Source organism: Nansenia antarctica, assembly GCF_963989245.1.
Source record: "Nansenia antarctica genome assembly, chromosome: 1".
NCBI classification, from domain to species: domain Eukaryota; kingdom Metazoa; phylum Chordata; class Actinopteri; order Argentiniformes; family Microstomatidae; genus Nansenia; species Nansenia antarctica.
In genome coordinates, this window is record NC_137674.1 from 7,354,314 (window position 1) to 7,426,402 (window position 72,089).

The window sequence follows — 72,089 nt, forward strand, 5'->3', positions numbered from 1 at the left end:
GTATCTCTCACTAAACACAGCGGAACTAAGGGGCCAGGCCCCGACTCATAAACTGCCTGCTGGACATCAAGGACTGGATGGCGCAGAACTTTCTGCGGCTAAACGAAAGCAAGGGGCAGGTCGTCCTGTTTGGCTCCACCATTTCTGTTGCTCAGATCACAGGTGGCCTGGAAAGCCTGTCCGCCCCTGGTGAAGCCCCAGGTCAGGAACCTGGGTGTTGTCTTCCACTCTGACCTCAGTGAGCACAGTGGTGAGTTCCTGCTTTTTCCAGCTCCACACTATTTCTAAAATCAAGTCCTTTCTTGCACCTGCAAAGGGTCATCATCATGCACATTTTCTCACGGCTCAACTACTGTAACTCTCTGTCTGTCTCTACACAGGGATAGTTGATGGGATTTTGAACCGTCTGCAGCTGGTTCAGAACGGTGCTGCCAGATTGCTGAGGCGTAAGTAAGTAAGTAAGTAAAGCTTTATTTATATAGCGCCTTTCGTACATGAAATGCAACTCAAAGCGCTCAAGGCGTACCAAAATGCGAGACCACATCTCTCCAGTCCTGGCATCTCTACACTGGCTCCCTGTCAGGTTCAGAGTGAAGTTTAAAACCCCACACTGTTTGTTTTTAAAGCCCCACACTACATCACAGAACTCTTGGACGACGCCTCCACCATAAGATCCCTCAGATCCAACGAAATCCCTCAGATCCGCCTGATCAAAGCTGGTAGCAAGGGGAGATCGGGCCTTTGCCGTGGCAGCTCCAACGACCTCCCACTGAACATCAAGACCCCCCCGATCTAGAGACTTTCAACACTCTACTTAAAACTCACTACTGTCGTGAACTACAGCGCTACTGAGATGTTTCTGATGTGTTATATTATAGTATGAATGTCTGTCTTTAAAAGTGTGGTTATGAATGTTGGACGTCCTCCGTGTCTATTTTGTTTATTTTGTTGTCCTTACCCGTCTGTGTTACCATTATTCCATCATGTTTTCTCTCTGTTTTAGAGTCTGCGCCCAGGGTGCCCTAAACCGGTGTAGTTTGGTGCGTGTTTAAATAAATTGACTATGACTATGACTATAGAAAATAATTCTGAAAATAGTCAAATCATATCCTGACATTGGTCAAATCATATCCTGACATTGGTCAAATCATATCCTGACATTGGTCCAGACTCCAGACTAACACACCTGTCACTCCTGCCAACTCTACTCTCCTGCTCAACAGTCACAGTCCCCAAGGGAGCCAGAAGAATGGCAATTCAAACAAACAAAGCATTACTTCCTGACCAGCCAATTAGTCTCAGGGGTCTCTGGGATATTTATGCTGACAAAAAAAGTTATTTTATTGAAATGTCACTATATCTAGCCAACACTCATTTTTTTTATCAATAAAACTTTCATTTAGTTGAAGTTCATACACAGCTTCATCCGGTTGCTAGGGGATTGTGGGTAATTGTGAATTTTCATTCTTTGTGTTGAATTATCTCACTAATCAAAGTACCGGTGATGTTGGTTCGTGTTTGATTCTAACTCTATTACGTCTGAGCTCATTTTCATGCATGTGTTTTGTTGGTGTGGTTGGTCCAGAACCCATTGGTGTGAAGTGTGTGCAAGGCTATTGGTGTGGCTCTCCACTTTGCACAATTAAAACTGTTGCACAAGGCCATTCACATTTTTTTTTTACATTTAGCAGACGCCTTCATCCAAAGTGACTTACAACAACTACATTCACCTTTGAGATATCTCAGGAGAGGGACAGCAACATGTTCTGTGAGTTCGACTCGGGTTAGGCCCATGGCCACCAGTCTCCCATATTGTCCTCTACGTATGGTTAAACCTTCCAGTCGAATGTTGCTTTGAAATGGTTACATTGGTTATTTTGTTCATACTCTACTCTCTTTGCTGATACTCATTCTTCTTATGTGCAGTAATGTGAGGTTGTGCTCTCGATAAAGGTTCTGTTAATACAGCACGATATAATCATGACCAGGTTCTTCCACTTAATGTGTAATGTTCACATGCATCTGAGTCATCAGAATCAGATATTGGCCTGAGTGTGAACTCCTCACAAACCGATTTATCTTAACTTGAGGGCATGGAGGTTAACTTGAGGGCATGTTAGACTATAACTTTTAACCATTTAAGGTTCTTTAGACATAAAAAAAATAAAGGTTATAACCATGTTTTATAAATGGCACCATACATGGTTGTATTTATAAACATTTAGATACTGTATATAAGCATAAGAAACATGTTAAGGTTTAAGCATAATATGAAAACGCATATAACCTTTTTTTTAATTCCATATTGAACTGTAAGTTCTAAGAGTATGTATGCTTTACTTTAACAGTACATGTTGATTTAATCCTAGCAACTGCTAGGTCAAGTTGTGAGTTTAGACTATTTCAAATACATTTGTAGGTCTCCACTGGGATTTGTGCAACACTTTGTAATGTCCATAAAACAAACAAAGAAAGTGGTGGACACATAAGGCAGAATTGGGTCTAATTGGCAGCAGGCTAAGATAGAGAGAGGAACTGTGATAATTAAAGAGGTAGCTACGGCTCGCGGAACAGTCTTACATCCTTTTCTCTAAAGCCAGCCATACTGGGTATTAGCAGTCCCTTGAAGCAGCACATTTCATGGTCCAGTGGTGCTATCATTTAACCACTGGTGTTGAATAAAACCAGCAGCTCAGCAAAGTCCCATCACGCTATGTTAATCGCTCTGAAAACGTTTATTCTTAATTACCCCACAAGTAACTTTTGAATCCCACAGTATTAAGAATTTTGCTCCAGCTTAGGGAGCATTACTCCTAAATGAAGGCTAATTGAAGTTGCTTCTCCTGTACATAGAAATCAAATTCAAACAAGTAGGGAGTCCCACAATATTGTAACTTGCACTTCCTCTTGCCTAATGTGTTTTGGTCCATAAAACACTTCTGTTTGGGGTAACTTCCACACAACCGAATATATTTTGATTGTGTAATCAAAAGGATATATACAATATATATATATATATATATAGTCAGTGCAGAGTAGCTCCAACACTGTTGATGTAGACATAATGTGACAGCAGCTGGTGAAACCGGGAACAAGACACCAACCAACGGACCGTTCAGACCTTTGTTCTGAAAAATATAAATATATTTCAGTGTTTTGATGATGAACGGCGTTTGAGTAAATGACACACTCACTAGTCAAGCCAAAACATTGCAATGCGATGGATTCGGTGAGTAATCCCCACTACTACCTAGTTAGTGTAGAGTAGTGGAGATCACCAGCTGCTGTCACCTATTAGATCCAACAGCGTTGGAGACTCAAATTAATAAACCTTCCCTCCTCTGTTATTCTGCTGGTAATTTTACATTTAGAATTGTTAGAATTAGATATTACAAATAGACAAATATGTGGTTTAAGTTTCTTACTAATAGGCGACTTTTTCGGAGGACATAGAGCGATAACGGCACAGACTGTTCTCCCAACTTTGGTTATGCCACACACCAACATTAATTTGTCACAGATAAGCACAACGAGGACAACACAAGATTAGAGGTTAGAGACTTGTTCCTGCTTTCACCAGCTACTGTCACATATGCATCCATTTGCGTTCTGAGGGATCAAGCCCAGATGTAGCGGGGCGGGTGTATAGGATGCAAGCTGGCAAAACAAGTATTGGAACCAGCTAATGATCAGCACAGGACAGCGAGTTTATCTTATCGAGCTTTGAGCAGCACCGGAAAGGTGCTAAGAAGAAGTGCCAATACAGTCAGTGAAAAGCTGCACTAATCTGCTGGTGTGGGTAGCATTGGAAATGACTAACGTTAGTATCGCGATGAACTGGGAAGGCTGTCAAACAGATCCAGGTTTGTGTTGGGTGTTGGGTCATTATCCTATTGAAAACACAGGCAAGGTGATTAAAATGCACATTTGGAAACAGAGAGCATGCAGGCAGCTTTATTCATGAACTAGGTCCGACTGTGACTACAAATCCAGCAAATGATTGCAGTTACACACAACGTATAAGACCACCACACAGATTTATGATTTGTAAAAGGGCTGTTGCATGCAGACTTCTCTCTCGTCTAATTACTGCTGGTTGATTACTCATGTCGGTTGTGTAGCTTAAAAACCATAACCCTTTCTACATTCAATATTGCAAGTCCAACATAGGAGACACAGAGTCTATTTTCTGAATCCTTTTATATCTGTTTTGTAAACATCACATGTAGGCCCTATATAGCCTACCAATCTTTTCATTCCTTTTATGAAATGTGTAAAACTTAACTTGGTAGCCTAACATTTTGCAGCGCCATTCCTTTGATCCAGCGAGTCGGCATGTCAGCTTACAGCAGCGCCAAGATCAAAGACTAACTGTTCTGATGGTTGTGTTAAATGGAGAAATGCTAAAAAAAAACATGTCACACTTTTGATTAACATCAGTATGAAAATGTGAAACTTTAAATATTAACTATTGCACTGGGGTTCATGAAAAACACCCTCAGACAGATCTACCACCCTTCTCCTGGCTGTGCACGGCTCAGCTCCCCACGGCAACATCAAAACGCCGCCCCGTTGAGAAAGACGCCATTAAACAGTAGGAGAGAATCAGCATGAAGAAGGAGGCCTGAGGCCCTGGGAACATCTAAGGGAGACAGCGAGGATGGTTCATCACCAGGCTAAGACCGGTCATAACACTGACTAAAGAGATGACTCTTGAGCCTAGACATGAAAATTGAGACTGAAGATTACTCCAGACATGGGGTGCTCTGTAACAAAATGCTCTGTCCACTGCTATAGTCTTAGATATTCTGGAAAGGGCGCACATCTAGGCTCGAACTAGGCTGAAGGAGGTCGGTGAGATATGAGGGAGCGAGTATTTTGGTGGGATTGCAGTGAATTATGATCATATATTTCTAATTATATAATTCTAATCTAATCTTTATTTATTCCATTGTGCCAATGTTATTTTCTTTTTAAGGTTTGATTATTGTTGTTACCTGTGCCTCTTCACCCCTCCCATACTAACTGCCTCACTGACCCTGAGAGACAGTACTACCAGCCAACTACCGCTGGACCTATGGAAGTGGGCTGGGGGTTGGACAATGCTCTGTACCTGGATATAGGTGGCGCTTGGCCAGGTTTGGAGGAATAACCTGAAGGAGAAAGATTGGCAGAGTGGATGCTGACTAGGATGCCCGACTGCTACTGCAGAGTAACAAGAGACAGAGACACAGAGCACGGTCGTGCACCCACAAGGCTCCTCGACACACACCTGGGAAGTAGGCAGCCGCTTGCCCCCAGGCAGATAAGCAAGTAGGACACCCAGACCTTGTTCCGCATATGGTTGTCGTGTGTTGCTGTGGGTGTACAGAATTCCAATGCAGATGCACTTTCTAGGTTTCCCGCTGCCCCCTTGTATGCAGGTGACACGACCGTCTGGCCCCTCACTAGGGTAAGCGCCACCGCTTGTCACAGTCACACCAGGCGCGGAAGAAGAAGAGGATCATGGTTCCTGCCTGGGCGAAGGCTGGAAGATTGTCCAACAGGGTGACCTGTACATCCCAGTCCTGAGGAGGTATGAAGAGATGCGGGAACAATGCGAGTTGGAAAGAGGATCTATGACCCTAAGAGATTACTCCGACAGAGGATGAAATCAACCCTACAGGAGGGTGTCTTGTGCTGCAACGTTATTGATGCTAGTACTTGTGAACAGGTTGTGTGCCCTCCTCCTTCTAGGTGCAGAGAGGTCTGGGAGAAAAACCATGTGGCCGCTGCACGCGTAGAAGTGGAGAGGACCCTCTCCCACCTACCGAGACACTTCTTCTGGCCAGGCGTGGAGGAGGGCGTACGGGGGTTCCAGTCTGGGTGTCTAGCCTGCAGTCTGCAGAAGGATAGGGCAGAGCCTAGGGCCCCTTTGAATCCCATTGCTATATCCTATCCCCCTAAAGTATTTGCCCTTGACTTCCTCTCATTGAGTAGACCTAATGAAAAATGTGTCTGACCGCTAAATTAAGTCTAAGACTCATTGCTTGTGTGAACATCGGCACTGGACAGTTTTTCTTTGTGTTTGCAGTCATGAGGAGACCGTGGAAGGGCATGGCAAGTCAACGCTGACCAGCGGAGCACAGGTGACCCACCGACTCACCACCGTACCACCCAGGCACAGGACGGGTCAGTACCAGGACAAGTCTTCATGGTAAATACCGGATTGACCCAGCACCTACTAGGACATCTTCTTTCGTACATCATCAGATGGCCAACTCAGTGTCGTGCAGCCACGCCCTCGTCTCCGGTCCTAAGTGGAAAAGGCGAGCTTCTGAGGGTGGGCTGGATAGGGGGCAGCCGGAGATGATGTGCTCAGCAGTCTGTTCAGGCTCGCCACACTGGCAGGCCCCACTTCTTCAAAACACTGTTGTGCTTTTAGTTCTAGTTGATTTCCTATGTGTCTATAACCTAGGTGGTGTTGTCAGACTACTTGGCCACCTGACATTAGCTTAGTAGGAATAGACTGAAGTAAACAGCTGGTTGGCTCAGAGCAGGGCATGGGGCCACTGCTGGTTGGCTCAGAGCAGGGCATGGGGCCACTGCTGGTTGGCTCAGAGCAGGGCATGGGGCCACTGCTGGTATTGTCATCTCACAGGAGGGGCACTTCAACCTTCAAGTACTACAAGAAAGCTAAATATTTCTGAACATTTTCTTTTTCATTTCCGCTAGGCCTACATACTTTATTTCAATCATATTTAATCAAAGAACAGCAGTTTCTATACATGTGACATTCATTTTTTTATCAGTTATTGCAAATCTTTTTTCCTTACTTTATTATTTATATATTTCTATTCATTATGGTAAATTAACTGCACTTATTCCAAAGCAATTTACAATGGCCTCTGATTCCCCCACCAATGGCAGCAAGCTACCATGCAAGGCACCGGCCCGCTCATTGGGAGAAATTTGGGTCAGTGTCTTGCCCAAGGGCACCTTGACACGTGGACAGGAGGAGCCAATCTTCTTCTAAAAAAGGCCCGGAACTGGCGAGTACAGCTTAAAACTAGTGCAGTCAGACTAAAAACAAGTGTATTTGTCTGGATACAAAGAAAAGATTTAAGAATAATTTTCTCAATAAAGAAAATGTGTACATTTAGCTATCTAATGCTATTGTAATCGTCTTGAAATAAGACTATATACCCTGGAACTTACATAGAAAAATAGCATGTTGTACATAAAATGACTAAGATAAATGCGCTTTTACTACTACTAGAAACGATACCATACTGAAAAACCTTGATATGAATACGTGTACCATTACACCCCTAGGAAGCTGCCAAAATGTTGGCAATTCAACGCACCCTTTTTTGGCATACCTGTTATGGTATTTGATTGATTTAGTTTTCCACCTCTTTGTAACTACTTTCTGCGAAGGATTTTCCAAGGCTTTCCGAACTAGTAAAGCCTGCTCTCAACAAGGCACAATCATGTTAGGAATAGATCTCTGTTACAGAAACAGGAGCTGTTGTATGAGAGAGCATTGAGGAAGAACAGTAGCAAAGCTTCTATTTTATAGAGATCAGCATGATTTTAAGTTATTCTGTGTTTTGAACATTATACAAAACCTATGCCCACATGCAGCTAAAGATCATGAATATAGCGGCATGAATTTAAGGGGCGGCAGTAGCCTCGAGGTTAGAGAGGCTGGCTAGCAATTGGAAGGTTGCTAGTTTGATACCCGCCTCAGGAGGGAGCTGCATGTGCCCTTGAGCAAGGCCCTTAACCCCTAATTAGTCCGGGGGCAATGACTATGGCTGACCATGTGCCTAGAGCCAACAATTGACTGACAAGTTGAATGCATGGCATTCAAAACAATTATTGTTAATTATTAGATGGATTAGATTAGGGTTAGGCATATCTTTCAGACATATCCCAGCAAATGTATTTCTGTCCCAGAGGGCTATAGAATGGAATGGAAATGAGCACCACCATCAGGAGCAATATCGTAAATGATCGGACCCCAGGTCAATACTCTTAAATGTTGAAGCAGAAGTACATCACACACACTACCAGATAACTAATACCCCCACAGACGCACCACAAGAGGATACCCACATTGACATAGTGCTCCGTTGATAGGATGTGCATTGGTAGCATGACAATTTACAGCGTCTGTCTATACAACTCTGGAAGCAGATACAGTGCTGAGACAAGGTATGTGTACATTTAACAAATATGTAATAAAGCAACCAATCGTATAGCAGACACCTGCAAGTGACATAGTGCATACAGTTAAAGGTGATGTACTGCATAAAGACAGCACCAGCAGTGTTTAGTAAAGACCTGACCGCTTATGGAGTATAATGAATCCTGATCGACAACACCTGCCTCCCATGTGCACCCTCATACCCCGTGAAATGATTATTTAATTTTTTTAAAGTTCTTTTTTCTGAGTGGGGCAGTCCCACTCATATTTTTCATTTTTATTGATAGATAAAGTGGAGTATTAGACAGGAAGGATGGGTGAGAGAGAGAGGAGGGATGACATGCAGGATATGTCCCCGGTTACATGGTCGACGCTTAACCCACTACGCCACCTAAGCGCCCCGTGAAATGACTATTAATGAGTGTATCTCCACTGTCACTGTCTTAGCCAGGGACCTCACAACACTAAAACACCCTCATCAGCAAAACCGAGGCACACACACATTGTGTCCTCCTCCCTAGCCAGTTGTCAGGTCACCGTGCTACGCATGTGTGACTAATTCTAACAGTCGTGACTATAGGACATGATAAGATTACAGGCCCGTTCACCTTGAATGGGTTCTCCCCCCAGCCTCAACTCTGCCCTTGGGAGTTTGTTCAGGGGAATCAGTCATCTCTAGTTCAGCAGCCTCATCCTCAGAGCTCTGGGAGCACATTGAAGACTGCCCTCTAACTGATATGACAGATGCCTTGAAGCCTTTTTGCATAGAACAAAGAGGATAAACAAACCAGGATGATAAAAGTGTGTATAATTATGCATCTATTCATATTAGCGTGGAGACTAATTGACGCCACTTCACAGATAAGTGACAAGCTGTCTCCTTTTTGTTCACAGGGTATGTGTGAGCCTGTTGGTTAAATGACTGCTCAAATAAATGAAGATTATAACGTTGCTTTCTAAAATGACTGACGCTAAAATGTTGAATCGGTAGGCGATCAGGGAATTAGATCCCTTGAAACATGTTGTCAAACAACTTGTCATACCCAACACTTAGTTTGCATACAAACATTGTTACTGCTAGGAGTGTTCTAGGGGAGTGGACTCGCCGGTTTTCACCTTTCTGTCTCAGGTAGCTGCCTCTTTGAATCGTGCATGCAGAAACACAACAGCCAATGTCGGACACAGTAAGTCCATTTCAGGGGGTTATATTGTGGCGACGAGGGTCCTCCAAGCTAGCTATCTTACTAAAAAGACTAACTAAAAGCAATCCCAACCGTCCGAAAATGACGAGGCTTGTGAACTGAAACTCAGTTAGTTCATAAGATCTTGCTATTCTAATCATTGTCGAATGAACCATGGTCAAGATACACACATTTTGCATGCAAATCCCAAAATTACAGAGTTGACGCCAAGTCAAATTTACTCTACATCCCTTTTTAGCAACATGTTTTATTAATTACTTTATGAGCTTGTTGATCAACATGCAGTATCGTATCATGCAGCGGAAAAGCCCTCTCAGCTGGAGTAGACCCATATCTCTGCTGCAGCAGAAACAGATGGCGGTCCAGATGCCAGGAAAAGAGCTACAACATATAGCCGTTTTCAATTTAACGAAACCCCTCCCTGGAAAAATGACCCTGTCCTCCTGCACGTTTTTACGGCGCACGCCGTGAGCTGTTGAATCTTTATCGGCCTAAGCAGTGGCTGTAAATCTGGGCAGCCCTCCTATCAAACATACAAACAAAACCAATCCCCAGGCAACAAAACCATTTAAATGATTACCATTACACATTGCTTTGAAAGCTCATCCTTTTTGCCATGGCTATACCTGATTCAATTCCCATGTTTCTATTTCGACGTTTTTCCTATGAGCATAGGAGAAATACAAATCGCTGCAGGAATGTCAATCCCTTTAAAACATGAATTCATCATCTCTCGCTTCTTCCTTCCTGCTAGGGAGAAGGTTACAGTATACTCAGAGATTAAATAAAAGAAAGCGGGGGGCGCTTAGGTGGCGTAGCGGACTAAGTGTTGACCACGTAACCACAGGGTTCCCGGTTCGATTCCGGCCGCGGACTATATCCTGCATGTCATCCCTTCTCTCTCTCTCTCACCCATCCTTCCTGTCAAATCTCTACTGTCTCTATCATGAAAAATATGACTGAGTACTTCTCAGAGCCTACGGAGTTCCTTGTTGTGGAACCTGCAGCTCTCAGTGAATGGCCTGCAGCTCTCAGTGAATGGCCAGCTGAGGGTAATGTGTTGTAATTGTCTCTCACCCTGAGGCAGAGCCATGCAGTTTAATTGCCTCTCAATGGTTGATTCTCATCGGTCATGAGTGGTAGTGAGTGAGGATATTCTGACCTCTGCCACTGTATACATACAAATGGTGTGTCTTATCTGTATGTTGTACCCATGTCCTGAACCTCTCTCAGATGGCCTAATGGAGACTCTGATCTGCTATATGAACCTATAGCTTACTGGCACAATGGGGACGTTCACTTTATAGGACTTGGGTTGTTACAATGCATTACATCATTCTGAGGAGTAGGGGTATGTTGTCCTCCTGGGTATTGATGGAGCAGCCTAGGAGCGGGCTCAGGCCTAGGAGAGGGCTTCCAACTCAATGTACCTTCATTACTATCTCTCTTCACTCCACACACACACACACACACACACACACACACACACGCACACACACACACACACACACTATAACCACTGCTCCGCATCCTGCCAATTGCTTCCCACCCACCACCGTCTTGGACAATAATACTGCTGTGCTTGCCATTTTTCTCACCCCTGCTATTCTGGTTTGACGCAGTAATGCTTTGCAAGGTGCTGACCACAACTGCATAATGTAGATGTATCTACAGTGCCATGCATAAGTAATGGAGCAGTGAAGCGCATTTCCTTGTTTTGGCTCTACATGCTGTAATGGTTGGCGTGACATGACAGAACACACCTGACAGAAACACCTGTCAAGCTAACACCTGTCAAGTTCTAATCTTCAAACGGTGAAACCAATGTGTACACAAATACCCTCAAATAAAAGGAAATCAAAAAATAATCTCTACTTTCATAAGTGTTTGATTTTCAAATCCTAACTTTTGGATTATAGAGCCAAAAGAGGAAAATGCTTCACTGTCCCATTTTTTATGCAGGGCAGCGTGTATATACCACCAGGTCTCAGATGGCGTGCTGCTGGCCTGAGGGCCTGAGAAGCCTCCTCTGTATATCTTTTCCGTGCTGCTGCTCATGCCAACCTAACAGAAAGGACATTTGCTCTGGATGCAGCGAGAGACACGCTCGCCGGACTGGCACAGCCTCACTGCGACAGGAGGCACGGGCAGAAAACAGGCAGATGACAGCACCATGGGAGATAGGAAAGGGCAATGAGTGAGTAACAGTATTCACTGCCCTGTTTGTTAATCATTGTTAGGAGAGAAGGAGGGAGTCACTGGGATGACCATATTCATATTCTCAAGATCTCCTGAGAGATGCATTGGGTCTCTACACATCTAGTTACTTACTAACTAAGGCCTAAGACAACGAATACTCCTCTTTTCTTTAAGTATCCAAGGAGTTTTCCTCTAGCTGCTTTCTCTGTTGTCCCAATTATGTTTACAGTAACTTGTGACTATTTCCTAGCTCTCCGGGCCTCTTGTGTTTGACCTTCTCCTCTCCTCTACACACACTCACTCAGAAAACAAGACAAAGTGTGAGGAGGGAGGTTGTGGTCTGGTAGACTTATTGCACATCTTAATGGGCTGCAGGGCAAATGAGAGGGAGCGGCAGCTAATCCATAATGTCTGTCTCTCATCACTACACACTGGCTTCACCGATCTACGGTGAGTGATGTGGTGTCACATAAATCATGCCAACTTGGCGTGAGAGTGTGAGAGCCAGGACCTGACAGTACCTCGTTTAGACCTACAGGGACACGCGTCACAACTCATTGAATTACGGCGCCCCCCTGTCACTATGAGGAAGAGATCACGTCAAAGTGAATCCGTCACCCTGAGAGACAGGTTTCATAGACATGACAACAACCGACCCTCTGTGTATAAAGAAACATCCCAGCAGGAGTAAACTCTCAAGTTTTAATTTCCATTTTAAACACAAACATCAGGGGCCCTTCAGGTCGCACACGGCGTACGCACTTGTTGGTGATAATTAGCTCTCATTGCCTGAGAGGAGTCCCCAGCTAGGTGCCACCACTGCCGAGTCACATGTCAGAACTAACCAGTGCAGACGAGTTACAAAAATAACCTGACCCAACACGACAGTTCCTAGAGAGAAACGCTGCCAGCTGCCACATAAACACGCCTGGGGAGTAAATAAAAGGAAGGTGGCTTCGATAGGAGCTCCTTTATTGAAAGGCCCCAGACAGTGCTTGGCTATTGATTCCCCCCCTCTCTGTGAGACAAACAGCCCGGGCTCCACACTGTGAGCATCAGCCCTGCTCCACTTTACGAGTCTCTCTCTCTCTTGTATTATCCTCCCTCTCCTGTCCTTTCTCCACCTCGGTCTGAGCACTCACACACCTGAGGAGGAGAGACATACTGTTTCGGGACAGCGGGCTCCTCCTTAGACACTTAGAGGTGGCTGGTGTCCGAGGGTCTATTGACATACAGCTGAGGATGTGCCTATGAAATGACAACGGCTTGTCCATAAAGACTCCCCACGACAAAGTACAGTACACCCACATAAACACACACCCACACCCATATAAAGGTGTTGGGGTCTATGCAGCAGCCCAGACTGGTTGAGACAGAGCTGAGGGTTAATGGCAGTGGAGGAGGGATGCTGCTCACTGAACTGTTCAATATGGGATAATCAACAACGAAGTGTGCGGTTATAGGAAGTGATACGGGTTCATCTAGTCAAGCTAGCTGGCTAGTAATGCTATCAGTCTATTGTAATGCCTGTTAGCATGTTAGGTCATATTTTCTGCACCATGACAGCAGTTTTTCCATGGAGTAAAATGATTTTGTTCAAATATTTTATTTGTGACACCCAAAACAATATAGCAGGCTAAATGATGAACGAACATTGTGTCAGGTTTAAGAGAACGGCGAGGTATGTTCGGGGTATTGTTGCAGCGTGTCAATGGCACAACCCTGCATTCCCCTAAGTGAGGGATGGATTCCATTTGTCACGTATAGCCATCTCGCCCTATATTATTATATAGCACACACAGCCTACGGTGTCAAAATCCCATTTCATTTCTCTTTCGCAGAGCTGACTGAAGTACTAATCTGAAGCATTTCATTATATCCCACTACTACAATTCTATGCAACAGGATGTGTATGTACTGTGTGCGTGTGTGTGTGTGTGTCTGTCTGTCTGTCTGTCTGTCTGTCTGTCTGTCTCTCTGTGTGTGTGTGTGTGTGTGTGTGTGTGTGTGTGTGTGTGCGTGTGCGTGTGCGTGTGCGTGTGCGTGTGCGTGTGCGTGTGCGTGTGCGTGTGCGCGTGTGCGTGTGCATGTGCGTGTGCGTGTGTGTGTGTGTGTGTGTGAGTGTGTGTGTGGGTGTGTGTAGGTGTGTTTAAGAGTGTAGAGAGTATAGTATCTATAGTAATTGCACTTCTCCTCTCTTCACCTCTCTGTAATAATTTATTAAGCATCATGATGTTATTGGCCAGCTGTATCAGTGCTGTCTGGTGTCTGCTGGACAGGAGAGGAAGTGCTTTCTTTTCCAGTGTCCCAGACGGCTCCTAGAGTCTGCATGCAGGTGGACGGCCATCGGTCATTAGCCACAGCCAAACATCAATACTTAAATCATTCAGACAGAGCAATTTATAACATCATTAAACAACAGTCCTGAGATTCAACCTGGGGAGAGGCCCATAAAATACCCACACAAATGCAATAAACAAAGATCGCACCGGCACACATGCACACTGTGAGCATAAATATTTCCTCACACAAACATGAACAAAACAAACAAACAAACAAGTGTAAGGTATTAAGTTCAAAGGCGTGGACCAAGGTGCAAAGGCAGAAAGGCACAAAAATAATAGTTTCCTTACCCGAAGATAGGTTCAGGTAACACACGATACAAAACACAAACGTCTCCAAAACAGAAATAGTAGGTAAGTAAAGGCAGACTTAAATTAAAACCTGAAAAAATTAAGAAAAGACAACAACGTCTCATTATTTGAAACTCGAAATATATCAACGCCTTACCTCTCTTAGTTGGCAAATGGTGTACACACTGTGAAGGCACTGTGAAGGCACACTGTGTGGCAAATGGTGTACACACTGTGAAGGCTTAGCAGGTAGTGCAGGGGAGTGACGGCATAAGAAGGCAGAGGTGAGCATGAAACACAGGTACTAGTAATGTGGGGGTCGGTAGGTTGAGGCTGCACAGTGAGAGGCCAGAGGGAGACACCTATGAATGAATGAATGAATGGTCTTTATTGTCATTGATATAGTACAGGTACCATACAACGAAATTTGTGAGGGGGGGGCTCCCCTGGTGCTAGGAAAACAAATACTAAAAACAAGAAGGGAAAAGAGCTGGTTTACATAAATAAAGGCTATATACACTATCCACTATACTATACTATACTATACAAATAAAACACTGTGCTGTACTCTATGCTATGCTATAAATATCCTAACATTTCCTATCTCTGAACCTTATGTGCACGAGGGTTGTCATATTGCACATAGTATTATTGCACATTCATTTAAAGTGTCGCAGTTTGCAGGTTTGAAATGTTCACAGTTGTGTTTCAGTATTGCACTTGATTACAATCTAGTAGCTGCCATCAAATTGTCTAGATTGTCCAGGGCCTAGAACCTAGGTCTTTGCTGTGTTCAGGGCCTGAATGGCCCTAGGGTAGAAGCTGAGCTTCAGTCTATTTGTCCTAGGGGTCGCCATGGGAATTGCGACCTCATCCATAGCAAGCAAGCACACACACGTTCCAAAGCCCCCACTTTCAGTGTTACCTCTTATCGTTTATACATTCATCTTTTATCTGAGTCAGAACGGACAACTTTTCACACTCTCAAGGTTCTCTGGAGGTCGTGGAGAAGCAGATGTGGCTTTTACCTGGCGTAGCCTGTTAAGGATCCGATGGCCCGCCGGCGGGCCCTAGCGCTATTGCGCTCATGCAAATTGTCTTGCCCTGTACACGCTTCCTATGTTTACGTAGGTAGTCATGCATTACATCATGTCAAAGCTATGCTTGCGCTTTGAGACAAATAATCCATCTCAAGATACAATCACAACAGCAGACACAATCGACGTCGCGGTGTTGACCACCGATCGCTAACATTCCGACAACAATGGTTTGTTTACATTGCCAAAGGTGTGAGACGATCCAATCCAGTGAAATATTTAGGCCATCAAAAACCTCCTACGGATTGCTGGACTGGATTTCAAATTACGCGTCACACATGCATCATCTGCCACGTATCCTTTTCAGTTTCAGTTCACAGTTTCACTATAGCCACAGTTACACTGTGGCTATAGTGAGACTGGGTATACCCAAAGTAACTATTTACTTTGGGTATACCTTGGATAGGCATTTTAGGCTAATTATACAGGATCTTTAACAGATTAAGCATCTTTTATTGGCCTGATCTTTTGGATCAACAATGTTGCCTCAGATCATAAACAATATCCACCACAATTCATAGGGAAGCCATGTCATGCTGTACCCTCCTCCATGAAAATGTATTATACAGTAATATAGTCCTACACTATTAGGAGGCCGTTTCATTATGCCCGCTCATGCAGGACGGACCACTGGTTATAAATAACAAATAATCAATCAATACCACTCTGTATCAGCTACTGACTGTTTACCTGTGTCCCTGTGTGTTCTCTTCTAGAGCATGGAAGCTGTCACTTGGACTGCTGACTCAATCAATACCATCCCTTTACAAGAAAAAAACAAGCCTGACATTAATGTCCTTAGACATTTTTGGGGGGGGGGAACTCAATTACCACATATTATACAGACAATGTCACAGCAATGACTCCAGTGACCAACCAGCTCTACACTGCGTCCACAACCCTGTACATCCTCAGAGTGTTTACACATACCCAAATAATGTACATACATGTACTTACAATGTAATCAACTCTCTGGTATTCACAAGGGCCATATAGGTAACACAGCAGCACTATGATCCCCACCAATTTGCCTACCGAGGAAACAGATCGACGGATGACACCATTCCTGTTCTGTATCGTATCTGTACTATATTGCATATTGTATGATATTGCATTTTCATCTCATTGTAACCGGCACAGCATTTTGCACTACTGTTCTACTGCAGTGCGACTGGACTCCCTGTAGTACAACTACCATCACGTTATTACCTTATTCTACTTTTTTTTATTACTACCCTACTTACTTATTTAACTTTATTCTATTATTGTAGTTTATCAGCATAGCAGAATAGTAACACCAACATTATAACAGCACTACAGGGATAAGAGAGGCTTTTGAATGATAAAGTGGATATAAGTGTCTCTGATTATTGTTATTTTTAAGAGTTATTTTGGGAAGCCCAAATAGCCTACTTAGTACTGACAGCTGCAGACAACTCTTATAATTGAGCAGAATGAACAAGAAAGGTCCACAAATATCCAACGCAAAATAGTCCTCTGTCAGACCTGAAACAGTCTTCTGAACTAGCAGAGAGTGACTGGTCTGTTCTAATTAGGCTACATACCCTCCACTGGGCTGCCGGAGGGAGAGGGCACTGTCAGTGGCAAAGCCTCTGGGTTAGAAGGCACAGGGGGATTTGGAGAGGAGAAGGGGGTTTTCGGTCCGTGGAGGTTGGGTCGGAATGGGGATCAGATCAATAGGTTGGTGAAGCTCTACACTTGTAAGACTCAAGTTAAATTCTCCCATTTTCCCTCCACACAGTACTCATCTACACCATTAAGAGAATAGTCCCATCCACACCTTCAGGGTGTTTGGTATCTGCTCTCTTATCTTATCTCACCTCTCTTATCCTTACACAATACCGAACTACAGAATGGCATGGACTACAGCTACTGGTTGGAGGATGCTGACTGTCTCTCAACTACGACTGTTATGTACAGTAACTGTACTGAGCATACGGTAACTTCCTCTCTTGTAGCTGGAATAGGATTGTCTCTCTGTGTCTAACAAACAGCCTTCAATTAAAAGTTGATTTCTTGAAAGATGTAAAAACAAACAACCACACATAAAAAACATATACCTAATTGGAATGGTGATAAGGAGCCAGAGGTGATAAGAACGGATGTAAACAACACAATGATGAAATACCGCTAGGTTGACGGTGCGGAATATCTTCCCTGATTGCCTTATCTATGGGACGAAGCCTATATACAGTAGCTATTGCAACAGAGCTGAGCCAGGTGATATTGTTAATGACTAAAGTAATTTATTTTCTGCTGGGTGGGAAAGACTATGACCAACCTTGTACTGATAAAGAAGGGGAATCAATCAATCATCAATCAATCAATATATATTATTATTGTGGGGAGCATGGCGCGTTCTGTCCTGCAGAGGGAGCCAGACTGTTGGTGGGGGATGGATGACGATCTGATTACGGACAGGTGTCAGTAATCAGACTCGTTATCCAACCGGTCTTCTTAACCTGTGTGTGTTTGTTCCCCCGGGAGTGAGCAAGGCAGGGAGTACCTGCTACACGGAGAGCGAGACACTGCACCCCACGAGCGAGCAGATCCCGAAAGGGTCGTCAAGCGAGCGAGTCCCGAAAGGGGAAGCTGACGCCGCAGCGATTATTTGTATCTGCTTGTGTTTATTATTTTTGAAACACTATCCAGCGGCACGTCAGTGACGTACGCTGCGTGTTGTAAAAGCGAAATAAACGCTCTGATTGTACCGTTCCTCTGTGTCAACCTCCCTCTGTGCCTAGAGACTCTTACAATTATATAGCACATTTAAACACGACACTTGTCAACCAAAGTGCTTTATAGTAAATGTACACCTAAAGTGTAAATAAACAGAAAATAAACAACCAACAGAAACAACAGAGGAACAGAACAACACGTCAAAACAAACAAGGCAGGAGTCAGAGTGAGTCAGGGAACGCTAAGGAATACAAGTGGGTTTTGAGCTTAGATTTAAAGGACTCGATAGAAGGGGCAAGTCTGATGGACATGGGGATGCTGTTCCAGAGGTCAGGGGCTGCGACAGCAAAAGCACGCCCCCCCCCCCTAGACTTGAGATTGAATTTACGGGTGGTTAGGAGACCCTTAACAGCAGATTTGAGATCCCTGATGTTGGTATAGGGGGTGAGGAGGTCTGCTAGGTAGGAGGGGGCCTTAGCATTAAGAGCTTTATAGACAAAAAGAAGAACTTTAAAATCTATCCTATAACGTACTGGGAGCCAATGAAGAGAGGCGAGGACAGGGGTGATGTGAGCTCTCTTCCGAGTACCTATGAGCAATCTAGCAGCAGCGTTGTGGGGTAGCTGTAGACTTATTAAGCCCCAGGTACAGGGAGTTACAGTAATCAAGTGGTGAAGATATAAAGGCTTGAATGACTCTCTCAAGGTCTGAGGGAGAGATAATGGGCTTAATCCTGGCTATGGTCCGGAATTGGAAAAAACACCCCTTCACCACCGAGTTCACCTGCCTATCAAAGTGAAATTCGGGGGTCGAAGAACACGCCCAGTTTTTTAACAAAAGGCTGAACTAGGACAGACAGGTTACCCAGGCTGCTGGTGATCACACTGGTTTGGTCATTGAGTTGTAAGAAATGTTGTGCCATCCAGCATTTGATGACATCTAGACAGGATCGGAGGCTGTCAAGACTGGACTTGTCATTTGGTTTCATAGAGGGGAGATAGACCCGAGTGTCATCGGCTTAACAATGGAAAGAGATGTTGTGTTTCTGAATGACTAAGCCCAGGGGCAGCACATACAGAGAGGATAGAATAGGGCCAAGGATGGACCCCGCAGGAGAGAGAGGCGGAGGGGGGGGAGCAATTGCCGATGTTAACAGAGAAGCTTCTATTACTGAGGATAGAGCTGTGCCACTGCCACTGACACCAACTGCCTGGCAGAGACGATCGATAAGGATGTTATGGTCTATAGCGTTGAAGGCTTGTGGGGAGCATGGCGCGTTCTGGCCTGCAGAGGGAGCCAGACTGTCGGTGGGGGATGGATGACGATCTGATTACAGACAGGTGTCAGTAATCAGACTCGTTATCCAACCGGTCTTCTTAACCTGTGTGTGTTTGTTCCACCGGGAGTGAGCAAGGCAGGGAGTACCTGCTACACGGAGAGCGAGACACTGCACCCCACGAGCGAGCAGATCCCGAAAGGGTCGTCAAGCGAGCGAGTCCCGAAAGGGGAAGCTGACGCCGCAGCGATTATTTGTATCTGCTTGTGTTTATTATTTTTGAAACAGAATCCAGCGTTGTAAAAGCGAAATAAACGCTCTGATTGTACCGTTCCTCTGTGTCGACCTCCCTCTGTGCCTAGAGACTCTTACAAAGCTGCACTAAGGTCTAGGAGCATAAGGACAGCACAGTCACGGTTGTCAGTGGTGAGAAGCAGGTCATTGGTGACCTTGAGCAGGGCAGACTCTGTGCTGCGGTTGGCTCTAAAACCTGACTGAAATGTATCCATGATGTTATTCAAGTGCAGGTAGGGAGACAGCTGGGAGAGAATAACCTTTTCAAGGACCTTTGACAGAAATGGGAGCTTGGAGATTGGCCTGTAGTTATTGAGCTGGGTGAAGTCTAGGTTGGGTTTTTTCAGAAGGGGCTGGACCACTGCATGTCTGAAGCAGGTTGGAACGGTACCAGTGACTAGGGAGGTGTTAATGACAGAGAGGATTCTGGGACCAGTTGTGTGAAACACTTCTTTCAGAAGAGCAGAGGGAACTATGTCAAGGGGGCAGGTGGTCGGTTTCATAGCTGAAACTATATCTGTGAGAGCAGAGAGGGTGATAGGTTGAAAACAGGCCAGGCTGGATGAGCAGAGCAGTGAGACATCTAGGCTACGTGTAGGTGGTGTGATGTTACTTCTGATGTCCTCGACTTTGTTGTGGAAGAATTTTTTTTAAATTCCTCACATTTTCTTGGAGACACATCCAGGCTAGTGCTAGAGGGGGGGCTGATGAAAGAGTTAATGGTGGAAAAAAGGGTTTTGAGAGTTACGGATGAGGTCTGAAAAGTATGCAGAGCTGAGCCAGGTGATATTGTTAATGACTAAAGTTATTTATTTTCTGCTGGGTGGGAAAGACTATGACCAACCTTGTACTGATAAAGAAGGGGAATCAATCAATCATCAATCAATCAATATATATTATTATTGTGGGGAGCATGGCGCGTTCTGTCCTGCAGAGGGAGCCAGACTGTTGGTGGGGGATGGATGACGATCTGATTACGGACAGGTGTCAGTAATCAGACTCGTTATCCAACCGGTCTTCTTAACCTGTGTGTGTTTGTGTGTGTAAAGCCGGCTCTCGCGGCTTTAACTGCTAGATGGTATCTGATGCGAATGTCTTGAAGCATTTCAAAAGAGACATGGAGTCTATCGTTATTCCACTTACGCTCTGCTCTCCTCTCCTGTACTCTCTCCTCTGGGCTCTAGTTGTGTAATTTAGCCACGGCTGGCCTTTAGACTTAGGCTTTTTTTTTTTCTAAGGGGGGCTACTGAGTCCAGAATGGAGAGGCAGGTGGAATTAAACCGGGATGTAAGTTAATCTATGTTAAAGGTGAGAGGGAGAGGCTTCAATAGTGCAGATGTTAGGGGCAACTGGGAAGGAAAGGAGGAAAACGTATTGGCAGTCAAGGGGTTAATGCTGCAGGAGGGACGCACAGGGGAGGGGGGTCTGACTGGAAAGAAAGAGAGAGAGGAGGTGAACATAACAGCATAATGATCAGAGGAGCATGCATTCTCATCTACATTGACATTAGACACTGAACAATCATGAGTTAAGACTAGGTCAATGAGGTAACAGTGATCTGTTCTGTTTTAAGGTTTTGGAACCCCTTTCAACTAACAAACACACTGCCGATGTGTCATTTACACACACGCAAACAGAAAGAAAGAATAAAACCCAGCCAGCAGGAATAGGCTTCTATATAACAAATGTCTGTATTGATGATTTGTGCCATTATTTTAATGGAATTAAAATGAGATTTGAGGTGTATAGGGAGGGATGAGAGATAAAGAGATAGTTAGAAGGGCTGGGTGGTTAGGGTTGGGTTGGGGTGGGGAGGGGGGGGTATGGGGAGGGCTCGACAGCAATCGGGACTCCCATCTCTGATAGACAGCCTTTAGGCGCCCCCCCCCTTTCTTCCCTCTTTTCCCGCTCACTGTCTGAGAGACACATGCCCTAATAATAGCTTTGCAGCAAGGTGCCTCTGAAGACTGAAAAGGGGTCAGACTAAATACATTGATGCTTCGAATTCATTGTGTGTTTCAGAGCTTGCTTTTCTGAGACTCACTGTGTAATTACAGTTACACAAGTCTCTTTGGCACTGAGGCTATCGCTGGATCAGTGAGTCTGCTTGGAGGATAACAACTCTGTCTAGCCAAGAAACCTGCATACAAACACTACAGTAAACAGACCGGAGCAAGGTCGCTCTGAGGTCATCCATCGACGCTGGTCAGTTTGAGCTTTCTCTCCCAAACCAATCCAAATTCGTAACCACTTACAAATGTCATTATTGGTTTAGCCTTAAGAGGATGTGACAAGAGATAAAATCCATAAAAAGCTGTTTTGCAGGAGCCTTGTGTAGCATCAGTAAGAAGGAGGATGTTTTTAGCTTGTCCTCGAGTAGTTATTCTGTGGTGACCTATTGATTGATTCTAACAGCTCCATGCAGGTGGTTGCCAATCGAAGAGAGGCAGCCAGCATAACGATGAGTGCAGAGTGAGTGACATACATTCTATACAGAACTAGGGTGAGCTAAATGGCCTCAAGTAAAAGCATTTGTGATACGCCCCTTACAAAGACACAAAGATAAGCACTTTCGGGACTAAATGGGCAGCCTTTAATTTGAGAAGACACCGTTACAATCTTCACTTTCTCTCTTGATAAAAACAGGGACAGTCATAAAATGCAATTACAATGAGCTGGTTGTTTACACTAGATAGTTTCCATTACAAAATCCAAACCATTGAGATCCATGTCAAGTGAACAGGTAATAACAAATATTTTCTACGACTCATTTTGATGAGCCTACTTTATGTAACAAGCTATAATTTGACAACAGAACAGCCGTACCGGCCAGTAGAAATCAATACAGTAATATCATAGCCAATACAAAATATCAGTGGGGAGCTTTGAAACATTAAAGGTCCACAATCCCTGCAGATTTTTCAAGGCCATTATATGTTGTAGTGCAGTGAAAAGTTAGCCCCAATCGTAAACCTATACCTAACCCAAACTCAACCCTAAACATTGTGTTGAAAAATATCACAGGATGATTTTATCCAATGCTAACCTGGAATGAGTACTATTGCGCCACTGTGAGCCTGAATGAGGAAGTAGTAACAAAGTAACTACCAGAGGACTAGTGGTGAATTTGAGAATACGCGTCCGTACAATGCATAATGCATAGCATATAATTCATTAATGATGTGCTTAAAATACTTTATGAAGAGGGTATTCATATGAGGTGTTACCCACAAAGTCATTCTCAGAGTCATCCTAAAGAAAGGATTGATGCAATACCAGGGTAATCCTGTAACGCTGACACAATTCTGATGAGAAATTGTTGAGAGAGACTAGCTCAAGCTGCAACGCGTCTCCAGTGCTGTTGAGAAAAGTTTAACACAGCCGTGGACAGCCGCGCTTAGGGCCACAAAAGGCTTAGGGCCACGAAAGGCTCAGGGCCACGAAAGGCTTAGTCCACAAAAGTCCTAGTCCTTATCCGCTGGATGTGGATAAGCCGAGCTTTGACTTTTGGAGTTGGTTGCTGACTCAGTAGTTGTCAGTTTAGACACATATTGATCTAAAAAGGAACATCCTGGGGTAACAGAAAAGTAAGGCTTAATGATGCCAGGCTGTTGAATTCACACACACACACACACACACACACACACACACACACACACACACACACACACACACACAGAGAGAGAGACACAGAGAGAGATAGAGAGACACTCACACAGGGGAGATGTGATATGGAGAGAAAGAAAAGCCAGATTCAGAGAGAATCACATACAGTACAGCTCTGGAAAATGTTTTTTAAATCAGCATGTATGGCAGCCATTCCAGTGTCTGTTGAATTCCAACACAGGCACATCTCATTCTCCCTAGTGCGGTACTAATTAGACGATCACCTGAACCAAATCTTATTTAATCTTACTGATGTGGTATTTGTGCTTTTCCTTGTTAAATAAGATTTGGTTCAGGTGATCACCTAATAGTACCTCACTAGGGAGAATGAGATGTGCCTGTGTTGGAATTATCCTCTTGCAATAGGACCAGCTGGATGGCAAAAACAGTGTTTTTTTAGTACCTCAAAAATGATTCTAATATAATAACTATTGACCATGCCAAAAGAGTTGACTTTACTGGCTATATTAAATGAATGTGCAATAACACTATGTGCAATATGACAACCCTCGGGTACATAAGGTTCAGAGATAGGAAATGTTAGAATAGGTATAGCATAGCATAGAGTACAGCACAGTGTTTTATTTGTATAGTATAGTATAGTGGATAGTGTACATAGACTTTATTTATGTAAACCAGCTCTTTTCCCTTCTTGTTTTTAGTTTTTTTTCCTAGCACCAGGGGAGCCCCCCCTCCCAAATTTCGTTGTTTGGTACCTGTACTATATCAATGACAATAAAGACCATTCATTCATTCATTCATTCATTCGTTCGTTCATTCATTCATTCATTCATTCATTCATTCATTCATTCATTCATTCATACAGTGAGCATCAGGTTGCTTCCATCCTGACATTTTCCATCCAGCGGTTCATAGGAAGAAGGTCGAGCAGCAGACACACACACACACACACACACACACACACACACACATACAGAAGAAGGTCGAGCGGCCGACATTGGGGACAACAAAGCTACAGACTGGCAGAGGGAGAAAACCAACTCTCCACTCACCAGGAAGACCACCAACACGTTGTGCAAAGCTAAAAAGAAATCCCTTAATCAATGATAAGCCAAGATTAGATTTTTGGGCTGTTTGTCAGTGTGTGTGGGGGGTGGTGATTGTTCATCAGAGTGACACAGCTCTGTGAAAGAAGCTGTTCTGGAGCCTGCTGGTGCGGGACCTGAGGAGCCAGTACTTCTTGAGTCTCTTAGATGGTAGGGGATCAAACCGACCGTAGCCGGGGGGTGCGAGGTGCCCTTGATGACGCCGGTCTGCCTGGAGGAACTCGATGGCAGGGAGTTTGGTGCCAATGATGGCGCGCTGGGCAGTTTTCACCACCCGTTGCAGGGCCTTCCGGTCGGACACACAGTGCAGTTGTGCTCTCAATGATGCAGCGGTAGAAGTTGGCCAGAATCCTGGGAGACAGCTGAGCTGTCATCTTCAATCTCCTCTGGAAGCGCTGCTGCACCTTTTTTTTAATTTTTACCAGGGAAGAGGAGTTTGATCCAAGTAGGTCCTTGGAGATGTGGACGCCTAGGAACTTGAAGATGAGGACACGTTCCATATTTCCATAAGCCTCATGCATGTTATTACTGTGGCAGGCATTACAGCAATTAACAAGCAGCAGAATTCTCCTGCAAGCCGTAGAGTACAGCATATTACATCCTCATTAAACTCACAATAGTAACATGCAACCCCACTGTTTTCTGAGCAGATTCACACACATGAGCTGATTTCCCACCAGGCATACATAATTTAGCCTACTGCATTGGGGTGTTTTATGTCTGCATAGGACAGTGGGACACAAGGATAAAGATCTATTGGATGTGAGTACAGGGTGTAACCCCTAGAGGGAAATTCTCCTTGACTCATTATTGGTCATAGTCCATTTCCATCACAGCAAGATAAGAGAGTTGAGCTGAGCAGTCGAGATGGGAGAGATCTCTATGACAGGACTTGGTTCAACCAGCCATACATAGTAAGCTTCCAACACAGAGGAAACATGTAGCATTTTGAGCCCAAATAATGTTCTGCATTTTCTGCACAGGGGGGGGGGGCGGATACAGGAGTGAGGCAATGGGCAGGCCTTACCATACTCTCCTGAGAACTGCATTATAAATCTGCATTAAATACAGAGAGTACTCAGTGTGGAACGAGGGCCGTGCCTGTGCACTGATAACACACCTTCTGCTGCTGGATGCAAAAAAGAAACCAGAGAGATTTACCAGAAGCAATAAGCATGACATCCAACAGGCTCACAGCTATTTACTTGACAGAGAGCTTTACATTTCAACATCTCCCACACACACTCCCTGGGACACATCTTTGAAGGCTATGTGTCCTAGCACTCCCCTGACCAATGCTGCAACTTGCTGTAGGCTACTAACCTCAATACAGCAATACACAGTGGCCTGCTTAAGTTATTGGACAGTGAAGCATTTTGGTCTTATTTTGGCTCTATTCTCCAAAGGTTTGGATTTGAAATCAAACAATTGCTATGAGGTTAAAGTATAGATTCTCAGCTTTGATTTGATGGTGTTAATGTACATATTGGTTTCACCATTTTGAAATGACAACACTTTTCATGCATAGTCTCCCTATTTCAGGGCATCAAAAATAATGGAACATGCTTAGTATTTGGTCAACAATCCTTTGCATGCAGTAACTACCTGAAGTCTATGACCTATTGACCCCCCCGGCACGCACACACACACACACACACACACACACACACCAGAGTAAAATAAACAGGGTATGTGTGGATAGTCTCACCATAGAGACTGACCTATTGAAATGGCTATCCATCAGCTTCAGGAGGTGAATCCTTTTACCAGGAGGCATTTACTGTAATTCTTCTCTTCTCCAACGATCCGTCTCTGGATCTCCTGCACTATCAAATGAGAGAGAGAGAGAGAGTGAGTGAGAGAGAGAGAGAGAGAGAGAGAGGGAGAGAGAGTGAGTGAGTGAGAGAGAGGGAGAGAGAGTGAGTGAGTGAGTGAGTGAGAGAGAGAGAGAGAGAGAGAGAGAGAGAGAGAGAGAGATGTTATGGGCTCAGATATTGATCAAATTGACAGAAGGACAATAAAACCAAAGCTAGAGAAATACAGACAAGGAGAGGAGGAGAGGCAGGGGGGGAGTAGAGAGTGTTCATAGGTGTATCAAAGCAGGGAAGTGGGCTAATTTTGTCACCTGGCTCAACTATCCCGCTCCCCACGTCACATAATACATCTCTCTCGTCAATGTCTTCAAACAGCAGGGGGTGGGGGACAAGGAGTGTCCATGATTTTGACCCCAATGAATACTATGTATGTGTATGATTGTCCCTCATCAGAGTAGAATGAGCAGGACTAAATTAAATTAGTATGAAGAGGCATGAATCATTAACTGTCGAATTCATATCCTCCACAAATTCTTTCTGCTACATTTTGCGTTATCATACTGCCTGCCAGCCAGAAGGAGTTTAAATTGTAGCCAAATAAAACTGGATGCTGTTTAACAATTCAACGGACAGAATAGCAATACACAGCAGCGTCAAATTAAATATTTCCCCAGCACCTTGGTCTCGCTCCATGAATTATTACGGCGACCCAGAGTATCACAGGGATAATGCAAAAACAACCATCCTTGTAGTGGAAATCAATGAGCGAAGGCCCCTCAAGGATCCCAAATGATTGTGAGACATAACAACACTGCGAATTAAGCTGGAGGAGACATCTCACTACTTTGGTCTTTGGATATTTCAGTCCAGGCCTGGTGTCTCTCTCTCTTATGCATTTATGAGGAGCGATCAAGTTATGAGAGATCTAACACATGGAGACAGGAGGAGAGAGTGTAAACTGGAAGTGGAGGAAGTGTAAACTGTAAAGAGCAGTACTGCAGAGCTAATTGAAAGCCGGAGCTAATGAGGAAGCCATGAAGCATAGCACACTAACAGACAGAAACAGGCTGATTCAGGGAAAGTATGGTAAGGGTTTTTTTTTTATTGGAAGGAAGGAAAACAGCATTCTAATCATTACATTACACCAGCCCACTATTCCCCAAACAATATTGGTGTCATGAAGATACTGAATCTGACTATGGTAACATCTACAGTATAAACACAGTTATTTTTATCACAATCACTTGTAGAGGTGTAACCATCTAATAATTAATACACATGTACGTTTATTGAATTCAAATTAATTTGTCAGTTTAGATGCATGATCTTAGATTTTGCATGCTAATACTGTCTGTTGTATGCCAATGACTGTGAGCAAGGTGTTTAATATTGTTTCAATACCATAACTGACATTTTCTACCAGACACTGGTATGTAACCTTTTCAAAGTCCCTCTATGTGTGGTAGTTTGTATTCATCCATGATGCCGGGGTAAACATTGGCCACGTATCCCTCTGTAGTGAGTATCTCCCTGTTGAAAGGACAAACATTTATCATAAAATGCTTTTCATTTGCATGCAAGCTAAAAGTGTACATTGCATAATTGTGTATATTTGTAGACGTTCTGTATTTGATTATTGTTAGAAATAGTAATACAACACTAAGGTATCCTTTTGGGGGTTTGTAATGTGCTTATAAAGAGTTTATAGATAGTGAACTATTAGTTTATCTATAGTCTATAAAGGTCTGACTGTTGATAACTGAGACTCTAAGACTATTAATTAATTATAAAAAGCTTCTTTTTTACGCATTAAGAATACATTCACATAGAGATTTACCGTGTTGAGTCATTGCATGCACTAATGTTCCAAATAGTATGTGTTCATTTCAGATGACTGAAGTGTAAGCTGCCACACCTGACTCAAGCGATGTAATGTACTGCTGCAATGTACTCAGACTCTGTTGGATAAAAAATCCAAACAATACTTAATTGGATGGGTTAGACGTAATTGGGTGTAATTAGCCAATAAACCAATTTGTTAATGCCATTCTGCCCCTGGCAGAGATCCTCAATGATCCTCAAAATAATTATGTGAAAAATGTGTATTCCCCACTGAAACAGCGTGATTCATAATATTGAATTGGTCCATGTCTTTGATGAGTCTAAAGAGGACATACGCAGCTGCTTCCCAGTGTATTTGACCTTCTACTGAATCTGCATGGATACTCTCAATGAATATCCTTTCAGAGAGGCACCATGTTCTGTAATCAGACACCACCAAAGTCCCTGACTGAGGCACCACAGATTCTGTGCCTTAATTATTCTGCAGGAGGCAGATCTATAACAACAGGAAGAATGAGAACCAGCATGGGCAAAAGGGAAGAGAGCAAATGTGAAAATAATGTTATTTAGCTAATACTCATCATGAAACTCTGAATGCTGTAAATTCCTGACAATAAGATATTTGCAATCAGTAAGTATGTATAGCATATAGCAACATCCTACATGCAAGCAATGGTCAGCCCCCAAACACAGGTCTGCCCGTTCCCTCCGCTCTTCCACCTCTGCTGGCTGGCCGACTGACCCCACCGCCTCCTCTACATGGATGCAGCAGTCACGCTACCCGGTCACAGCTTGTCATCGTCCTGGCTCCCCGCTGGGGGAACGAGCTTCCCACTGCTGTCAGGACTGCAGTCACTGCCTATCTAAGACCCAACCTCTCCATCCCATCTACCCCCCCCCCCCTGTACAGTTTCTCTGCTGTAAAAAATCTGACACTATCATCCCCTGGCATATTCCATAGCATTCTGCCTTCTCCAAATAATGCTACTGCTCTCTACTGGTGATATGAGGATGACACACACAAAAGATCATGATAAAAACAGACTACGACATCAAAGTAATTCTAAGCATTATCAAGTAGAAGACAACATGAGGCGTTAGCCTGCCCTACTTGATCTAAACTAACGTATTATTATTATTATTATTATTATTATTATTATTATTACAATTATTATGAATATTGTTTATTATTGTTATTATTAATAATAATAAGTGAATAATAATAATAACAATAATCGTAATAATAATAATATTGTTGCTGTTGTTTTTGTTATTCATGTTATTCATAACAATTATAATGAACACAGTACAATGTATTTGATATTCAGGAATTACGGAGACAAATATATAATAAACTATATTCATTAAATATTTTTAGAGTTGTCAAAAGCTGAAAAAGACAGGAAGTTTGATTGAGCACCATCAAATTCAAACTCATAACTCATACATCTGACATATGCAGTATGACATCATACATCTGACATATGCACAGAGTTTTCCAGCACACTAATGTTTCACTCCTGCTACAACAGCTTTGTTGTATGTTTGGGCTACTGTACTCCAAACAACATAGGTTAAAGGTTACAAAAATGCTTTACTGTCCCATTACGTACGCAGGGCACTACAGTATGGGAAAGAGGAAACATTTTGTTTTCTTTTAGCTCGACAGTTTGGATTTGAAATCAAGCGATTACTATGAGGTTAAAGTAGGGCTTTAATTCAGTGTTTTCTTCTTTCAGGATTGGTTCCACCATTTGGAGATTACAACCTTTATACATAGTCCCCCTATTTCAGGGCACCAAAATAATTGGCTTGACAGGTGCTTCTGGTTAGGTGTGTTCTGTCACATAATTTGGGCAGGCATATAAGATAACTGTCAATGTCTAGTATTGATTCTAGGCTTTGCGTTTGCCTTTGGAGTCTGCTATTGGTGTCTGTCAACATGAAGACCAAAGAGACATCAATTAAAGTATAATAGTAAGCTAGCAGCTATCTCCGTTTAGGGCAGTTCAGAGATATTGAGCGTCAAAGTTTTTACATTCCATTATGTTTTGTGAGATGGAATGGAACCTTTGTATTTTATGAATTACTAACTCAAAAATGTCAACATTTAAAAAAATAACACCACACAGGCATTAATAAACACCTAATGGATCAGATTATGTAAAAAACTAAATTTTGACCAAAAATTGAGATAGAACCTTATAATTCTAACGTCACGATCTGTCATTTATGTCCGCGGGAAGACTTAATATGAAAGTGGCCTCTTTCGCTCTTATTTTGAAGAAATCCTCATTTACATATTGTGACACTGACCGGAAGTGAGTAGGCGGAGTTCCACTATCAACCTTTTACCTTCTGAAGTTTTTCCCGCGAACATAACTCGCGGGAACGTGCCGACGGACATGACAGATAGCTGCTAGCTGCTCACTGTGATCCTACTCTGCTACTAGACAGACGTCGTTTGTTACCTTTATCATTAGACATTGTCTTATAAAGCTAGCTCTATGGCCAAGCAAAGCACCATGTTAAATTTCTTCAATAAGTCTCCGCCGCCGGTCTCCAAGGCGAAGAAGCCCAGTCCCTCTCCCACCGAGGCAGACCTGCCGTCCTCTGCAGGCAAACCATCCAACTCTCCTAAAGAAGAAGCTAACCATGCATCTAACCATGCATCTAACCGTGCATCTAACCATGCATCTAACCATGCATCTCAGAACACTAAAAAGACCCCGGCGAAAAGTCATACGAAAGCGGCCAAAGGCGGATTCAGCAAACTATTTGGGAATAAAACACCAACACCAAAACCGGAAGAGAGGTAAGCCAGTGTGCTAGTTAGATAGCTAAGCTTGCATAGCTGAAATTACTTGACTTGCTACTAGATTGTAATCAAGTGCAATACTGAAACACAACTGTGAACATTTCAAACCTGCAAACTGCGACACTTTAAATGAATGTGCAATAATACTATGTGCAATATGACAACCCTCGGGTACATAAGGTTCAGAGATAGGAAATGTTAGAATAGGTATAGCATAACATAGAGTACAGCACAGTGTTTTATTTGTATAGTATAGTATAGTGGATAGTGGATATAGCCTTTATTTATGTAAACCAGCTCCTTTCCCTTCTTGTTTTTAGTAGTTTTTTCCAAGCACCAGGGGAGCCCCCCCTCCTAAATTTCGTTGTATGGTACCTGTACTATATTAATGACAATAAAGACCATTCATTCATTCATTCATCATAGCTGAAATGACTTGACTTGGTAGAGGTCAGAAGATGACTCGCAAACACTGCACAGTTTAGCCACAGTTAAGTTAAGCTGGCTAACAAAGACGTGTGGCTGCTGGGCTAATAGATCATATAAACAAAGAGCGAAACGCACATGTGCTGAAAAACATTTAGGGATGCATCTTCTGATCTTCGTTGGCTGTGTTCGAAATGGCATACTAATAGTACTATTCATACTGTGTAAAACGTAGATTTGAGTATGTAGTGCGTTCCCTGCTACACAGGGGAGCGTGTCTATGTTCCCCCACAGCCCTGTGTTTCCTCAGTTTAACCCTAACAGTAAACCTAACGCTAACCCCTAACCCTACAGAGATTCCTGCCTTTATTATGACTTAGAAATGGGGGGAACATAGGGCCTAATTTTGATGGGGGGAAACAAATGTTAAAAACATAGGGATGACCCCCTAGTATAGGCTATGTACGTTTGTGTATGCGAGAAATGCTTGCATTCATGAATGCCTGAAGGCTGAACTAATATTGTGTCAATTTGTTTCCAGCTCCCCATGCCCCTTCAGTGCAGGAACATTGGTTTGGGCAAAAATGCAGGGGTTCCCTTGGTGGCCCTGCATGGTCGTCCCCCAGCCTCTGAGTGGTCAACAGATGCGCGGCCGCGGTAAAGACCAAGTGCTGCATGTCCATTTTATTGATGAGCCTGCGACTAGGGGCTGGGTCCCCACCAAATATGTCCGGGACTATCACGGTAAGCAAGCTCAGACTTGTGTATGCACACGGCTTATCACACAGATAGATGTGGTCCTCTGTGGTCAGTTGGTAGAGCATGGCGCTAACAGTAACAACGCTTAGGTTATGGGTTCGATTCCCGCTGGGACCATATATACTGAAATGTATGCGCTCACTGAAATGTAAGTCGGTTTGGATAAAAGCGTCAGCTAAATGGCATATAAAGATAACTTTTTGCAATGACAGTGGTGTGTACAGTGCTATAACAAAACTTTCCAAAACAGAGACATCAACAAATGACCACAGGGCAGAAAGACATTAAATAGTTCAAATGAATAAGGTTGTTGATAACAGCAATCCATTTCCTTTCCAAAACATGCCGTGACAGGATTTTGGGTTTATTAAATAAATCTTATGGAATGTCATCCTTCTTAAAGGGGAACAACTGCAAATTTGGGGAATTTGTCTGTGCCTTAACCTCTCTGAATGGGATTCTCTCTCATTCAAGGAGAGCAAAAACAAAAGCAACATCACGGTTACACCTCCCTCTCACTGCAGTGCTAGATAGGAGACTAAAGTTAATAAAAAATAAAATAAAAACGACTATGCTCGGGAAGCCCAATCGATTCTGAGATATGGCATATGCATTTTTTGGGTGTAATATTGGGTAGTGGGTTCACAATTTCACCTTTTATGAGTTCTCTGCCAGAAGGAATGAGGAGAAAGAGGAGAATGTGGACTTATTGTGCATGCATGCAGTAGTAACACTACACTGCAGAGAGATAATGAACACTCCATAGCTAATGTCTTGGATTTGCTATTTAGCTACCTAGTTGGCTGTCTTCACAAAGATGTTGTAAATGGGCTAAAAACGATGGTCAAACAATAAATAAATAAATAAAAACAGAAATTGACTCTCTCTAGGGAATGTCTTGCTTTCATGACTGTATGAATACATTTGAAGAAGATATACTTATTTGAATGTTGGTACCCCTCAAACCAAATACCGGAGAAACTTGCTCTGAATCAAAACATGCAAAACAGCTGCTAGTAGCTAGCAAGGAACATCGCTATGAACATCTAACTGCATGATTAGCACATCACAACTTGCTGATAGAACATCAAGATGCTAAAAATACATAACTGCACATAATTAGATCACACAGTCTGTTGCCTCTCTGTTTTTGGAAGTCTTTGGCAGCGTGGCCCTGCTTGTTTTGCTATGACGCCATATCCTAGAGTCTACCTTTTAATATCCTTTATCATGTCCTCTCTTTTTTTCAGGTTCAGACAACAGTGATGCTAAATTTGGAGGGCAGTTTTTCAGTGGCAAACCTGTGATTCGCAAGGCAATGGAGCTTGCTGACCGTGCCATGTCTGACAGCCTTGAAAATAGACTTAAGATGCCTGTCTGCATGGATCCATCTGATATGGAAGAGGAGGATGACGAAGATATGGAGGTGAGCTAAACTGATTAGTAATAATAGGGGTCATTTTGTGTGTTATTCTAACAATAAATTTGTACTTGCAAAGTCGGTATCCTAAAAAATACGACACTTTACATTAAGTTGCCCCAATACCTATGTAGTAACATTGTAAGTACTGCAGTACATTGTAACATATTGTTCCACCGTAATTACGTAATTACATAGTATATGGAGAGAACAGTCGTACCAATGTACGATGTTGCTAGTGTAATTAGAGTTAATATTACGTGGTTTTGGGGCAACTTGTGGCCAAACTTGGCCTGTAGATTAAGTTGAGTGTATCTTTCATTGACTTCGCTGCCAATGAATGATCATTTAGGCATTTTTGTCTCTGACAGCCTAATCATGAAATGCAAAGTTCTAGAACATTTTCAAAGCTGCAAGTGAAAGTTTGCAAGTCTCCCTTTAAAATGTGATATTTCATTAACTATGTCATTTGATCATTGTTCTGACAGCTTGATAAATCAACACTGACCGATGAAGAGTTGTCTGACTCGGATGAGGAAGAAAAGGAGGTGAAAACAAAGCCCAGTCGCCGTTCGTCTCGTGCTGCAGCAGAACGGGGAAGCAAGCCCAAGCGGCGTCGCATTGTGGTAGCCTCAGACAGTGATGGATCAGCTGAAGAATTCAAGCCTGACAAGGCACAGGTTAGCAGTGAGGAGGAAGAAGACGGGGTAAAAAGTAGTGCGAGTAGTGAGGGAGAGAGTGAACCAGACAGCCCAGTCAAGCTTGTGAAACGCAAACGCCCTGCAGAGAAGTCTTCTAAACCAACGCCCAAGACACCAATTACTCCCACAGGGGCCCCGAAGAGAGCTCCCCCTGCCATAACACCTGACGCCAAGTCTCGGCTGTCGGCCTTTTCTGCCCCTGACAGTTTTGAGAGCCAGGCAAACGGGTCAGGTGGCAGTGGAGGAGAAGGCACGGCTTGGGACCACGAGAAGCTAGACTGGCTGCAGGAGGGCAAGAAGAAAGACGCCAGAAGACGCAGACAGACAGAGGACAACTACGATCCCACTACCCTCTACGTGCCGGAGGACTTCCTGAACAGGACCACACCCGGCATGCGCCGCTGGTGGCAGCTGAAGTCCGAGATGTTTGACGCTGTACTCTTCTACAAGGTGGGCAAGTTCTACGAGCTGTACCATATGGACGCTGTCATTGGGGTCAATGAGCTGGGCCTCACCTTCATGAAGGGAACCTGGGCACACTCTGGCTTCCCGGAGATTGGTTTTGGACGTTTCTCAGACGGGCTGGTGCAGAAGGGCTACAAGGTGGCCCGCGTGGAGCAAACGGAGACCCCGGAGATGATGGAGGCTCGCTGTAAGACCATGCTGCGGCCCACCAAGTTTGACCGCGTGGTGCGGCGTGAAGTGTGCAGGGTGATCACGCGAGGCACGCAGACTTACAGCGTGCTGGACGGCACCCCCTCGGAGAGCCAGAGCAAGTACCTCCTCAGTGTGAAGGAGAAGGCGGAGGAGGAGAGTTCCGGCTGTTGCCGTTCCTACGGGGTCAGTTTTGTGGATACTTCTGTGGGTCATTTCCACGTGGGCCAGTTCCACGACGACCGCCACTGCTCCCGCCTGCGCACCCTGGTGGCGCACTTTGCCCCCGCACAACTGCTCTTTGAGAAGGGGAACCCGTCAATTGAAACACGTAAGATTTTTAAGGCTTCCCTGTCCTCGGCTATGCAGGAGCCGCTCACTGCAGGCACACAGTTTTGGGATGCTCAGAAGACCCTCAAGACCCTCGCGGAGGAAGACTACTTCAAAGAGAGTGTGGGAAAAGAGGGCAGTGATCTTCCCGCAGTCCTCAAATCTATGACTTCTGAGAGCGACTCACTGGGCCTGTCTCCTAAAGAGGGCTATGAGCTGGCCCTGTCAGCCCTGGGTGGGTGCATTTCCTACCTGAAGAAGTGTCTGGTGGATCAGGAGCTGCTCTCCATGGCCAACTTTGAGGAGTACATCCCTGTCGACGTGGAGATGGAGAAGGTGGCTGGCCGCTCAAGCTTCTTTGCCCAGACCCGTCAGCGCATGGTCGTGGACGGAGTGACGCTGGCTAACCTGGAGATCCTCCAGAATGGATCAGGAGGCACGGAAGGGACTCTGTTGGAGCGCCTGGACACCTGCTCTACCCCCTTCGGTAAGAGACTCCTCAAGCAGTGGCTCTGCGCCCCTCTCTGTAACCCCACGTCCATTGGAGATAGGCTGGATGCCCTTGAGGACCTGTTGGGAGTTCAGGCCCAATTTACAGAAGTCGCTGAGCTACTGAAGAAACTTCCGGATCTGGAACGGCTCCTTAGTAAGATACATAGCATAGGCACTCCACTGAAGGGCAAAGACCATCCTGACGGCCGAGCTGTTCTTTACGAGGAGGTCACCTACAGTAAGCGTAAGATCGCTGACTTCCTCTCAGCGTTGGAGGGTTTCAAAACCATGCAGGAGATTGTGTCGATCCTGGCACCAGTCACAGAACAGTTCCGGTCCAAACTGCTCCTCCAGGTGGTCAACCTGAAAGCAGACGGTAAAGAGGGCCTATTCCCTGATCTCTCTGCAGAGCTCAAACGCTGGGACTCTGCTTTTGACCATCAGAAAGCTCGCACCACTGGCGTCATACACCCCAAGTCTGGCTTCGACCCAGAATTTGACCAGGCTTTCAGCGGTATCAAGAATTGTGAGAGAGAGCTGCAGGAGTACCTGGACAGACAGAAGAAGAGACTTGGTTGTAAAAGTATGACCTACTGGGGCACAGGCCGAAACCGCTATCAGATGGAAGTGCCTGACAGTGTTGCAGACAGAAACATTCCAGAGGAGTATGAGGTGAAGTCCACGAAGAAAGGCTGGAAACGCTACTGGACTCAGGAGATTGAACGTTTGTTCTCTGAGCTTCAGGGCCTGGAGGAGAAGAGGGACGCAGCGTTGAAGGACTGCATGAGGAGGCTCTTCTACAACTTTGACAAGAACTACAAAGACTGGCAGACTAGTGTGGAGTGCATGGCTGTGCTCGGTAAGCATGATCTCACACAGGTTCTTTACAAACAGCACATACACTGTAGCAGTGTATGGAACCAACTGTATTTGTGCAAGGTAAAATGGTAGGAAAAACTGAGAGCCTTGTGCTGCATTGTGTGAGATTTGGTTGCAGGTGTTGGTTGCACTAAATATGGTTTCTGCACCTGTTAGGTCGAATGTTCTAACCTATATATCCGAGCCACTTCATTTTCTCTGACTATTGCATTGTTAATTATTGATCTTCACTGCAGCTACAACATGTGATTAGCTAACAAAAGCTTGCACAATTGTTTTATATACTGTATGTTTGTCATACTGTTTATTGGTTGGGATTATTTTTTCTTTTGTGACCGATTCAGTTCTCTCCTTTTTTACTTTTTATTTTTGTAGATGTGTTGCTGAGCCTGTCACAGTACAGTCAGGGGGGAGAAGGACCCATGACTAGACCACAGCTGCTGCTTCCAGAGGACGACAACCAATCTGCACCCTTCCTGGACCTCAGGGGATCCCGCCACCCCTGTGTCACTAAGACCTTTTTTGGTGACGACTTCATTCCCAATGACATCTCCATCGGCTGTCCTGGCAGCGAGGAGGAGGGGGAGGTCAGAGGACAGGCCCCCTGTGTACTGGTCACAGGGCCCAACATGGGAGGGAAGTCCACCCTCATGAGACAGGTTGGTTCCCCTGGCAATTATACTTAGACCTCGTTCAGTAGCTACATTGCTCAATCCTGTGTTACACTTTCATACTTGTTGGTCTATGTGTGTTGGTAGCCTCCATATATTTTACACACCATTTCAAGTTAGTCTTGATGTACATTGTTCCATCTTCTTATTTGTGCTCCTCCCCCAGTGTGGACTGATGGTCATTCTAGCCCAGATGGGCTCCTATGTTCCGGCTGAGAGCCTTAGCTTTACACCTGTGGACAGAGTCTTCACCCGACTGGGTGCATCAGACCGCATTATGGCTGGTAAATTGTCAAATTAACACCCCAGCATGTCTGTCCTACCTGAGTTACAGAACTGCCTCCTGGACTTAATCTACCTTAAATGTGTCTATTCTAGGGGAGAGCACCTTCTTTGTGGAGTTGAGTGAGACAGCTAGTATCCTACATCATGCGACCAGACACTCCCTTGTGCTCTTGGATGAACTGGGTAAATATGTCTGTCTGTTTTGCTGAGTTTAACATGGAATTAATCAGACTTTATTTGCATTGCACAGATCATACAAAATACAATAAAATGCAATACACAAGAAAAAATACATAAACATAGGGAGATGTCATGTTTGTAATAAGATTTTAAAAAACAAAGGAGGGTAGTAAAAGTAATACATCCATATGTATATCTATAATGCAATAGAAGTTCAAAATTGAGAGGACTGAAGGGATGAATGCAAGGAACTACACCTAAGAAGAGCTACAAATAACTCAAGGACCTCTGTATGGGCACTCTTTATTGTGTATGTAGAATTGGTGAAAAGCTCACGTGTATCCTTGTATTGCAGGTAGGGGCACAGCCACTTATGACGGCACAGCAATCGCCAGTTCAGTGGTGAAGGAGCTTGCTGAGAAGATCTGCAGCCGTACTCTCTTCTCTACACACTACCACTCTCTGGTGGAAGACTATGCCAACAACCCTGCAGTGAGGCTGGGACACATGGTAAGGTCACACACACACCTCAAACTACTAAGAAACCTTCTCATATAATTGTTTTTTTTGTACATATGCACAGCATTTCATAGCAATTATTGTCTCCCAAGTTGTATTTGCAGATCTGAGTAAGGAAGTTGATGTTTCTGCCCTCAGGCCTGCATGGTGGAGAATGAATGTGAGGACCCCAGTCAAGAGACCATCACCTTCCTCTACAAATTCATCGCAGGTGCATGTCCCAAGAGCTACGGCTTTAACGCAGCTCGGCTCGCAAACATACCTGAGGAGGTTATCCAGTCAGGACACAGGAAGGCCCAGGAGTTTGAGAGGACCACAATCAACCTAAGAGTCTTCAAGTACGTATATTATTTACAATTTTGTCTGTAGAATATTTTGTGTATCGTCAATCATGTTATTCATTGAGGGCAGAGTCCTAACTTATGTTGCTTATCTCGGCAAGATCCTATCAGGTGCTTAATTCAAGATGCGTGGTAGGAGTTGCACAAAAAAAACAGGTGTCACATTGATAATTCAGATAATAACTGGCTTTATGCACCTTTCTGTGTGTGAGGAGACAAAGCAGCTAGGGTTGGACGGTTTTACGGTTAAACCAAAAACCGGGTGCCTCTGAAAATAGCAACGGTTAACGGTCAAAGCGCTTTTTAAAGAAAAATAATAATAAATTAAAAATCTTATCACAGTGTCATAAATGTGTATATATATATATATATATATATATAATATAATAAACGCCTTAAGAGTGTGTGGTTAAACATGCTATGAAAGTGATTTTTGTAAACGATGTAATTTGGCAATTAAATAACCTGTCAAAAAATACTAAGCCGACTATTGACTATTGAGCAGACTATTGGCCTTTCTATTCTTGAGGCTTATGAATGGCTTGCACCTTGTGGTGAACCCTCTGTATTTGTTCGTGTGAAGTCTTCTCTTTATGGTACACTTCGATAATGATATGCCTACCTCCTGGAGACTGTTCTTCACTTGGCTGGATGTTGTGAAGGGGTTTTTCTTTACCATGCTAAGGATCCTGTGATCATCCGCCACTCTTGTCTTCCATGGACATCCTGACCTTTTTGTGGTGCCAAGCTCACCAGTGTTCTTTTTTTTCTCAGAATGTACCAAACTGTTAATTTGGCCACTCCTATGTGTGATAATGTTTCCACTATCTCTCTTGATGGATTTCTTGGTTGTTTCTGCAGCCTAAGGATGGCCTGTTTCATTTGCATTGAGAGCTCTGTTGACTGCATGTTGTGCGTATACAGCAACAGCTTCCAAATGCAAATGCCACACCTGGAATCAACTCAGACCTTTTACCTGCTTAATTGATAAAAGAATAGCCCACACTAGCCCGGGAAACAGCTTTTGAGTCAATTGTCCAACTACCTTTGGTCCCTTGAAAAAGAGGGGGCTACATATTAAAGAGCTGTAATTCCTAAACCATTCAATTTGGACGTGAATACCCTTAACCGAAAGCTGAGAGTCTGCACTTTAAGCTCATTCATTATATAACTGTAACTTGAAGATGTTTTGGTAAATAGCTAAAATAAATGGGGTTATTTACATTTACATTTTTGGCATTTAGCAGACGCCTTATTCCAAAGCGACTTTATGTCTGAAGACATTTTAATGTAATTGGCCATAGATAATCCCCCCCCATTGATCAGAAGACATCTGATATTATCACACTTATTATTGCACTGGCATTATTGCACATTTTGTCATTTGTATTACTTATTATTGAATTGTTGTTGCTGCTTTGTTGAGTGTGGAGCAAGATAAAAAAATATTTGTCTATTACAACTATAAGTGACAAATACAATTTGGTTTGATTTTCTAATTATGAATGCAGAGGTAATTTTAAGGGACATGGGATCAAACACTAACCTTTTTGGCCAGTCTACAAGTAAAAGGCCACATGCTGTAGTTTTGTTTCATTCATGATCTTATCCCAAAATTCCAATTGTAGCTTCACTGTCCAACATTTTTTATCCTGAGATGAATTATTCTGCTACTTTAATACAGTGCTCCGTTACTACCCTTGACAGTGACAGGAGTTGGTTAGCAGTTGTATTCTTAAAAAATGTCCTAGAGCCATATATTAGAAATATATTGTATTTATGATTTTTCCATCCTTCTGCTTCACAGGAAGATCTGCCTGTTTGCTGAAGACCCCACAGCTGACGGGTCACACTTTGCCTCATTGGTCCAAATGATTGGCAACCTGTGAAGGAGCTGCTTTCTTTCCTTGTTCTGTTTCATGTTCTCTTAGCTTTATTTTCTTTGTATTCTCCCTTGTTCTTCCCCCACTCACAAAATAAATCACTACTGTAATGACCTAAGGAAGTTTATTTTTTTTCTCTCTTTTTTTTTTAAAATGACCACTTTCCTTTTATCTAGGAAATTAAAGCCTTTTTGAATTTACACTAGCATCTACAGAATGGTTATTGAATACTCCACAATATATTAAGTCTAGATGTTATGGTACATGCATACAATTCAGGCTGTATGAGAACCACAGTCACCAATACACAGATGGGGTGTGGGGGGGGGCGCAATGAAACCATATACAGCCGTATTAGATACTCGTCTCAGCTTCAGAAGAGCAAGAGCCTTACATCTCAAATCTCCAACAATATTTTTTAATCTAAGTGAAAAAGCCCATGTTACCCAGAACATTCTGAGCTGTGGTGCTTCCTGTAGACAGCAGTGACTTCACAATACTTGTTCCTGTCCTTTACACTGAGGGTTTCTCTGTCTTCAGTATGGTCAAAATGAGGGGAAGTGGGTTTACTAACATTCAGCGTTCGTTAAAGTCCATATTCAGCTTGCTAATAAAAAAAGTTATTTTGGAGTTCAGAATCATAACAGATTTAAACTCAAGTCAATACGGTAACAACCAGTCTCAGGAAAACACTTTCAATATCTAAACCCAACATTTTCTTTTTTCTAACTCACATTTAAAATACCGGTAGTCAACATTGCTGGAGAAAATGTTTTTCTTTTTTTTTTTGTTCTCTTTCACAGAAAGAATTTAGATACTGCGACATGAGTACAATTACAGCAAGTCTACGGTGTAGTAATAATAACATTAGACATTCAAGTACAGTAAGATTTTTGCATGAAAATACAAAACTACATGAGCATTAATCAAATCTCAACATTTTTTTCTTAAAAAAGAAAGAAAAAAAAGCCGAAGTGCTAGGTAATTTCTTTTCTCTCCATACATATACCAGCGCGACGGTTACCCAGACGGAAGCAGTGTGGGGGGTTGGGCTGTGCCTCCACATGAGGTACTTGTGCCTCTTATGGCTCTGAGCATTTATGTCCACGATGGGTCTGCATAACTGCAGTCTGACTTGCCGACTTTGCAGAGGCAGAGAGGCCTGATAGCTTGTGTCCATCTCTCCACAGCTCCGCTTAGCTGCGCTTCTCAACATTCCCCAAAAAACCTGAGTCAACATCTCTGCACAGTCCCATCACCGTGTTTTCCTCCATCAATACAATGTAGAAAAAGTGGCGCATTCTGAGCAGAACATATTCTCTCTTTTAATGTCTCCTTTCAGCTTGTCTAGTCCATGTTCTTTTTTATTTTTTTTAAGAAAAACGTATTTGACATTCTGGGAAACTGAATGGAGTTTATATATAGTTTGTATTTCTCCCCATTGTTAGCTGAGTTAACGGAGTCTGGTTTTATTATAGCTGAGGCCAGGGTGGGTGGGTGGGTGGGTCCAGTTCAATTGTGCTGCAGTGTGTTGGACTCTATAGGAGGAGCGGAGTCGTACAGTGTGTCTGTGTCGTGTGTCGGCTCTCCAGCTAGCGTGCAGGGGTTTGACAATGTCCCAGCACCACAGTCACAGAAAAATCTGCAGAACAGATAAAGAATTATTAGCTACAACTGGAAATGGCTTAACTGGGAGATGGAAGATAGTCATTGGGTCAACTAGCAACTGTAACACTAGCCCATGAGCTCTGCAGATCATCATAATATGATTATTTCAACACATTCTGCTCCATTGAGCCAGACATATTTGAAAGCAAGTTATTGAGCATGTGGTGTAACTGACCTATCGTGTCTAATGAACTCCACATCGTGTCCTTGATGACACTTCTTGATGCAGTTCACACAGATGGCGTTGCGGTCTGTTGTGTTACAAGTATGACACCTGCAGCGGGGGAGATGGGGAATAAAACAAAGTCATGATTAGTTGTTATACATGACTCATCAATTAATCAGCTTGATGAAGTAGATATACAGGGAGATGATTACCTGTAAAAATCGTGCATTGGATAGCTGGTGTAACTTGAAATCTTGTACAGGCACTGACCTCTGCTCACAGCTTTTTCAATGGCATCTTGATTGTTCATTATTTTGTTATCTGGGGGAGACAGGGGTTGGGCAGGTATGGTTAGATCAGGTACAAATCGTTAGGTAACGGAGAGGTAATTCAGGAGCATTCAAAACAAAATGTCAACAAATCAGCGACAGGTGGCATTAACATGTTATTTTACCTTTCATTGTGACGTTGACACCAGACGCGAGGAACAAGCCCCCAAAGCGGTTGTTGAAAATTTGATTGCCCTCTAGGGTCGCCGTGGCATGATTTGTGATCTCAATACCTGGTGGAGAGTCAGACCGTTAAAGACCAGCTTATAGGGCCATGAATTGACTACATCCAGTGTTTGTCCACAATATACATTTGTCAATGACTGCAAAATTATTAGAATATACATCAGATTGGATTCAAACCCAAATAGTGACAATACCCACTAACCTTTGGTGTAAGACAGTGTAGCACTTTTACCAGTATCAAAGCAAACCTGATATGGCTAAACAAGTTAAACTAACGATGTGCACCGAAAGCACCCTGTGAAAATGTCTACCTACGGAGCTGAAATTACATGTTTAACATATATATATATTTTGTTATTCTGTTTTTATTGTATGTGTTGTGTATTTATTTAGTGATGAAGTTTTATGTTTTCTGCCAAGAGTCTGCAGATGGAAATGTGCAGATCTTTTAGCCAAATGTGGTGCGATACATGCATTGTCTCAGACAAATAAACGAATGAATTAAATATGAAGTTATATTTAATCTTGATGGCAGGCATTCCACACCTGCAGCAAAGCCGTCAAATATTCTGTTCTTCCGCAGTACAGGGTGACTGTTGGTGCTGATGAGGACTCCAGCCTGGGCGTTTCTGAATATGTCATTTTCCTCCAGCAAACCTATAGACAAGGATAGAGGAGAGGTTCGGTCAGACAAACTCATGATGAATCATGAGTAAAATTCAAGTAAAACCATAAAAAGCAGAAGCATCATCATTACCTCTGCCTCCATTGAATATGCAGATCCCACCATCTCTTCCGTCATGGATTTTATTCCTCCGGAGTGTGGGGTTGCTGTCCGTCTTTATCCACACCCCGGCCATGGCGTTGTCAAAGATCTCATTGTCCTCAATGAAGCCTAAACCTGTCATATTCAAACACAAGATGCAATGTCAGCCAGAGGTCTTTCTGACATACAACAACGTCCAACAAGCACAGCGTTTCCAATAATAGTGGTAAAAAGTGGATTTCTCACCTGAGTTGTAAACTAAAATGCCACCATTTTGACCTCCCCAGATCTTATTCCGTCTGATCTTGGGATTACTGCCAGTTCTGTAAATCAAGACACATTAACCAATGAATTAAAGCACATCATTCAAATGAATGTCATAACACAGGGCAGTCCATTCTGACATCATACTTTCAGTGTTTTCTCTTCATTGCAATAAGCACTACCGGTATATGGATCACAGGTTGTTAAACATAATATATGTATTTATTTTCCTATTTGAGCTCCTGCTTCACTGACCTAATTTGAACTCCAGAGTACATGTGATTGTAGATATCATTGTCCTCCAGTACTCCATGTCCGTTGTCATAAAAGTAGACGCCCACCTGTTCACACCAAAGGGAAAATTGTGTTAGCAGGTTTTTAGCTTTAGATTTCCCTGTGAGCAGATCAACAGACAGATCCTCGCCTACCTGCTTCCCGCTGTGTATCCTGTTCCTCCTCAGTACAGGCGTGCTGCCTGTCGTCACCCACACTCCAGCCAGCGTGTTACTGTACACCTCGTTCTCCTCAATCACACCTTGTCCCTTTTCATGCTACAGAGGAAAGACACAAGAGATACATACATTTTACCTCAATATAAGAAGATCGCAAACGGAATATTAAAAGGGGTGAAATGTAGTGTAACCACTAGGACCACAAAGGAAATGCGTCTGTGACTGGTTTGATCCTCGCTGATTTGTATGTGTGTGTTTGTTGTTGAATTTCCATGGTCGAGGTATCTTTGTGAGTATTTTAAAACGGTCAAATAACATGATTATTCAGTTTGTATCTGTGTATAGGTGGCACACTTACTACATAAATCCCCCCGTGCTGGCCATCGTGAATCTTGTTGTGCCGGACAATGGGGCAGCTGTTTGTCCGGATTTGGATCCCAGCCAAGGCGTTACCATAGATATCGTTTCCTTCAATGAGTCCGCGACCATCACCAAAAATGTAAACGCCGCCCTGGTTACCATTGAAAATAGCATTGCCCCTGCATTGGAAAAACATTTTAAAAAACGTTGCATCAGAGTATATCGCACATCAGCAATAAGCTCTTTACTTGATAAACACCCTCTGTACAACACCTTGCCCAACCTGCGGTAAGCCACACTGACCTTATTGTTGGATCACTGTTGGAGGTGATCCACACTCCAGCAAAGTTGTTTGCATAGATCTTGTTCTCAATGAACTGGCCACGGCCCTTTTCATGCACATAGATGCCCCCGGTCTGGCCATGGTGAATCTCACAGCGAACCACAGTGGGGTTGGCATACGCCTTCACTTCAAAGCCTGCGATACGGTTCCTATGGATGTTGCAGCTCTCAAAGTAGCCCTGCAGGGAGGAGTCACAGATAATCAGGACATCTGGGTGTTAAAAGCCGTTGTCCTGCTCTAGAGACAAATTGCCTCAATCTTAATGCATAAGCAGTGAGTGGAAAAAATCGACATGTTTTTAAAGGAAGCTCTCCATCAAAAGCTCTGGATTAATTCTGATGTAATAACGCCAACGGAGGTTCTTCGAAACCTAGGAAACAATTTCCTTAACGACAAGAAAACAGCAGTAAGTTGAAACAGAATAAGAGATTCACAGGCCCAGAAGTTTTAGCGTACCATGCCATGGTCAAAGGTGAAAACGCCCACATCTCTACCATGGTGGATGTGATTCCGTCTTATGATAGGGTTGCCGTGGTTTTTCACCCAGATCCCGGCGAGAGCGTTGTTGGAGATCTCGTTGTCTTCGTATATTCCCTGAGAATGCAGCAAGGAGTGAAAGTATTAGTCATCTGATGCCATCTCATGCCAAGTACATACAGTCCTCATTTATATTGGGTAAATATATAAAGGACAAGCCCCGACTCAGAAGATGTTCAGATTTGACAGGACTCTCAACAGACAAGAACAACTTTCCCATCCATACGCTTCACGCAGTTTGTTATGGTTTCAATTGATCTGATACTGTAGCTCAGGTGCAGGTGAAGAGAGCATGACAGAGCAGAGGCATATCAGCTAATTATTATTCTTTTATTTTTTTCCACAGCCTTCATCCAATTCAAATCATTTAAACTAAACTATTTGCATCTGCAGATATGAAAATAACAACAAAAACATGAACAGATGGTGCTGCTGCTGTACATGTATGAATGGAGCAGAGGGGGAGAGAGAGAGAGAGAGAGAGAGAGAGAGAGAGAGAGAGAGAGAGAGAGAGAGAGACAGAGAGAGACAGAGAGAGACAGAGAGAGAGCAGTAGGGTAGTGAGTTAACACACAGCCAGGCAAGATTAGATCTAACAGAATTAAAACACAGCTCTGTCAGAGAACACCTGAGCCCGCCCCGGCCCTAATCAACTGTCAGAAAATCAGGCCCGCCACAGTAATATAGCCTTTCGGGATCTGGCTGAAATGTAAAACTCGTCTAGTCTATAGACCAGACTCAGAATGTGCTATCAAGAATGTGTGTGTTACCTGTGCATGGTCAGTGATGTATAACCCCACGTTTTCACAGTCACTGATGTTGCAATGTTTGATCGTGGGACACGCTCCCTGGCCACTTACACAGACCGCAGAGCCAACTGAAACAAGAAGGTGTACCTATAAGCAATAATGCATTAAATATTGAAAAAGGTCTGTGGAGATAAGACTGGGATTTGTAAAACGTAGCCCTTACCTGTGCAAGTGCTGCGAATGATGCAATGGTCAATGATGGGGCTGCAGTTCACTGTGATCTCCAAGCAGTGGTGGGCATTATGGTGCTGGGCCGATTTATCGTCAGGATTGAACTGCAGGAGACAGCCCCACATACATATGACTAACAAACAACCACGACTGACATCCTGTCAGGACGACCTTTGCTTCAGACCAGGTTCATGTGTAAATGAGCTGAACACTGCACAGTTCGCAGACATTCGTAGGCAGCTGTGCTATGCTATGTTACATTAGCTGAATGTCTTACCCTAATGGTCATGTATCCAACATAGGCATCCTCTGACCCCTCCATGAATACAAAAGTGGAATCTCTGGTATTTTCAATGATGACTTTGTCTGCAACTTTTCCAGGCGCTGCAGAGTGAACACAAAGTTAAAAAGGGTAAAGATAGTCAATTCATAGACCAGTAAAGGCCAATGCACACGGCCCCGATTTTGTCGCACCGCCGAATTCGATTCCATTGTTTTGAATGAGACAATGCACACGGCGTGCGATGCAATATTATCGCACAACAACATTCGATTCTCCATTCACACCAATTATAGTATCGAATGTTGTCGTGCGACAAAATCGCACGCCGTGTGCATTGGGCTTAAGACAATGAAGCACAAGGTCAAATGTTTGGGATCATCAACGGCTATAGACATACATACCAGCACCTATCATTGTGATGGGTGACTCAATATAAATCCATTCATCAGTGTAAATCCCAGAGTGGACGAATATCAGGCCGTCAAAATGGGCCTCCTGGACCCCTCCCAGGGCGTCCTCTATGGTGTCGTAGTACTAAGGAAGATTTACCACAGAGCATAATATTATAATATTATATATAATAAAAGAGCATAATTATATAATATTATTACAGTGGGATGAACTGATCTAGAACAGAAATGTAAACATCTTTGAAACACACACACACAATGAAAAAATAAAAAAAACACGTACAAGCATGTTCTCTCTTCCTTTGTATCTGGCAGGATTACTATAGAAGTGTTCAGCGAAGCCTGGTTTTACATGCGCTCCTTTATACTGTAAATGAAAACATCAATGAATTGCATGTTTTAATTACACAGTAATAATGTTCACAGGGTCAAAGCTTGCATTCTGTCTGTTATGCATACGTCAGTGTTATTGACAGTTTGAGCATTAAAATGGTTAACATTTATCTAAATGGTTGAGTTACTGGAGGGTTTATGAGGTCAGAGGTGACAGTCATACCAGCTGCTGAAAGCTCTCCTTCCATGGGTTGGGCTGTTCATACTCTTCTGGGTTAATCTGGAAGAACTTCCCCGCCTCGGGGTGCATCATGGGACGTGTGTACTCAAACACTTCCATGTAAAGCCTCTTCCTGCAAGGCAAGGCAAAGATGGCATCAGACAGACAGATCATGTCACGGTATCAACTAGGGCAGGGAGGAAGAGGGTTTCTGTATCTACACAGGCTCTTGGGCTCAATAAACAAATCCAGAGATTACATTTGTAGCGTGTGTGGCTGTGTTCTCTGGTCTCAATGTCAGTTCAACTATGGGATAGGCCAGACAGAGAACAGGCAGCGTCTCTCACCAGAGAATGGGGTCATTGGCCAGCTCGCTGAAACGTTTGCATACACATGCAGCACGACACAAGTCTTGCTCCAGCAGGTAGGAGAAGATCTTCAGAACCACCTCGTCTGGCAACTTCTCCTGAAGGTACTGCTCAGCTGGAGCTGCTGTGAAGAGAATTATGTTGCATTTTATCTCAGTACAGCGTACAGTCATGTGAAAAAATTAGGACACCCCATAAAATATTTGGTTCTTTTTTAAGCGTTAACGCGTTAACATTGACAGCCCTAGTTTAAATATGTTGAAAAAGACAATGGTTTTCATGGGGTGTCCAATCTTTTTCACATGACTGTATGTTTGTCAGAATCTTCACCAACTCTAATATCATTGCAGGGTAAGGCATTTAAGACAGAAACATCTGTTCCTTTACCTGGAAGATCTTGAGACTTTCCTGATACTCTGGCACGTTTTGCCCTGTGGCCGAAGTTTTCTGTGGTTGAAGTGGAAGCACCCTGCAAACAGAGGACAACGTAAGTAAGGATGGATTGTTTAAAGTCATGTAGACCTACACTGGTATGATGGTATTATACTCTGTACAAGGGAGATCCATAATGCGTACACAGGAAAAAAGCACTGACAACGGTTTTAAAAGCCAATAGTGCTTAGCTGACAGATAGTCAATGTGGTCATTTGCTTAGAGTGGTATTATCAATATTTGAGCATGTTTGAATAATTCATATTATTCTATTAATTACCACTTGTCAATCAATGCAAATAACAACATTTATTATCAAATTTAGCCTTTGGGTTTGTGGGTAACGTGCGTTCTCATGCAAACGAATCACTCCGTGGAGTGATTGCAAGCGGCTGAGACCACCCTCTCTAGGCGGACTCCGTCCGGTTGATTTGCTCCGGAACAGAGTGCAGAGTGCTGTGTTGACATATGCCCAAATGAACCGAATTAGGGGGTGAAACGCTCCCTGATTCGGACCAACGAGCTAGGTGTGTATCCACCCTAAATGAGTCACATTTGGCTGTGGTCCAATAATTTGCACCTTCCACAAGTGATTCCCACATTGTTATACTCACCTCCATGTTTGTCTTTGCTGGACACACTGTTGTCTTGGGCAGTAACGACTTTCTTCTAAGCTGGTATGGACTATTCTTAGCTCCTGGACCAGATTCTTCTGCAACCATATCTGCAGGAACGTCCTCATCTTGAGAGGAGAAAAGAGGATGACATCACTTTTGTTTAAAGGAGTCATATTATGCACTTTTTCCAGGTTAATATAGTCTCTGGGCTCCCGATAACATGTCACTCAAACAAGTTTTTGGTTGAAAATACCACTGATTAATTTAAAGGAATTGTAGCATTCTCGACGGTCTGTTTTCATGTGTCATGCAAATGCAAAATCCAGGCTTATTTTGATGAAGTCTCTCAAGATTTATCAAAATAAGCCTGGATTGTCCTTTAGCAACGTTGATGGAATACCCTCCAGGGGACTATAATACATCAATTTATTTGACACAATGGTAGGTCGATCAATTTCAAAGGGTTTCTCAAAGTTTCCTCCTTCTGCTATCAGAGTTGCAGTTTCTCATTTCTCCAGTTTATGTGCATACGCATGGGTCAAAGTGTCCGTGGAGGACCGCACATTCTCCCGTCAAGTTTGTTTTTGATCTAAATCACAAGGTTTGCTTAGAAAGTGGCGTACACCTTCTTTTGTGCCTGTGCAACATTTAAATGAGGCCCCAGATCTTTGAGTGACTGGAGTGTATTTACCTACATTCTGTGCAATTCAGTTATGAAGCCCTCTTGTGGACCCCTAACGTGAGTGCTACACTCTTTTCTACACCTGATGAGATACATGTTCATAAGCCTCTGGCTCTTCTGCACAGAGGTAAACCCAAATGTCTAGAGCAAACACCTCCCCTACCCTGTGAACCATGGAATCAATGACATTTTCAAGAGGAGTTTATCACAAATATTGGTGCTCAGTGCCCCTAGAAACATCCCTGATTGGCAGTAGTGATAATCAAAATGTGGGACTATTGCTTTTTCTGACTTATTCTAAACAGTAAACACACTGTCACAGGATCATAAACATAATTCGGCCTATGAAAACATCCCAGTTTTACTAATTAAACATAAAATGAAATATTTATCAGGTGAACATGGGTCCATTTTGGATCCATAATGGAGTCCATACCAACCCCAGCTATGACGAGCAAATGAAGTTGCTCTGATAGCAAAGGGGGCTCTCCCAGGCTATTAGACCAGTAACCACTACAGACATAGTGTGCCTAACCCAACTGCATTTCTACATGAGCAGCCCAAACACACACCCCATTGTAACAATATAACATCTAAGCCTATGGAGACATGATGCAGACTGTGTCTCCTAATTGCCAGCTGCTGATAACCACAAATGAAAGGTAGCCTATGTGCTCCAACTTTAAGGCCATGTAGAACAGAAAGTTCATGATTATTGCTGGGGAACGTAGAGGGTGGTGAGGAGGGTGAGACCTTAAAGGAGGGTGCTGGGTTCATTGAGTCAATCTGTTGATGTCAAATGGTTTAGGCTGCATTGTTCTTGTACCCTAGTTAGCCTAATCATCACACAGATCAATTACAATGGAAAGAGGCATAAGTCTAGGCATTAGGCCTAATGACTGATGAAGTTTGGCGTTTGGCGTGAAATTTAGTGGTTAAGTCAAAAAGGGACTCCAGCAGTTGGTGAAAGAGGGAACAAGTCAGCAACCAATCAAAATGTTCTCACTTTTCTTCTGAAAAATGTAAATCAATTTCAACATTGTGGAGAATCAATGACACACTCACTCACTAGTCAAGCCAAAATATTGCAATGCAATGGATTCGGTGAGTAATCCCCACTACTCTACACTAACTAGGTGTACAAATGTCGGTCGATGCCCTTGTCTTGTGCTCACAGGCAAAACTTTTTTTTTTTTTTACTCCCTGCGCCACATACATAGCAATCTATTCATGCTATTTTGGTACCGAAAACCTGTCAGTCTCTCTACATCTTTCAGAGACCATCTGGTCCAAGTTCAGGTCTATCACCATGCCTTGAACAGTATTAAGTCTTGACATGGATGAGCATGTGTCAATGCTAACAGAGACCGACAAAATATGTTTACAAGTGTTAGGCCTACCTGTAGTCACACCTTATTTTAAAGGCATTTAGGCAAGAAATGCCACGGTAAAGAGACCACCTGCCCGAATATTAAGTCTGTGCAAGGCTATTCCAAAACTAAATCTACTAAATCTAAAAAAAAAAACTAAATACTAAATGTATTGTGTTCAGTGCAGCTCTGTGTCTTACGGTACTTTCATTCAAAATGTTGAAACATTCTAATCATTGCAGTGTTATAGCATTTCTGTCTCATCCTTCAGCATTTGTAACAGATTATAGTTCTATGGTTGGTCCTTCTTGATCTATCTTTTAACAGTATATAAACAATATGTCATTCACATTTACATTGGTCAGTAACACTTGGATTCTGGTGTGTGTAGGTATACAAATACAATTCAAAACAATTCCCTACAAACTGCCAGGTCAAACTCAGGGCATCCTCCTCAGTCACTGCTCCAACTCACCTCCCTATAGTACCATCTCTCTTCACATTGTGCGGCTGGGAAATGCATTCATCATTATTGCAATATTACTGCATGAAACATGTTTCTGCAAATCCAAACACTAGGCCTGTATAACATAGCTAGCTGGCTACTCACACATTTCTGAAGAGCTTTTCTGCTTTGGCCCACTCTCTTCGAAGTCATGAATAGCAATCATGAATAGCAATATACAATCTAGTAGTAAAATACAAAACAAGTAGTAACTAATCACCGGTCTTTCACATGACATTGAGCTATAACAGCAAACCAGCTACCACTAAACAGTTTCACACGTGACGTGGACATTGTTTAACTTTGAAAAGTGTAAGTGCAAGACAACGCAACATCGTGACGTTAGAATTATACGGTTCTATCTCCATTTTTGGTCAAAATTGAGTTTTTTTACATAATCTGATCCATTAGGTGTTTATTAATGCCTGTGTGGTGTTATTTTTAAAAATGTTGACATTTTCGAGTTAGTAATTCATAAAATACAAAGGTTCCATCTCACAGAACATAATGGAATGTAAAAACTTTGACGCTCAATATCTCTGAACAGCCCTAAACGGAGATAGAACCTTATCATTCTAAACGGAGATAGAACCTTATCATTCTAAACGGAGATAGAACCTTATCATTCTAAACGGAGATAGAACCTTATCATTCTAAACGGAGATAGAACCTTATCATTCTAAACGGAGATAGAACCTTATCATTCTAAACGGAGATAGAACCTTATCATTCTAAGCTCACTGTTTGTTAACTAGCCATCGACCTGTTACCTGGCAACTCACTAACTTAGACCAATATTGCTAATTCCTTGAACCCGAAGTGAACCGTGATTAAGCAGCGATAGAGAGTTAGCTAGACATGACCAAGTAAAGCGTTCAAAATAATGCATCTAAATAATGCGTCAAACATGCATTAATACAGCTAAATGCATGTTTCATAATAATAATGTCTTTGCAAACCAAACTGGTTCATCATGGAACGGGATGCCAATTTGCACAGGACAGGGTCCGACTAATCACCAAACATCCCACGTTAATGTCCCATCCTAATAACGTTGAATCTGGTGTGCAATGCAAACTTAACATTCATACATTTCCCTCCCCACCGATCAGAAGCGTCTCAGTTAATCTTATTTATGAATGGAATGAACATTCGTTAGTAAAGTGTTCAGCAACGTTCCATATCCATAAACAGTTACATTTCAATCCATTCACAGCAATTACACAGACCCCAATTCGTTATATTTGCGAGCTCTCATCTGACACCAGTTACTAAAGTTATCTATACGAATATAATAAGCACATTTGATTCATGCATGGGCTAACTTAGATAGTTGTGTTTACATAGTATGTTGCTAGCATACTAGCATAGCTGGGAGGCCAGGGAGCAATGCTCTGGCTACCAGACCAGACAGATAGACTGGCTAATATTTGCTTTTATTCATTGTCATTTTTATTTTCTTATGCTCCTCTTGCTGTATGTTTAAATAATGCATGTAAAGCACGTTGAATTGCCCCTGTTGTATGAAATGTGCTATAGAAATAAACTTGCCTTGCCTAACAACACAGTGTTACATGGAGGCAAGGAACACACCAAGCCAAACAAAGCGCGGCCTTCACATAAGAAGAAGCCTCGGTGTTTCCTGTCGCACATAAAAGGGAAAGGCCATGTCAACACCCAGTTACCAGAAATCACCCATATTTGACCGGGCCACTTCAAACAATAAGTCCCAGGTCAAGGCGTTCTCCAACTACAAACGACTCTTAACTTATAACTCTGTACTCAGCTTAGGTAAGACATTGAGATAAGTCTTACCTCTTTCCTGGTAGTTCCTTTCCGGCGGTACCGGGCTGCTTGGCCTGGACGCTGGCCTGGGTGTCCTGCTGCTGGCGGCTCTGCCTCTGACGGAGGAGCTCATCTGGGCTGGTTATACTGAGGGGACATTCTCACACTACTTCACTACGGGAGGAACGACGTGGGGTGCGCACATCTGAATCTGAAAGGTTTTTTTTCTTACACATTTGCGCTAGAAGACACATTTCTTGTAGCTATATATATATATATATATATATATATATATATATATATATATATATATATATATATATATATATATATATATATATATATATTTATATATATGTATATATTAATATGTTTAAATATATATTTATATATATAAATTATTTTATATATATTATTTATTTATATATGTATAGGCTATATATCGTTTTTTATTTATTTTTTTATTTTTTATATATATATATACACCAAAATATATATAGTATATATACTGTATATTTAGATGTCCCTCCTCCCTAGCTCAGCTCCCTTTCGTTGTTGCAGGAGGAGCCAGGACGACAAGAATATCACATGGGAAGACCTTCGACCAATCGTTCGTCGTCAATAAAAAAATAAAAATAAAAAGTTTTGATTGAGACGGAGAGTGAAACAAGAACCAATGTTATGGGCTCACTTGACCTGTCGCTATTTCAACAATTAGGGTACAAAAACAACAAAATCTATAACTAAAATGAGTGCTTCAGCTGCCTTCTTTATCTGTGCTTCCTGTGAGGAGTAGGGTCTGATATGGTCTGATGAAAAGGTCCACAAGTATGGGAGTAGTTTTATTCCAGATAATGAAAGGGTAGATTGTAAACTTTCAAATGATGTGTCATACATTCTAATCTGAAACAAATTGAAGAAGTTATGCATATTTGAATGTTGATAGCCCCCAAATCAACAAACTGATAAATTCAGCCTCAAAGTATTCACAGCCACTTTTCACAGGTAAGTAACTGGTGGGAACAATAGCTGGGGCCCATTCCACGAAGGTGGATTATCTTCTAATCCTCGATAAAGTTCTAATCGGCGATAATGTTAGCTTGCGTTCGGTGCCATCAATGTGGCTCAAATAATTCGCTGTTTGGTTGCTATGCAACATATCCTTCTGAGTCAGATATAATTAGCCTGGTCCCGAGCAGACTTACAGGCTGGCTAAGGTAATGCGTGCGTCAAAAAAGGCTCACAGGCGGAAACTACATCCCGAACGACAGTTCCTCAAGTGTCTTTTAGGAAATATTAGTTCCCACTTCACACAAGATAGATAGATAGATAGTTTGACTGTGTGATAGATAGATAATTTGATATTTTGAAAGTGTGATCGATTGATAGATAGTTTGATTGTGTGATAGATAACTTGATATTTTGAAAGTGTGATAGATCGATAGATAAATAAATTAAAAAGTGTAAAAAATAAATAAATAGGTATCTTTATTAACTTGCATTGCTTTTGACACAGCGGTCTGGCTGGCGCAGTGGTTAAGGCAATCAGCTAGAGTTCCGAAGGTAGCGACTTCGAGACTTGATTTTAGTTTTAGTTTTTGTTTTTTTGATTTAACCGAAACCTTCATGCAAAGGCTTCAAATACCATTGTAATCGTGTCAGTTCTTGTAAATTAGCCTGCACCATAATTTTATAGCCTACATACTTTTTTAGATGAGATTTTAGATTAGATTCAGACAACGAAATGCAGTAAAAAGTGCATCTGAAGAGGGATTTGAACCATCGATTTAAAATGACGATTAAATACTGTGGCAGCGGTCGATACCACTAGGCCATTGTGACGATATGACGGCTTGTAGCCTGCTGCTGATATCACCACAGTAGTAAATATTAATTTATTAAAATATGAACATATAACAATAACTGGGGCTAGTATGACCTACGCATTTAATCGGTCAGCAATTTCTTGCCAAACCATTTCCCTCGCCTTGTTAATTGCGGCAGTATTGCACTATTTTACATCTTATTTTTCCGTCTTCATAAAGATCAATAATTCGGAATGCTGCGCAAATGTAGGACCCCTGCAGAGTGGAGTATCTTCATTTCGACAGATCGACTCTTCGGGGCTCTTTATGTCTGCGTGCACGCACCGATATCGAGGATTTGTAAGCCGGTGTTCTGTGAACACTGATGACACAAGCCTGATTCGAGGAATCACCTGAGGCTTGAATTCCAATCCCGAGTTGCCTGATTGCCTGATTTATTTCAATCGCCGATATACTAATCCACTTTAGTGGAACGGCCCCCTGGTTAACTCCACCCCAACCACTCCCCCATAACACTACCTGTCATTATCTACCTGTCACCACCTATCAGTGGAGTTGTCAGCTAACCCTCAGGAAACAAACGTGCAGGGCTGACATGTTTAAATTGACATGTTAAAATATAATAATAATAATTTAATATTCATGATTTTGTATTGCCATGTGTGCCAAAAGTTTATTACATCCCATTATACAAGAGAATACAATTCTTCTGGCTTCAGTTTCAGTCGATATTGCAGCAGCAAGAGAAAACAAAATGGGAATGGAAAAAGGCAAGATACAATTGAGCAATATACGGAGCCCCCCTGGGGTCACATGGTAGAAAACAAATATTTGATGTGTGAATCCGTTCCCTCGGTTTAGTAATTCGTTCCCTCGGTTTAGTAATTCGTTAGGGTTAGGGTTAGGGTTAGGCCCTACGAGCCAGAACGATCGCAAGGGTTAGGGTTAGGGTTAGGGTTAGAATCCTTGCGATCGTTCTGGCTCGTAGGGCCTAACCCTAACCCTAACGAATTACTAAACCAAGAGAACAAATTACTAAACCGAGGGAACGGATTACTAAACCGAGGGAACAGATTTACTAAATTGAGGGAACGGATTCAAACATCAAATTATTTTTTTCTACCATGTGACCCCAGGGGGGCTCCGTAGCAATACAACAATAGGCCGGTAAAAATGTTGTGTCTGTGTGTATGTCACATTTCAGGTCAGAGGTGTGGACACTTCTATAGTGGAGGCTTGCATGCTTTTCATAGACTCTCATGAACATAGAGTACTGTACTTGTTGAAGTCATCCTGTAATGTAAGATGTAGGCTACTGAAATAATTTCAATCCACAGTATTATTGTACAGCAAATCTACAAATCAATGAATAAATCATTATTTTTGATTCCACACAACATTACCATTCATAACAAAAGCATTTACCTTTTCTATCATCTATTATGTCTAACAAAGTTTGCTAGCTAGTTAACAAGCGAACACTTGTTTGACTAGCATAGTAAACACACACACACACACACACCATAACTTGTGTACGTTCGTACACAACAAACAAAACCGCTAATTCAGCTAACAAAAACAAACAAACAAACAAGCTTCTAACAAAGCAATCTAGCTAGCTAACAAGCTAACACCTGTGTGGCTAGTAGTACACTAGCTAACTAGCTAACACTTGTGTGGCTAGCCTAGTAAACATTCACACACAGTAAGTAAATAACGCATGTAACTCACAACATAGTTAACAAACTAACGTTTGGCTATGGCATATAACTCACTCTTGGTGTGTCGGTAATGTCGTATATTTTTACACATTAATAGCCTTCTTATATAACGTATATCTTACACATATATTACACGTATATTTTTATTACTTCATATATACTTTATTAATACTTTATTATTTCATTACAAATGACGCGGGGAGATTTTCAATTGTCGCACATGCGCAGACACACACACACGCACATGCACGCCCCCGAGGGTCTAGGCCAATCAGAGGCCTAGAAGGAAGGATCATGATTGGCCAAGAACATACTGTGATGTGATTGGCTGAGGGCCGCTATAAAACCCTGTGCGGAGTCTGGAGCTCAGTCTGTCTCCTGTCTACCTCTCCTCACGTTGTGACTGTTTTGTGTGCCTGTAATCTGAGGACCCGATCTTTTTTGAATAAATACTCTTTAACTTTGGCCAGGAGTTTTTACCTCTTCTTTGATCACTGAAACAGAGAAAATATTCGACATAAGTGGCGAGCCTAAGCAGGAGAATCCATAGCTTTGGATGACCGGTCGTTTTGCAACTCTTCAAGTCATCAAAGGGTAAGTCTCTGCTGAATTCGCAAGGACAAGGCGGAGCTGTGCAAAATAGACTGTGTATATCAAATAAGCTATATTTAAAACGAATCTTGAAGTATATAACTGGGTAGAGGTTAGTCAGAGAGAGCCGGGTTGTAAAACCTGTATTGGGAAAAGCGTTTTAATTGTACGATTTTTATCGTGTGTGTGGTATTGTGGTACAGCAGAGAAGGAGCTGCTGTAGGCTTGTTTTGGGAACAAGGAATTAGCACAAAAGCTGAGGGAGAGACGTTTTTCTCAGCGGGCTAATAAATGTGGTTTGTATCAGACAATAGTCTGATGGAGTGTAAAAGAATGAGAATTCTTGGTTAATGTGGTTTGTAAGTAAGAATTTAGTCCGTGTTTGTCAGGAGATAGCTCTATTCAATGGTATGGAATCTGAATTCCTAGTTTGAAAGAGCAGAGTCCGTGTTAGTGAGCAGAAAATAGCGCTATTTTAAAGATATACATTGTTAATTTACTTGAGAGCACGGAGGAAAAACGTGGCTTTAGTAGAAAGGGCGCCATTTTTTCTTTGTCTGAAACGCATGTCAGACCCGCGGACACAGGCCGCTAGTTGAAAGGGCGCCAATTTTTTCCTTTGTCTGAAACGCATGTCAGACCCGCGGACACAGGCCGCTAGTTGAAAGGGCGCCATTTTTTTCCTTTGTGTGAATGCATGTCAGACACGTGGAGACAGGGCCTATAGTTGAAAGGGCGCCATTTTTTTCCTTTGTCTGAATGCATGCAGACTCAGTGGACACACAGAGCCTCTACTAGAAAGCATACGCCATTTTAGGAGTATTTGAATAAGATTATCTTGGCAAATAATACGTTTAACTGCCTTGGAAGATATTCTTGAAATTGCTGTGTCGTGAAATAATAATAATTATTGTGGAAAAGCAATGTTGTGTTGTGAAGATTAATCTTACAGTCCACAGCGGTTTGGTAAGTAGAACAAAGGAGTGTTGGGTGGCCTCTTCCCCCCCTGACATCCATTTTTTCAAATACACACGCGCGGGTTTGATAGATTTCAGTACTCATCTCTTAAAAGATAACGATAAAACCATACACATAGACTAGTATTGATAAAAATAGAGATATAGTGAATTGATCTCGGGGTATTTCAAATAAGTTTAAAGGTACGGTTACTCGGAAAACAGGAGTGTATACGGGGCCAGCACATTTCAAACACAGAGAGAGCACGCGGAGCGAATAGGCCTGCTTACAGAATACTGGTGAAAGAATCTAAAAGGTTAATGCATAGATTGATGTTGTGAATGACTTTTCAGTATTACATTGATTTAATTAATTACTTATCAGTTGAATTAATTATTCAGAGCATTCATTTTTTGTTTCCCAAAACAATTGATTGATTCCATAAGTTTTAAATCAATGTATATGATGATATAGTGAATAATTCTAACTAATCATTCATTCCTTTCACTTAACAATTGATTTATGTATAGATTGTAAAAGTAAAAGAAACATTGTGAGTTTTAGGTAAGATAGTCATTCTGTAAGACATTTTCAGTGTGGCGCCCTCTACTGGTCAGAGCACGATAAGACATTTTTAATTATTTACTGCCATCTAGTGGATGAAACACGATGAGACATTTTTAATTATTTACTGCCCTCTAGTGGACGAAACACGATAATACATTTTAAAATTGTTTGCTGCCCTCCAGTGGACGGAATACGATAAGACACTTTGGAACACTGGTCCTCCATCAGTGCATCAGCCTGAGGTCGACGAAATAGTCTTTTACAATAATAAATGGATGGTTACTTCAATTAATTTAAGTAATTACAAATTGATTGAATTAATTATTCAGATTATTTCATTTTCAGTTTTCACAAAACTTTGATCAATTGGTTTATAGTGGTCTAGGGATGACGTTTTCTTTCACAGGATTACATCAATGAAGTGTAAATGACTAAGTCTAGTTGATTGTGCATTCCTTCCGAGTAGCAGGTCGATTTCTTTACAGATTGTAATTGATAATTGATCATTTTGTTCCTTTCAAATAACAAGTTGATTTCCTTACAGATTGTAATTAATAATTAATCATTTTATTTCTTCCAAATGACAAGTCGATTTCTTTACAGGTTGTAATTAATATTCGTGTTTTACATCTTTTTATTTGAAGTTAAGTTCTTTTTTCACAGTTCTTGATTAAAGAATAGCAGAACAGTTTCTATCTGAGGATTGATCAATCAAGGGGTTGTGGATCAGAAAGACTTAGAGCGTGACCTGCTTTTGTAATTTGATAATTGTGTTGAACAGCCCTTGTAGTTTAATAATTAAGTTGACCTGAACTATAATTAGTATTGATTGAGCAATTAAGTGACACACATTCATACATAATAAGGGAAAAAACATTTAGATTAAAACACATACACATAGATTACATTTAAGTCAATAATACACAATACCACTGAAACAATCCGTTGTTCTGGAGTTGTAGTGTTCTGTGTGGACAGTTGACACAGTTAAGAGTTGGACTAGCATCTGTTTAGCAGATACAGCAACAGAAGGTGGGTTGTAAGAAAAGTACACCTTATAGCATATTTTCAGCATATTAAGCAGTATAAATATTTCAGACATGGGAGCCAAACCCAGTAACATTGTGAGGGCTGTTAATACAGACAAGGGAATATTAGCAAATTCATCCCCTGTGGCTATAGTGGAAAAAATGAATCCTCTTGTTAAGGAGATTAGCAAAATATCAACGAAATGGAATATTCGTTGGGCAGACATTGAACAACCATGGCCAGCAGAGGGCACCTTTGATTTACAATTAATTGCAACATTGGAGATACTTATCAATGCACATAAGGCGCATCAAAAAGGAAAGATTAGATCAGAGAAACGCAGGTTAGAGTTAGCTATTTTAGACCTCTTCAAGGTAGAGGGGCAGAAAGTAGCATTAGCTTGGAATGAGAAAACAGCTCACATGGATCCAGAAAAAAGAGATGAATTGGCCAAAGCAATGGAAGAGAAAGTGAACATTCCATTCTCACACACAGCTCCAATCTCCAGTCCTCCTCCCTATGCCAAGAGACTGGAGGACAATTCTCAGCGGATCTACCCTCAGGTCCCTGTCCTAAGTACGAGCGGAACCTTCACTATCCAAGATAAGGATGAAAATGTACTAGAGAGGGGAAGAGCGAGAGTGACCGTGGACTTCGAACCAGAGAACAGGTCAGGTGCCAAACAGAAAAAGAAGGAGGAGCCGAGGGGAAAAGGGGACGACAGGAGGGACAAGACGGATGACGGTGAAGATGGCAGTGGAGGTGATAGCAAAGATTCCAGTGATGACAGCAATGCACAAGGAGGCTACAGTGCTCCGATAAGAAAACTACTAGCCAGGGCCGAAAAGCAGGGAGGGAAAATACGCTATAAGAAGGGAAAAGAAGAAAATAGTTCTGAAGATGAGCAGAAGTCTCTGAAGGTAGGGAAGAGAAGAGAGAGCTTAAAGCAAAAGAAGAAGAAGCTGCAGGAAGACAGGGAGGAAGAGGAGGGAGAAAGGAGGGCAAGAAAACTCCGTGCGAAAATCCTAAGAAACGAAGAAGACTACAGACAACAGCTGCAGGACCTAGACGTAGAGAGAGAAACGTATCGTCAATCTCAAGCGGCAGCATCACCTGCATCCCGGTTGAACTCCCCAAGGTCCGGAGCGACACCAAGGCAGGAAGTAAAAACGGAGCCACAAGTAAGCGATTATGAAACAGCATCGGAAGAAGAGGAAACTCAGGGGAACTTCCCAGTGCTGATTCGAGGTAACCAGATGGAATATCGTCCTTGGAATCATACAGATCTGTCAGAAGTGATAGAAAAACTCCCAGTCCTGGAAGATGGTGGCCACCCCTGGACGACGCAAGTCGACGTGAGATTGACAGGAACGCACGCTGCTATGGGAGACTTGAAAAGACTCTTAGCTACCATTACAGGATTGGACACCATGCAGGAAATATTGATGAAGGCGGGACTTCATAGATATATCGATACATCCGTTTATGATCCAGAACTCTTCGCAGCAAACAGAGGCAAGCTGTGGAAGGCAATCAGAGAAACATACCCTACTCACATTCACCCAGACAATGTCATTGTGAAGCCACTGGGGGGAGATGAAAATCCCCGGGGGTTTGTTGCCCGTGTGCACTCTCAATGGAGAAGTGTGACAGGGAAGGATGCCGAAGATAACCCGTTAGAAAAAGCCATAATCAGGGAAAAGATTCAACAAGGTCTCCCTACCCCAGTTAAGAACAAGTTAGCAGAAGTGGTGGGGCTACGACACATGAGCAAGGCTGTTTATATAGACAACATAGCACACCAAGTAGAATTATTTAGAAAGAAGATTCAGACACAGAAGGCACAAGACGAGGACTCACTCAGAAAACTAACTCAAGTGCAATTGACAGAAGGCAAGAAAACCAGAGAGAGAGAGCAGACTATAGCCCTACAGGTCCCATCTCAGCCACAGCAACTGCAAATCGTCCCTCCCCAGTCATACCCACAGGGGCCACAAGGGGGGAATCCATACCCACAGGGGCCACCAGGGGTGCAAGTGGTTCCATACCAGCCATACAACCAGCCTGGCCAAGGACCACCACAAGAGGGATGGACCACAGCACCGAGGAAGGTGCTAGGACCATGTTTCGTATGCGGCCAGTATGGACACTTAAAACGTACCTGCTTTAAGAAGAACCAGGGGGGCGCAGGGGGGAAACAGAAAGGAGGATATAGGCCCCCTGCTGCACCGGCTCCAGGAGTGGTGAACCCCTATGGAGGCCCAGCAGCTGCGATATAGGGGTGCCCAGAAGATCCGAAAGGGGGGTGCCAGCTGGTGGTGACAAACAGGCCTGAAGATGAACCTACAATATGGGTGTCGGTCAACCAACGTCCATTAGAATTGATGGTGGACAGTGGAGCAGCCTACACCTGTCTGAAGCCTGAAGACGCCACGCACCTTCCTATGTCTGGGAAATATGTGAAGACAATCGGATTCGAGGGAATTAAACAGCTGATCCCTACCACTGAGCTTGTAAGCTTAGAGTACAAAGGACAGAGAGCAGATCTGTCAGTACTTGTATCAGAACACACGCCAATAGGGCTACTAGGGAGAGATGCACTATGCCAGTTAAATTGTACCGTGAAATGCACACCTGACGGCTGCCAGGTGACAGTGCCACAAGAGAACAGACAGCTGTCTGTCATGATGGACAACCACGCATCTATGGTATATTGGATGAGAGGGCTTAGCCCAGACCTAATGGAACCAGCAAGGATGTGGGACAATTATATCCTGGCACACATGGCAGAGGCCAGAAGGCCTACTGATCCATTGCATTGTACACTCCAGTATTTCAGAGAAGTTGCAGATGCAACCCCAGATGAGTGGCTGAAGCATCAGCCAAAACAGGTACAGCTTAGTACAAGTTGTATAATCCTAGGCCCTCAGGGAGTGGCTATGAAGATAAACAGTGACACTTATCTAGATCAGGAGCATAAGATTGAGGGTAGCATCCCTCATGTGACACTTATGATATCTGAACACTATAAACAGAAGCATTTAGGGGCAATGATGGCAGACTCAGAAAAAGCCAGATTTGTAACGACAAAAGAAAACCCTGCTATCTGGAGGAGCATTGATGGACAGTTCACAAAACTGATGATCTCTGCTCAAGGAATAGGACATCCGCAGACTGTGAAGCTAATGAACCAGCTAATCCTTCCTGTACAAGCTGACAGAGACCTCAGAGAAGAAATGATGCAGAACGTGCCAGCCGACCTGTGGGCAAAGAACAGTACAGACATTGGATTTGTGAAATCAGCTCGTCCATTGAGAGTTGAACTCATACCGGGTGCAGAACCCCCTTGGAAAAACCAATACCCATTGAAACAGGAAGCAATTGATGGAATTGAGCCACAGATCAAAGGACTGTTAGAGGCAGGAGTCCTGAAGATAACTCAATATCCGTTAAGCAATACACCTCTTCTGCCAGTGACGAAACCTGATGGTTCATATCGGCTGGTACATGACCTACGGGCTGTGAATGAGGTAGTTGTCAGCTATCCAGCTGAAGTTCCTGATCCTCATGTGCTGTTGACTCAGATTCCATCTACAGCCAAAGTGTTTACAGTGATTGATTTATGCGGGGCTTTCTTTTCTATACCTCTTAGTGTAGAAAGTCAAGGGTTATTTGGGTTTACCTACAAAGGTCAGCATTATCAATATACCAGAATGCCACAGGGGTACAAACACAGTCCTCATGTTTTTAATCAGGTCTTAAGGGAGGACTTAGACGGGTTAGAACAGATGATAAGTAGTACTGCCATTCAGTACATGGATGACATACTCCTTTGTGCCCCAGATGAAGAAACATGTCACAGGGATTCCGTTAAACTGTTAAAGGTTTTGGCGGAGAAGGGACACAAGGTGTCTAAAAAGAAGCTACAGTATTGTCAGGGAAAGGTAACTTACTTAGGACAATCCATTACACAGGGACATCGCAGCGTCACAAATGAACATTTGGAAGCTATTCAGAAGGCTCCAAAACCACGAACGGTTAGGGAAATGATGATGTTTTTGGGCATTACTGGGTATAGTTCAGCATGGGTGGAGGATTACACTAGACTAGTCGCTCCATTGAGGGGGATGATTAAGGAAACAGGTAGTGATAACCTCCAATCTTGCATTACTTGGACAAGGGAAGCTGATTTGGCGTTTGAGACAATTAAACACAAATTGCAAGAAGCGCCAGCTTTAGCGCTTCCAGATTATTCCAAAGAATTTGGATTGTATGTTTCTTCTTCAGCCGAGGGGAAGTATGCCTGCGCTGTTCTCACGCAACCAACAGGCATTGGACCTAGTCCACAGCCCATAGCCTATTACTCTGTCGCATATTCAGAGGTAGAAATGGGTTTCGCGCCATGCTACAGAGCAATGGCCGGGGCTTATCTTATGTACGAGAAGGCAACAACCTTAACAATGGGGTACCCAATTACCATTCTCTGCCACCACAGTCTAAGGAACCTCTTGAATCAAGGCAAGTACACTTTGACGATGCCTAGGATTAGGGATTATTACAGGATGTTGGAAAGGGAAGATGTAACATTACTAAGATGTAACACACTTAACCCAGCAGAGACCTTGCCAACCCCAGAAGATGGGGAACCACATGATTGTGTGAAGGAAGCTACGAGGTACTCTAAGCTTAGAGCAGATCTACTAGCTTTACCTTTAAAGGAAGCTGACGTTGAGTATTGGACTGATGGATCTTGTTACCGGGTAGGAGAACATTTACGTGCCGGGTATGCCATAGTCCGATCCCAAAATTCGGAGTTCATTGTGGAACAAGCCGAGGCTGTTCCTCAGCCTTGTTCAGCTCAGTTGGCTGAATTGATTGCCCTCACAGAAGCATGCAATTTGGGAACCGGACAAAGAGTGACAGTATACACCGACTCTGCCTATGCCCACAATGTGTGTCATTTACATGGAGCTGTATGGAAGGGACGGGGTTTTAAGAAAACTGATGGTTCGCCTATTCAGCACCACGCTCAAATCATGAAGCTGTTACAAGCCATGATGAAACCAAGGGAATTAGCCATAGTGAAGTGTGCCGCACACAGATCTGACTCATCACATGTCACACAAGGTAACAGGGCTGCAGATGATGCAGCCAAAGCTATTACAGGAGCAGACAAAGCAGGTAAAGTTCTGCTGGTCACACATGAAGTACAGTTACAGGGCATGGTCACGCTTGAGGATTTGTTGATGTTACAGAGTGAGGCAAATGCGCTAGACAAAAACCTATGGTTAACAAGGGGAGCTAGTCAGGATGACACAGGTCTATGGAGAAATCATGAGGGACTGGTTGTGGCACCCCCAGATTTATTAGGCATACTTATACAGGAAGCCCATGGATTAGCACATGTGTCCAGGGGGGAGGTTAGACGCAAGATCACCAAGGAATATGGTTTTTGGGCTCCATATTTGTTGGAACAAATAGACCATGTCCTTGGTCAATGTGTGGTCTGTTTGAAGAACAATATCAGACCTGGAATACCAGTGGGAACTGGGCATATCCCTACCCCTAACGGGCCAATGAAACATTTAGTGATTGACTATGTGGACATGATTCGTCCTGTTGCAGGATACAGGTACATGCTAGTTGTAGTAGACAGGTTCAGCAGATGGGTAGAAGCTTGCCCCACTCGAAGAAAGGATGCTCAGTCTGTAGCAAAGTTCCTATGCAGGGAAGTCATGCCTAGGTTTGGAATTCCAGATAGGATATCGTCAGACAATGGTAAGGAATTTGTGGATAAGACGGTAAAGCTTATACTACAAAAGTTGGGAATCAAGCAGAGACTTGGGTGTATTTACTCACCTCAAAGCCAGGGGATAGTAGAGAGGATGAACGGGGTCCTTAAGAACCGTCTTTCTAAGGTCTGTAAGCATACAGGTCTTAATTGGTTGGAAGGACTCCCTCTTGCATTGATGGCCTGTCGTTCCAGTGAGATTCGAGGGCTGCACTTGACTCCCCATGAACTGGTAATGGGGAGGATAATGACAGCTCCCTGTGTACGAACCAGTGGGAAAGGGCCAAGTTTGGCTCTCCTGGAGAGTGACATGAAAGCCTATGTACAGTACATGACTAACCGGCAAAAGAGTATCTCTTCTTATGTGCTCCACAAACAGGAACGTGAAGAGGAGGTGAACGCACAGGAGAGGAAGGACGCGTTGCAACCGGGTGACAAAGTATACGTGAAGGTCTACAGACGGAAGTGGCATGAGGCTCGACGGGAAGGACCATACGAGGTCGTTCGGTGCACTGGGACTGCCCTCCAAATCAAGGGGTCCCCCACCTGGTATCACGTTCATCACTGCATCAAGGCACCCAATGAGGACGATGAGGGAGAACCTCAGCAGGATGGTGAGGAGACCCCTGGGGACGAGGAAGTCCACAGCTTGGACATCCAGGCTGACGAAGATGTTGGTGAGTATCTGCGCCATGATGCAGATGATGCCGGGGGCCTCGTCCCAGACCCTGTCCAGCCCACTGATGAGTGGGCCAACGGAGACCGTGAAGGATCCAGTGACTGCGACACCCCTCTTGGGGGTTCTACCAAGCCTGGTGTTGCCCCTGTTGTCACCCCTTCCGACCCTGACAATGCTCCAGACGGAGATGTCAGCAACCCGGGCGGCTGCCCGGACCGAGGTACCATTGAGAGACACAGACCTGTCAGTGATACACCTCAACCAGACAGACCCCGTAAAACACCAAGGCCAATTAGGAGGAAACTCAAGCCATGCCGTTTCAGAGACTAATATACCCCTTAGTGTTCCTACCCCATTGACTTCTTTGGACAATGTTACACTTTACTCACACACTGTTATGCCTGGACGTCAGAGAAGAATGATCATAGCAAGTAGAGCTTTTGCTTGCCCACATTCACGTTGTACTGTTGATGATTGTTTGATCTATACCGCCGAAGCGAGCGAGTGGTATTTATTGGACACTACATATGTTACACTTGATCAACACTCAAGCAACACGCAAGACACTCGTGTGACATTAACTAATGTTGACCAGGGGTTGAACTCGTATTGGTGTGCTAGACGTGATATCGGTGAACAGGTGTCTAGTAAATCCAACAATTTCAAGGACAAAGTTTGTAGGACCAGGCCTGACTTTCCACACCACTATAGGTTGGACTGTGAGAAATTGGTGCATAAATATGTTCACGATGAGTTACCAGGAAAGGTTGAAAATGTTGCTGTGAAGGCTCCTACGAAGGCGATTGTAGTCGCTACTGACGATTATTTGTTGTATGATTCTAATCACCTGGGGACACGGTCCCACCCTAATTCTGCCACTAGTATCATGAAAGATTTTGCTTCAAAAATGAATTATTCTGATTGCTGGATTTGTCAACAGGTCCCTGTAAGTGCGTCTGCTCCTATGTTTTTCCCCATACCGTTAACTAAAGCAGAATGGCTTCATTATAATTGGCAGGGTTTAGCCCCATTTGTTTTACAGGGCAAGAACCAGAGCTCTTCTTGTCAGCCCAGCACGATTCTGGTTCCTTTAAATTCTTCCTATGCAGGTGTGGATATTGGTGTGTTGGAACGTCTGACAGCAGCGGTTAACAAACACCATAGGCCTAGCGGTGTGGGGAAGGTTATTATTGATAGGCTTACACATTTGTCACAACCAACAGGTCCGAAGAAGATATATATTATCCAAGCTATGTTCGCTCAATTAAATGGTACTGCATTGAGTCCTCATCTGTCATGTTCTGGGAGTGTGACTTCTACACGGTGGAGGGGTTCAGTTGTTATTTCTGGATTAAAATGTAAAGTTGTTGATTGTGCTATGGTGCCTCAAATGAAATTACATGATACCAATACTACCAGACGGCAGAAAGGCACCACGCAGCTTAAAGTCATGCCTCTCGTAAATATTACAACCTGTATTGACTTTCAAGTACGGCCCAAGAGAAGCGCGGTTCGTCAGTTAGGGGCCGCGTCTTGTATAGGTGGAACCATGTTCTTGTATCCTGGTACGGAGCTTCAACTCCCGGAACATGTGTTTCTTGTGTGTGATAATGATGCATTCTCTAAGCTTCCTGCTTTGATTGAGGGTGTTTGTTATTTGGCTCATCTGATACCTTTGATTAGGAAAGTTACTCGGGAGGAGATGTCTGTACTTCACAAACAAGCAACCCATCGTAGTCGTAGGGCGTTGTCTACCGCTCAGAAGTTTTTTGGCCTAATATTCCCAAGTTATGGTGTCTACAACTCTCAGACTGAATTAAGTGCCCTATCATCCGTTCTTGAAAAACACATTAATGCTTCGGATGCTGTAGTGTCTGCCCTGGCCACTGAATTGACTGAAACTAAGAATGTAGCTCTCCAAAATAGAATGGCTTTGGACATTATTTTGGCCAGTCAGGGTGGTACTTGTGCTTTGATAGGCGGTGAATGCTGCAGTTATATTTCGGATTCTGGTAACGCTTTGTATGATTTTCATGAATCTAACAAGAAGGGTGTAGAGGATTTACATAAAGAACACGGTTGGAATATGTTAGATTTCTTTGATTCTGCTTTTTCAGGTATTGGTAATATGATCAGGTCCGTCGCTATTATTTTTGTTGTCATTATCATCTGTATTATGTTACTTGGTATTTTGATCAAATGTTGTGGAAAGTGTATTTCTGATGTTCCTATTAATGCTTTAATGTTGACCAACATAGCTGATGAGCAAAAGCTGGATTCTGTTTTGCTTTCTGATTTTGTTTCCTCCTTTGATGATTTGTTTATTAAGTGATGTTTTATGATTATTTGCTTCGATTACTGTTTGTTTCTTTCTATATCATGTGATTGATGTCAGTTGAGAAGTGGTGTGGTGGTTATGCAAAGATAGGAAAGCGGTTCTGTTCCTAGCACAACGAAGAAAACGCTCTTGACTGGGAAAGGATATCAATCTGAGACAGCGGTAAAGGCTGTTCTCCAACTGGGTTCATGTGCTAGTAACCTCTGTCCCTGGCGCTTCAAGGACAAAGAAAACATCGGTCGTTGGAAGTTTCTATATTAATTTGTGCATGATGGACTGTGTTTAGTTTAATTGTGGTTGTTATTTTCAAGATTCTTTTTATTATTGGTTGGTTTCTATTTTTTGCATGATGTCTTTGGGTTCTTAATAGTTATTTTTTATTTTTTTATTTTTTATTTTTTTATTTTTTTTATTTTTTTTTTATATTTTCTTAGCTGTGATATGTGGGGTTTGTGTTTTTGTTTTGCTTTATGTGATCATTTAGTTTCGGAACACCCTCTGGGTGGTCCGAGGGGGGATGTGTCGTATATTTTTACACATTAATAGCCTTCTTATATAACGTATATCTTACACATATATTACACGTATATTTTTATTACTTCATATATACTTTATTAATACTTTATTATTTCATTACAAATGACGCGGGGAGATTTTCAATTGTCGCACATGCGCAGACACACACACACGCACATGCACGCCCCCGAGGGTCTAGGCCAATCAGAGGCCTAGAAGGAAGGATCATGATTGGCCAAGAACATACTGTGATGTGATTGGCTGAGGGCCGCTATAAAACCCTGTGCGGAGTCTGGAGCTCAGTCTGTCTCCTGTCTACCTCTCCTCACGTTGTGACTGTTTTGTGTGCCTGTAATCTGAGGACCCGATCTTTTTTGAATAAATACTCTTTAACTTTGGCCAGGAGTTTTTACCTCTTCTTTGATCACTGAAACAGAGAAAATATTCGACAGTAACAAACATACAAACTTGTTTGGTTAGCCTAGATAACATACACACAGCTTAGTAGCATGTAACTCACTTTACCCAAAAACAAAGCACAAAGTGTATCAACAGACCACAGTGAATAGTATGTTGATCGACAAAACTTTCTTTGTGGATACAGTCATTGATGGCAGCATCCTCTCTTGTCAACACACACACACGCACATGGCTATGTATGAGGGTGTGGGGTGTGGCCGAAAGAGAAGTGATTACGGCCCAACACAAATAGGAGTAATACCCCCCACCCATGTTTGCTAACAAAGTGTAGGTATTTTGTGCATGTAAAACTGTTGGTTATGATATTGAATGGGTTCTTCATCACTTACATTTTTGTCCTTGTTTGGCTCGATTGCAACTTTGCAAGGTTTCACAATTCCCGACATGCGGACCTTTTCACCAAGCCATGATGACACGTATTTCATAATCATAATCTCATCATGTAACACAAAATATCTAATTTAGAGGTTTTCTTAACCAAACTCAAAAACCTCAATATGGGTCTCTCTCTCTCTCTCTCTCTCTCTCTCTCTCTCTCTCTCTCTCTCTCTCTCTCTCTCTCTCTCTCTCTCTCTCTCTCTCTCTCTCTCTTTCTCTCTCTCTCTCTTTCTCTCTCTCTCTCTCTCTCTCTCTCTGTCTATCTCTCTCTCTCTCGCCCTCTCTCTCTCTCTCTCTGTCTCTCTCTCTCTCTCTCTCTCTCTCTCTCTCTGTCTCTCCCCTCTCTCTCTCTCTCTCTCTCTCTCTCTCTCTCTCTCTCTCTCTCTCTCTCTCTCTCTCGCTCTCTCTCTACCACCAGCATGAAGGTCAGATAACTTAGTAGACGTGACACTCTCACCCCAGGGCCATCTTATGTTCTCAAAACATGGCTTCCGTAAGTCAGTGTTATAAAAACATATTCCTTTATCATTTGTGTGAACTTCACCTTAGAGTCTTTTGTGGCAGCTGTTGCTTGCCTTAGTTCCTGACTGACAGCTGTATGCAGCACATGTTGGTGCGGTTGGTGGAGGCAGTGTTGACCTTGACAAATGGTGTCTGTAATGAACACCTCATGTGAACTAGGAGAATTTCTCTAGTTGATGCATACGTATGGGTATCCTTCTGTTCAAGTTACTTTTAATTCTGAGCTAAAGATCATTCAGTGAATGCTCATATCACACGAAAGGCAAGGAGATGGCTTTAAACAGGACTAATGTTTCATGTGGTTCCAACTCCCTTCTTCAGTGCTTTCTTTGACAATAGCACCATCAACTGCACTGTTGACATACTACAACTGGGAGATTCACCAACAAAATATGCATCATACTTTCAACCATTCTGTGGATTGCTGCTTGCTGCGTATCACTACTTTAGCCTTATCTGTGTTGTAACTGCAATAGTGCTATGAAAGACTCTATTGTAAGGGGCATTCCTTGCAAGGTTTCTGGGGTTGTATGGGGAGAGATGGCGTTTCACACACGAAAACTGTAATCAGCTCCTGCATGTTATTTGTAGTGAAGTAACTGTTGATGGTTAAGTTGTCTAATGACTTCCATTGTCAGGTGATCAATGACCGACCCTGATGTAATACATACACTAAATACAATTCATTTGGATTCTAAAAGAGAAGAACCCTCACCAGTGACCCACAGAAGAAGAATATATTTGGTTGCATATGTTAATGAGGTTAATGTCAAAATCCACCTTGAATAATGTATCATGTCTTTCAGTGTTTTCAAGTCTGGGTGTTATGGATAGTGAACTATTGCCCCCCCCCGTTGAACTACTGCCCCCCCCCCCCCCCCCCCCCCCCCCCCACACACACACACACACACACACACACACACACACACACACACACACACACACACACACACACACACACACACACACACACACACACACTTGACTATGACTGAGTATCCTCCTCCCCCCCACCTTGGGATACTATGGCTATGTCAATGAAAATGACAATACTATGATGACAATGACAATACTTTGATGGCTGCACATCCCTGGTTAATGTGATCACTCTATAACCTTTGCACTACTAATGTTTATATTACTACCTTTGCTCATACTGTATATTGCACATTGCACACGTTTCCTGATACAGCTTCTTTTACAATTCTGCACATTAGATAAAGCATCTCTATCCACAGTATTCCATGAAACAGTTTGTTTGTATGCAGGCTACATTGTCTGGATTAAATGACATGATTG

General features: G+C 42.9%; 2 protein-coding genes across 3 annotated transcripts; one reads left to right on the forward strand and one right to left on the reverse strand.

The window, feature by feature from the left end:
* Positions 1-30,488: 30,488 nt before the first annotated feature.
* Positions 30,489-40,415, forward strand: msh6 (mutS homolog 6 (E. coli); the record flags this gene model as incomplete). The annotated part of the gene is made up of 10 exons (XM_080538996.1): positions 30,489-30,796; positions 31,767-31,969; positions 33,235-33,410; positions 33,893-36,440; positions 36,836-37,119; positions 37,298-37,415; positions 37,510-37,599; positions 37,952-38,106; positions 38,254-38,453; positions 40,264-40,415. The coding sequence occupies 10 exons, from the start codon at positions 30,489-30,491 to the stop codon at positions 40,343-40,345; spliced, it is 4,164 nt and encodes a 1,387-aa protein (XP_080395122.1). The 3' UTR covers positions 40,346-40,415.
* A 138-nt stretch (positions 40,416-40,553) lies between these two features.
* On the reverse strand, positions 40,554-53,499 carry fbxo11a (F-box protein 11a). Of its 2 annotated transcripts, none has more exons than XM_080537767.1 (22): positions 53,426-53,499; positions 49,051-49,178; positions 48,392-48,473; positions 47,984-48,128; positions 47,640-47,769; positions 47,367-47,450; positions 47,075-47,207; positions 46,668-46,774; positions 46,383-46,494; positions 46,181-46,287; positions 45,330-45,467; positions 44,834-45,051; positions 44,529-44,709; positions 44,147-44,269; positions 43,974-44,059; positions 43,701-43,777; positions 43,446-43,589; positions 43,235-43,345; positions 42,628-42,735; positions 42,386-42,494; positions 42,183-42,281; positions 40,554-41,981 (listed from the first exon to the last, which is right to left on the reverse strand). In XM_080537767.1, exons 2-22 carry the CDS (start codon positions 49,156-49,158, stop codon positions 41,852-41,854), a joined length of 2,532 nt encoding a protein of 843 aa, XP_080393893.1. In that variant the 5' UTR covers positions 49,159-49,178; positions 53,426-53,499; the 3' UTR covers positions 40,554-41,851. The 2 variants fall into 2 exon arrangements, 1 of the variants encoding a protein (XP_080393893.1); XR_013937622.1 differs by having other exon boundaries at positions 41,859-41,981; positions 42,444-42,494.
* Between the last annotated feature and the right edge of the window lie 18,590 nt (positions 53,500-72,089).

Bases quoted from the DNA above. Each gene is read 5' to 3' on its own strand.
- fbxo11a (XM_080537767.1), bottom strand. From the start codon at position 49,158: ATGGTTGCAGAAGAATCTGGTCCAGGAGCTAAGAATAGTCCATACCAG. The intron at 48,129-48,391 runs GTAAAGGAACAG...TTCTCTTCACAG, and splicing joins AAAGTCTCAAGATCTTCCAG to CAGCTCCAGCTGAGCAGTAC. The intron at 42,495-42,627 runs GTAAAATAACAT...TGTCTCCCCCAG, and splicing joins TGTCAACGTCACAATGAAAG to ATAACAAAATAATGAACAAT.